At 39.1% G+C, this 72,089-nt stretch overlaps 2 protein-coding genes across 2 annotated transcripts; one reads left to right on the top strand and one right to left on the bottom strand.

Moving 5' to 3' along the window:
- The first annotated feature begins 13,446 nt into the window (after nt 1–13,446).
- Nucleotides 13,447–42,181, top strand: ANKRD7 (ankyrin repeat domain 7). Its single transcript, XM_081038528.1, has 7 exons — nt 13,447–13,691; nt 16,348–16,462; nt 16,618–16,791; nt 17,686–17,792; nt 18,368–18,505; nt 22,808–22,911; nt 42,102–42,181. The coding sequence occupies exons 1-7, from the start codon at nt 13,462–13,464 to the stop codon at nt 42,167–42,169; spliced, it is 936 nt and encodes a 311-aa protein (XP_080894654.1). The 5' UTR covers nt 13,447–13,461; the 3' UTR covers nt 42,170–42,181.
- Nucleotides 42,182–45,160: 2,979 nt separating this feature from the next.
- Nucleotides 45,161–49,274, bottom strand: LOC308492838 (serine/threonine-protein kinase MARK2-like; the record flags this gene model as incomplete). Its single annotated transcript, XM_081038303.1, has 1 exon — nt 45,161–49,274. Exon 1 carries the CDS (start codon nt 46,586–46,588, stop codon nt 45,161–45,163), a length of 1,428 nt encoding a protein of 475 aa, XP_080894429.1. The 5' UTR covers nt 46,589–49,274.
- Between the last annotated feature and the right edge of the window lie 22,815 nt (nt 49,275–72,089).

A 72,089-nucleotide genomic window follows, 5' to 3' on the forward strand; every position in this document is an offset into this window, starting at 1 on the left:
TGCTAATAAAGTTGTATATTATTTGAAAACATTGATTCCATATAATCTTAAAAGCTAGCTTAGCTCTCAATTTTAAGAATTGTGGAATTCCTAGCATTAAAGTATTTTGCTGTTTATAAATGTGAGTAGATCTTAAGTTTGTATTGAGGTAGTGCTTGTCAGCAACTTTCTATGACACTGATTACATACGCCTGATTTCAAAAGAAGTAAACATGGTTTCTCAGCATTTCAGGCCTATTTGGTTGATTAGCTGGGTGAATCAATTAAATAGATTAGTTCCCTCATCTACAAATAGGCAGTTTTCTAAAACTCCTTTGTACCATTGGTTGATATGTTTTCAGAATCCATACAAATTATATGTAGTATGTAGATACCAAGGCTAGTCCACAAAAATTCTCATCAACTCGTGTAGGCCAAAGTGTGTATCTTTGTTATTAGAAGAAAATGGGGGGAAAAATATTTACAGACTCATAATTAAAACAAAATTTAAATAGTTTTTTCTTTTTAATAAATGTTTAGGTGTTGGCAAGCTTTTTTGATAATAGATGCAGATAGTATATATTTTTCGCTCTAAGGACCATGTGGTCTCTGCCACAGCTACTCAACTCTTGTAGCATGAAAACAGCTATAGATTATACATAAATGAATGGTCATTCATGGCTGTGTTCCAGTGAAACATTTACAATAACACGTGGCAGGCTGGACTTGGCCTTCAGGCCATAGCTTGCTGACCCTTGGCTTAATACAAGCTCAAGAATAGACGATGGCTAATCCAGAATGGATTCTTTCAGAACTTAAAGGTCGATTTCATTTGTATTTTTTAATTTTTAAAATAATTAGACATGGTAGATTTTGGTTCACAAATAAAACATTTTCCGGAAGAAAATTCACTCACAGAAACAAGAATTGTTCAGGAGAGAACTGTTGAGATAGTTTTCTTCAAAGGTCATGTAGCACCATCACCCAGAATAATCTGGTCGACGTTCTGATGTTCAGGGCTATCCCGGGGAGTATTAGCGGAAGTTTAGCTAGCATTGGCTATTCATAAACATTTGGCTTTTGTAGTATAAGGTTTTGTAATCAGTTTAGTAATAAAGTGAAAATAATGCAAAGTGGGTAAAGCAAACAGGCAAGTTTAATTAGGGACTATTATTTTAATAAATAATGGTATTTTAAATTGGTAAACTAATTCCAAAAATCAAATAATGAATAAAGACCACCCAATTCCTAAGTGAAATGTATTCTAACAGTACAAATGAAGTCCAGAGCCAGATGTTTTCCCAACATACTCGACGTATCAACACAAATTACATATAAATCAGTAAACAAAGCAGTCCTCCTCCCTCACAGGAACGCCTTTCTTATACCATGTGTCCTTTGGAAATCTAAAATGCCTTGTAAAGATGCATTTTCCGGGAACGCTAGTGCACTGTTGGTGGGACTGCAGATTAGTGCAGCCACTATGGAAAACAGTATGGAGGTATCTCAGGAATCTGAAAATGGAACTACCCTATGATCCAGTAATTCCACTCCTAGGCATCTACCCGGAGAAATCCAAAACTCCAATTCAAAAATCTGTATGCACTCCTATGTTTATTGCAGCACTTTACACAATAGCCAAGATATGGAAACAACCAAAATGCCCATCGGTAGATGACTGGATTAAGAAGCTGTGGTACATTTATACAATGGAGTATTACGCAGCCATAAAGAAGAAAGAAATCTTATCATTTGCAGCAACATGGATGGATCTAGAGAACATTATGTTAAGTGAAATAAGTCAGAAAGAGAAAGACAAGTACCATATGATCTCACTTATATATGGAATCTAAAGAAAAGACTATGTGAATGAACTAATCAGAGTCAGTTTTGGGGACGCAGAGAAAAAACCGAGAGTGGTTAGATGGGTGTGTGGGAGGGGGTTGGGGATAAGGGGAAAGGTGAAGGGATTTGGAAGCAGCTGGTAACCACAAGATGGCCTCAGGGTTTTTCTTTTGAAAATTAATTTGGGGAAGGTATTCTATAATGTTGTAAAGATTTTGTTGGGTATCCGATGGACATGCGTCCTATTTGGGAGACCACCTCAGGGATACTGTGGATACCTGATCATGGCATTGTACATCAGAAGCTAAACATTAATGAATGCCAACTATAATTTTATATATATAATGTGATGGTTCAGTGTGAGGTCGGAGGGATAGTGGATGGGGGGAGGGGGGTTCACAGTATGAGGGATATAAATGATGAACGTCTAAGTATTACCTTGTTTTGTACACCTGAAACTAATAAATAAATTAATTAATAAAAAAAAAAAAAAAAAAAAAAAAAAAAAAAAAAAAGATGCATTTTCCTGATTGATGTCAGGAAAATCATTCCCAATATAATTGGTTGTCTTTATTAATGGTCGGAGAAATGAATGAAAATATACCAAATGGTATATGTGGTTCTTGATCCCTGGGTGCACATGGTATGTTTTTATGCTTATAACCCAGTTGGATTTTTTTTTGCAACAGCACTGTAAGGGAACCACAAGTATGAGTGGTAACATGATTAATATGTAGTCTCAAGTTTTTTTATATTCTTTAATGAGGCTTTTATTCTGGAATCTGTTTTTTATTTATAAAGAGGCTCAAATCAGTTTTAATTTAATTACTTCTGTGCTTTGTGACTCAGGTGTTTATCTAAGCCTAGCTTAATAATGAGTCAAAGAAATTTTCTTGTCAAGATATTTTTCATTGAAGTTTTATATACAGGGTAATTCACTGTAAAAAGGACTTAATTTGTTTCTTTTTAACTGAAAAGACACTAATAGTTGAAAACATTGCTTTTAGGTTAAATAAAAGCAATTTTTCAAGTACTACTTGCCCTGCATGCTGACAGTTTTGGCTTAAATATTACAAATCTTGATGCCAGAAGAATCAGAGATATTAGAGAGGAACTTTTGTTAATTACTCAAACATCCTGTTTAACACCTTTCTAAAATTTGAAATTTTAATCTCGTGTGAGATATAAGTATGATAAAAACTTTTATATTTAATGTAGTATATTATGACGATATAGTGTATTTTTGGGCTTCACCTTCAAAATTAGTAGATGTTTACTGAGTGCATATCACGTGCCCAGCGTGATGCTAAGAGTTTACAACAGTGACCACTTAGGTATGGGAAAATTGAGGCTCAACAGGGTTAGGGGCCTTACAAGAGGTCACACTTGGGAGTAAGCACTCTAATTCAACCAGAGCTTTCTACTGCTTATATAATTCTGCCGATCAGCAGAAAGTATAGCCTCAAAATCTGCTCTCAAGTAACTATCAAAAGTCTGACTGAAAGAAATTTTTAGATGATCTAAAGTAGTTCCCAAAGCTTCATTGTGCGCCATTTTTATTATAATTACCTGAGATGCTGTAAATATCCTTGGGTCCCACTGTCTCTATTGTGGTTCAGTAGTTCTGGAATGGGGCAAAAAGGAATACTCAATAAATAGCTAAGTAAGAAAAGTGTAGAATTACTAAAAGGTATCATTTGTTATCTGTCTGGATAAGTCCCTAATCATGTTTCAGAATCCTTACCTTTAAGACAGGGATAATAATATCTATCTTATGGGGTTGTGACAAATGAATTAGACTGTATTTTAAATTTGGTATGATTTGATTTGGGGGGCATGATAGTAAACAGCTATTATTCTAGGTACTCAAAAGCCAGTGTGAAAATTTTATAAACGTGGGTCTTGTCACCTTAGTTTTTCAGAGTCCCACTGGCTGTCATATCTACAAGAGACTGGAATACATAAATTATGAGGATTTCAAGGTAAGTGGAAGGTATGCACAACAAGTTGGCAATTTTAACAAATATACAGCAAGAATAAATTTGTTTTATGGCAAATCGTGCTCTTGACTCATGGAGTTGGAAAATGAAAACTCAGAAGTCTTTTGCGTTGAAACTGGAATTTGCATAGTTATATATACCTCATTTTATTAATTTACTTTTACTAATTTAAAATTTTATTTTACTAATTTGGGACTCTTTAAAAAAACCTTGGGCCGTAGTCTCAGTTTCTGAGTTGTGGGCAAATTTGATAAAAGTTACTTTCTGTTTACATGTAAGAGTGAAAAAAAAAATGTTGACAAGGCAGAGAGAGCTATCTCCATCCAGGTTGATAGTGATCCATTAAACAGCATCGTATTCTCATTCAACTAGCTACAAATTCATTTAATTGTGAGCTATTTAGTTCTTCATCTGTGTCTGGTTTCCTGGGATTATTCCTGTGAAATTGAGTCCAATGCCTTGATGTGGCCTCCCTCTTCTCTGTAGTGGGGAAGCTGTGTGACCGGGGCTCAGGTGGTCCTGAATTGATGCTGCCTTCTTGTGAGCACACCTTCCTTTCCTGTGTGTTCGCAAACTTGAAAAAGAATAGATTTTGGAATTTTGTCAGGGACATTTGTCAAGCCATTCATGCATGGTAGGGACTGTGCTCAAAGCAGTGGATGTATCAGGAAACGATATTAACAAGCTTCTCATCCTTGTGAAACTTGTATCTACCGATAGTACCTCAACCAAATCAACTTGACTCAAAGATTTACTGTCCAAGGTAATGAGTTGTCTTGTCAAATTCTTTCAGTACTCTTGCATGTAATTTACAGGGCTTGGGTTGATTTAAAGCGACTAAAAAGTGTCTTTTTCAGTGGGTATACTTTGGATTGAATTTTCCCAGCCTTTTTTCTGTTAAGATTGCAAAGTCTGTGTAGGATGCATAACACAAAGGATAAAGGCAAAATAGGACTTCTCCAGCAGCTCTGTCTCTCTCTCATCAGCTAACAGTATGCCGTCCGTGCCTGCGTCATCACTGGCTGAGTGGAGGAGTTGAGAACTATTCTCCAAGACATCTTTTCTTGGGGTTAGCATTAAAAAAAAATTAAAACATTCAATTTTTATATTGATTTTTTTGTTATACCCTTTTACTTCCATCTTGTTTGTATATATTTCTTTTTTAAACATCCTTTTAATTTATAGCTGTATTGCTTGCCAGAAGTGGCTCAGGTCAAATAATGCTAAAACTAGTACCCAAATCCCATCCTAATATTTCTACTCCAGTGTTCTTCCAACTATATAATATGGTTTCTTCTCTATTCTCATTAGGGTAATTTTCAATTATACTGTAAATGTTTTTTTAAGTTTTATTTTCCCCATATATTAGCTTTACAAACACCATATAAAGGAAGTGGTACCAAATTGTTATTACACTTGAAACACATTAAGCGGAAAATTATTCAGGAGTGGGTGTTGGGAGGGATCTCTGGGAGATACGATGCATTATGTCATGTATAAAAAACGAGAGAGAGAGAGAGAGAGAGAGAGAGAGAGAGAGAGAGAGAGAGAGAGTAGGTGGGGGGCAGATAGGAAAATAAGGCATTTCTGTTTGATGTCTGAAAATATGCACAAAATAGCTAATGTTTCATCTAATTTACCTCATCATGAAAAGCCATAGATTATAATAAATTGCTCCTTACAAAGAGGAACACTCATAAGCATATAAGTTGCCAGAGTGCTGCAATATGGCTTATATAATATTTTAAAATAAATGATCTGAAAGAGGTCATAATGATAGCTACATTTTTTTTAAATTAATTTTATTTATCTTTAAAATTAAAACGTTATTTTAAAAGTGTTTAGATCTCTCAAGCTGACTTGTTTTTACATAGTTTCTAAGGTTTCAAAATTCTGCAGTTTTCACAGAATGTATTTTTTTAATTAAAATTTATTGGGGTGACAAGGGTTAGTAAAATTACATGGGTTTCAAGTGTACAATTCTGTAATACATCATCTGTCTATCACATTGTGTTCACCACCCAGAGTCAGTTCTCCTTCTGTCATTGTATATTTGACCCCGTGTACCCTCTTCTACCACCTTCCCCCCAACCTTACCCTCTGGTAACCACTAAACTATTGTCTCTGTCTACACAAAATGTTTTAAATCCTAATATTGATTATTGTGTGGTTTATTGTTTGTGGCTTATAATTTCATGATTTGCTCAGCTACTACCTCATTTGTAACTAAAGTTGTATATGTATATTATTAATCATTAGGTAACATATTTGTGATTACATATAAAAACTTTAGGGTCTCTATGAATTGTGGCCAATCATATTAATAGGAGAGAGCTAACAGAAGTCAAGTCTGATTTGAAAACTATTCCTTCTCTACATACATTCCAAACAAGATGACCTTTATGAGAGTAATGCTTAGTTGCTATGTTGATCCCTAAGTGTCTTAGGAAATGGAAACTAACTTTTATACTTGGACACTGATACTTGGATGGATTTGAATGAACCCTACCTGAGAGACTTATGTCCTTTAGATTCAGGAATCCTGTTGAACCTTGAAAAGTATGGCAGCCTTTGCTAAAATTGAGTTGGAGACACAAGTCACATTGGAGATTTTTATTATGTCTAATTCATGACCTGAGTGGCCAACCTTAGTTGTGGGACTCTAAGGAAAACTGTCCTCCACTGCTCTGGGGAAAGATGACATAGAACTTTCATAGCTGGACACGGGTAACTCCAGAGGACATAGCTCTCAGGAGACCATCTGAGAGCAGAGAAAGGAGATGATTCTCTTCTTGCAACACTATTTGAATCTGATGGCTTCAGCTGGTTCTCATAAGTAGTTCTTAGATTTGTACCCTAAGTGTTCCACTGCCTCACCTAGTCCCAGTCCTACTTTGTGGGCAAGAACAACAGAGTTCTCACTGGGACTCTAGTGTGAAGGTCTGGGTGATGATTTGCGCTCCACACAAAGTTCTGGCTGAATTGGAAGAATGCCTTGGAAACAAAGGTGAGCATTTCAGTGTAAACTAAAAGAGCTGGAGTCCACGTGTGGTCCATGACGAAAGAGCTAGGCTAGCACTTCCGAGTAAGTTAGCCTCTCCCTACTAATTCAAATGGTCCCAGTGATCAAGTACTAATTCTCCTATGTATTTGGATATGATTCTAGGCTTTCTATTCTATTTCATTCATTTGTCTATTCTGTCAGTCAAACAATATTTAATTAGTGGAAATTCATAAATTCATTTTCTAAAACTTTTCTTAACATCATCATAACAGTATACCAGAATGACCTCACAAATAATTCTAATTTTTGAAATCTTGATTATTTTGACTTGGTTTATAGGAAATTATTAACATAATAAGGGAAAGGTCACACATTTTAGATAAATGAGTCTCCTTGTTCAAGAACATGGAGCACTTCTCCATTCCAAAGGTTTTTTCAAAGATTCCCTAGTAAAGCATCTATCTATCTATTTATCTATCTATCTACCATCTAAAGTGTGTTGATTAAGACGAGATCTGCACACCTATTAGAATGGCCAAAATCCAGAACACTGATAACACCAATGCTGGTGAGGACGTGAAGCAATGGGAACCCGCATTCATTGTTGGTGGGAATGCAAAATGGTGCAGCCACTTTGGAAGACAGTTTGAAGATTTCTTACAAAACTAAACATACTCTTACCATACAATCCAGGAATCACACTCCTTGGTATTTACCCAAAGGAGGTGAAACTTATGTCCACACAAAAACCTGCACCTGGATATTTATAGCAGCTTTATTCATAATTGCTTAAACTTGGAAGCAACCAAGATGTCCTTCAGTGAATAAACTATGGTACACTCCAAAGAAATCCCCAATCGAGCCATGAAAAGACAGGGAGGAACACCAGTGTGGGTGTGTAAATAGACCAGTGAACTATCCATTACACACCAAGTATCGTTAAACTCACTAGACGAAACTTTTCATGAAATATACTGTTTCCCTGAAAATAAGACCTAGCCAGACAATCAGCTCTAATGCGTCTTTTGGAGCAAAACTTAATAGAAAACCTGGTATTATATTTATTATATTATATTATGTTATATTATATTATATTGTATTGTATGGTATGGTATTGTATTGTATTGTATTGTATTTATTATATTGTAAAGACCCAGGCTTATAGTAAAATAAGACCAGCTCTTCTATTAATTTTTGCTCCAAAAGACGCATTAGAGCTGATTGTCTGGCTAGGTCTTATTTTCGGGGAAACACAGTATGTACAGCAGGCATTTCCAATGACTAAACTAACGTTTAGTAATATTGTAAATGAAACTTTGAGAGATCATCTAGCACAATTACCATTATTCAGAAATGTTTTACGCTAAAGAGAAAGAGGGAAACCTTCAATTGGCACTTAGTACGATGCTTTCGTTTTAGTTTTCTCAGCCTACACAGACCAGACATAGCCAGGAATTGTCTGTAGCTAGATGAGTCCTGAGAGATGGGAGTAAACGTCCCAGTAGAGCTCAATTCACTTTTGACAGATGGATGAATGAAAGAATTAATAGACAAATGCACTTGGAAAACTCCCTATTTTAGAAGGAAACTTGTAAGAAAAGTTATAATTTTGATGTTGGAATGTCACCTTGTAATTTTGCTATTATTAATTTTCAGTGTTCACAATTAGGACCTAATTCTAGTCTTTGTAAAATTGATAGGACATAGAAGAAATATATTCCTTAATTAAAAAAGGAATGATCAACTTTCAATTAATTCAAAGAAACTATTTTAACAAGAGAGAGATGATCTTTGGTTTGTGAGATTTCTATTCCCGCACTTCCCAGGACAGTTTCCTTACACTAAACTTTTATGAAAGTTTTGCAAAAAAAAATTAATGTTAATTGTAGAAACATGAAAACTGATGAGGAAAGAGGAAAGGAAAATATTAACCACAAATAAATGTGAAAAATAACCATTATAAATTTAAACATAGAGGCTTCCCTGTCATACTCATTTAGCTATTTTTTCCCCTTTTTAAATCTTGCTTGGGGCATCTAAGAGTTGATGGTAGTGACTATTCTTTCTAAATTTTTATTTTCTTTATTTCTGAGAATAGGAATATTACAGAGTTTTGAAAACGACTTGATTTGTAGTTCTTGCCAATTTTCATCATGTAAATACTCCTATTTTTGATTTCAAGCCTCCAACTGTTCCAGAATATTTAGTCTCTAGGTTATGATATGAGTGAACTCCAGCCCACCACTGCTTGGATGGTGTTTTAAGCGAAAGCACAAAGACTATTTCAAAGGCCAGAGTAGTAATCTAGGCAAGAGATAAATAGACTGAGTTAAGGTAGTAGAAGGATGAGACACAGGTTCCAAATAGAATACATAGGAGGGAGCTCAGGAGAAAGTAACCCTTTCACATGTCTTTATATCCCTCACATGGACGTAGGACTGCTGTGTTGTGATGGCTTGTTCTGTTAGGTAGAGGGGATGTTGTCCTAAACAGTGTGGATATTTCCGTTGTCAGTCATCCAAATAAAAGATACATCTTGAAATAGGAAATGAAGGACTGAGTTGCAGGTCTTTACTAAGAGGTACAGGCATTCACTGGCCTCTTGGGCCTGGACTCAAGCTTTTAGACATGCACTGGGGCAGTATTCTCTAAATTAAGTAGAAGGGATTGGCAAAACAAAATAAAATGAAATGCCTCTGTGTGTATTTTGTTGACATACTAAATATATGTGTGCATGTGGCAGTATTCTAATATATCATGTCTTTTACAGAACCTACAGACATATACAATCATTTTCAAAGGAAGATATAATAATAGGTGCAAAGAAGTTCTGATACTTTCTTTCCTCACCCAGTGGATTATTTCTTGTATCCCTTTGTCAATGAAAAACATCCAGCTTAAGAGAAAGCTTATAAGACTTTATTTGAACCAAACTGATGACAATTGAGGGGAAGCAAAATCTCAAAGGATTGAGAAAATGCTCCTTAAAATGGCCGCTTTGCAGCTTATTTTATACATGTAATCAAAGGAGGAAGGGTACATGAAATCCATTGGTGACAGATTATGGGGATGGGAGAAAGCAAAGCGGGAAATCTCTGGGATTGGATAAAAGTAAATTGGAGAGATGGTTACTTCTTTCACATAGGTGGGCACAGGATAGTTAACAGTTCTCATAGAGATGTTAATCAAAGGACAAGACTAGTAATGAGGGATTCTGTTCTTTCTTGCTCTGGTCAGGAAAAAGGGATTACTGACATTCCAACGATGTCATTTTAGGTGCAAAAAGACAATAGACAGGCCCACTTAAAGGCACAGATTAACTTTATGAAGGAAGCTTTTGGCTCAAGATATGACTTCCCACCATGGCCTACTTTATTATGAAATTTTTTATGCTCACGCCATTTTATGTGGTTATTTTCAGTCTCCTGAGATTGTCAGGTTTAATATGTGGCCCCTTTTTCATCCACACCTTAGTGTTATGTACTGTTCTTTGGAGATTTCTGCTCTCAGGAGTATCCTGAGGATAGAAAAGGGATCCACGCTGCCACATGGTGACCCTCTCATGGCCAGAAAGCTGCCTACTGAAGGCTCATATGGAGATGGACTAGGCTATGGTTTGGGAGAACAGTCACATTTGGTGGGCCAGTGTCACATGAACTTCTGTATTTTCCTTCCCATCTGCCACCCCTGAGTTTCTCATTAAACATTACAGCCTGCTTTTTACCTCTGCTCTATGGTGTTAAAGAAAAGTCATGTGTTCAAAGTGCATTCAAGAATTTAAAAGGTAGATAGAAACAGAGGTTCTTATTCATATGTTTATCCACTTACATTTACAGATCATTTAATGTACCAAGTCCTGTTCTGTGAGTTGCAAATTAGCCAGGAAACAAGCCTTCAAAACTGTCCACCTTCTGGGAGCTTACATTACAGTGGCAGGAAGAGCACTCCAGGAAAGGGAAGGGGGGCAGCAAAGCTAGAGGCTATGAGACAGGAACGAGCTCGGTGTGTTGAGGAAACAGAGAAACCACCGTGGCTGGAGCAACATGATCGCAAGTAAGCAGAAGACTTGAGGTCAGAGATTAAAAAGTGGGGGTGTGGAGGGGTGGGGTCACAGATTGCGTCGGGCTGAGTGTCTATTATAAGAATTTCAGCTTTTAACTGTGAGGGATTTAGGAAATCATTGGTGACTTTTCAGCAGACAACTGACATCATCTGAAGGCGTTTTAACTGGATCATTCAGTTTGATGGGTTTAGAACACACTAGGGTGAAAGTTTTATACAAGAGTAGAAGCATGAAAAGCAATCAAGATTCTACTATAAGACATTAAAATAATGCCAAGGAGAGAGATGATATTGGGCTGGACTATACTGTTAGCTGTGGTCAAATTCTGTATGTATTTTGGAAGTAGTGCACTCAGGTTTTACTACCTGATTAGATGTGGACTTTGAGCCATAAGTCAAGGATGATACAAAGACTTTGGACTTGAGCAACATGAAGAATGGACTGACCTGTTCTTTAAACTAGAAAGACGACAACAGTGGAAGGTCAGGAGGTCAGTTTAGACACGTTAAGTGTGAGATGCCTCTAGAATCTCTAGGTGATTGGATAGACCAGTCTGGAGTTCAGGAGAGGGAACCAGACTGAAACTCCCAGTTTGGGAGTTTGATAGCACATAGATGGTATTTAAAGCCATGGCACTGAACGAGATCACTAAGAAGGGAATATGGATAGGGGAAGAAATCAAATGGATTCTGTATATTTAGTAGTTAGTGTCGACAGTTTTTACTGGCAGTTTAAATGTTGGTGTAAAAGATAAGATTCAAGGATGACTTCAAAGATTTTGGAGAAAAACATGAGGCTATTATTGATGGACTGATCCTAGAGCTCTCCTATATTGGAGATGAAGAGGAATCAGCAAACCAGCCTGAGAAGAAAAGTTTAGAAAGGGAGGAATCAAAGCAGGGAAGAGTGATATCTTAGACTCCAAGTGAAAAAGTGTTTCAAGGAGCAAGCAAGGGTCCTGAAACCTGTGTCAAGTGCTACTGGATTAATGTGAGAATTGAGAAATGACAACTGGATTTGACATGATGGAGGTCGTGATCAATTGTACTTAAAGTAATGTTGATCGAGATAGATGGGAACAAAGGGTAATGATGGGAATTGCCTTAAGTGAGAACAGAGGAAGAAAAATTGTAGAGATTAGATTATAGACAACTACAAGGAGTTTTGCTGTAGAGGAAAGAAACGAGGCAATGGTTGCAGGGGCAGTGTGGTCAATTTTGTTTGTCTTTAGGATGGACAAATACTAGTATGTATTTATGTTAATAAGAATTAGTCAACAGAGGGGGGACTTCAAAGACACATGAGAAAGCAGGACAGAGGGGGTTGCTGAAGCAACGTCGGTGGGTAGGCTGCAGAGGACGGGGTCTAGTACACACAAGAAGTTCTGGCCTTTGCTAGAATCATGGACATATCATTGATATGAACAGGAAAGAAGCTGAAATATTTTTTTGCAAGGTATAGAGAGGTGGGGCCTGGGAGCCTGTAAAATTTCTCTCTGGATTAATTCTCTTTTCTCATTGGATGAGGAAACCAGGTCACGAGCCAATAAGGAGTTTGAAAAAAGACAAATGGTCAAAGCAAGTGTGAGTGTGAATGGATCAGAAAAATGTCTAAGGATTGCTGGGAACCACACCCATCCAACTTCACGTGGATTTTCATGAACTGAAAGTGACACAAGACAGCATGGCTTTGTTTTTTTCTTTAGTCACATTAAATGGCTCACAGCAGACCAGTTTAGGGGGTAGTTTTAGGTTTAATTAGGACTGTGGTTTAGACAGTGAGAAAAGGAATGGGGACAACGGTATTGAATTCTATGCATGGGAATGATGAAATGATTAATTGGGGAATTTAATCTAGTTAAGTTGGTAAGTCAGGTCAGAGTGGGGTCAAGGTCAGTGAAAGGTGGCAGAATTAATGGACTGACTATAGGTGCGATGACCTGGAGGATTTTGGGGGTTTTGTGATGAGAGAAAGTGAGCTGGAATATGAGAGACGGTGTTTAAAAGGATGTTCGGAATTTTGCTTATGGCAGGAATCTCAGTAATTTTTAGAGACGGGTTGTATCAAGTGAATGATGTTGGCAGAGGCCTGGGGGTAGGCTGGAGGGCAAGATCACTGGAGGAGATCCATTCCTACCTCCAGGAAGGTAAGTCTTAGTTTGCAAGAGTTCAAGCCAGTAGGTCTATCCTTAAAGGAGAAGAAGCTATTCGTAAGAAAGTTGTTGGGTTTCTACCCAAAGGCTCTCCACCTAATGGAGGACTGAGCGTGGCAGTCAGTTTAAGATCTTAAGTGAGAATCTGGGTCTGGGACTGGGTCCCAACTGCTGCAGCTCCAGGGCCTGCGCGTTGCCAGGCAACTAAGGCTTCTGTGTCACCCCAGGCAAGTGGCCCCGCCCTTTTCCAGTCCTCGGCTCACTTCCGACCTCTGGCTGCTTTGTCTCGGGCGGGGGGACTGGAGTGAGACCTGGGCCAGAGGGGTCGCGAGCCAGGGGGCCGGTGGAGGGGCCTGTGGGGCGGTTAGGAGTCCCAGGGACATCCTGGTCCGACGGAAGGACTGGCCCCTGCACCGCCATGAAGAAGCTTTGCACTTTCTGGAAAAGAAAGGATGAGCCCCACAGCCCTTCTTCACACCAGCGCACAGACCCGGCCGGTACCTGGACCTTCGCAGACCCGGGCTGCCACCGTCGAGATAAGGATTTAAAAAAACTTCATAAAGCTGCCGCAGTTGGGGATTTGGAGAAGGTGAAGGAGTACCTTCAGCTCAAGAAATACGACGTAAACATTCCGGACAGAAAATACAGGTGACCAGAGTGGAAAGGCATAGAGCGTGGAGGGGAAGCTGGGGCCGCTGGGTTTTCTAACAGAAACAGGACCTGTCTGGCTGCCCGACTGGTGGCCCGACTGCTCTGCTCTGTGCCTGGAGAGCTTTTCTCACAGATACTCACACGGTTCGCTCTCACGCGCTTCAGGTGTCTGTCACCTTCTCAGTGAGGGCTTCCCTGGCTGCTCCACCTACAATCATAGCCCCTCTCCTTGCTGACATTGCCCATCCTTCTTCCCTGCCTGAGTTTTCTCTTTAGCACTTCATACTGTCTGGCATACTCGTATTTTGAGTTTTGTGTTTACCACCTTCCACTAGTGTGTATGACCCATAAGAGCAGGTATTTTTGTCTGTTTTGTTTGCTGCTATACCCTCGTCATCGAGAACCCTGCCTAGTGCTTAATAAATGTTTTCTGATGAATGAATACGTACATCCATGCATAGATAAATAAGATACATCCATCCATCCATATAACTATTCAGCAATAAAGGGATATCTTTTATTAGTAAAAAGAAGGAATTACTGTTACGTGCAATAATGTGGATGAATCTCAAAAGTGTCATGCGAAGTGAAGTCAGATACTAAAGATTATATGTTAAATGACTCCACTTATGTACAATTTTAGAAGAGGCAAAAGTATAGTGGTTACCTGGGGTTTCAGATGAGGAGGGGTATTGATTGTATAGAAGCGTGAGGGAACTTTTTAGGGTGATGAAAATATTCTTTGTCATACTTATGGTGGTGCTTATATGACTGTATATTGGTCAAAACGCAGAAAATCGTACACTTAAAATTTTGTATATAAATTCTACCTCAATTGAGATGAGTAACAAATCTCAAGCTGTATGTTCTATTTGTGTGTGTGTGTGTGTATGTGTGTGTGTGTGTGTGTGTGTGTGTGTGTGTAGAAAGGTTGAAAATGAGAGAAAGAACATCTGAAAGGATACATACTAAAATTAAAACCACTATTTCTGAGGAGATGAGATTTGGGCAGGAGGAAGTAGGTAGAATGAGAATGGTCAGGGGAGGCTTCTGTTTTGTGCTGCTTAAATTTTTTAACAGATGAACTAAAATGTTTTATAGAATGTTTCATTAACTCATTTTAGGAGCATTACGATAAATGTTTCTGATACCTCAAGTAACTATATATACATCTAAAGAATGCCTTATGGAAATATTCTAAATATGTTTTCTAGTAGAAATAATGATATGAAAAGTGGATATTTCTGCTTAGTGGAGAATGGGGGAAACACCATGACAGTTAATGAGCAGGTTGTCCGGGCCTCAAGATCTGAATTTGAGACCTGCTCGGCATTTATCTAACCTTGACCCTAACTCTCCTCATCTGTCAAATCAGAGCTGTGACTAGATCAGTGCTCTTTAAACCAAGATCTGCAAAAGCTCATTGCAGGCTCCTCATTAAACCAAAGTAGCTCCCTGTTAATGTGCTTTGCTTATTTGGCTCCTGCTTATGCTTTTATTTCAAGAGTACTGTGCCTACTAAGTTTGAAAATAAACAGGAGATGTTTATTTATTCCAGCTATAAAATTGAATTACCTTTATGGTTTTCCACAAAAAAGTCCCTCAGATCACATATAGCGTGGTAGGTGAAGGCTCAATTCCAAATTAATACTTTTAGCCACACTACTCAGACCTACATTAGATCTACATTAAATCTAAAACTTAAAATGAAATGAAGGCAGATGTTGAATCTGTATGTTCTGCAGACGTTTTGTCTCCTTAAACCAGGGTGGCTTATTGAACAGGATGCCAAATATTCCAAGTAACAATCTTGTAAAGGCTGTCCTGAAGGTGTGAGACGTACTGTAACGTTTGTAATGTTTCAGGCTTTCTCAGGCCATATTAATCTTGTTTTCAGATTTTGCGTAAAAGCTCACAGGTCTATATTGCTCAAAACTTCCCTAGAAAGCTGAAGTTTTCAGAGCTATTTTATTTTATTGAATTTGTGGCTGATTTCCTATGTTCTCTGGGACTCTGAGATGTTTATAAAAGGTTTCATGTCACAGTGCAGTCTAGACTTCAATCAGAAGAGTGAAATTATCTAGCAGGCATGCAGCAGCCACTTTGGGAAGACCTACTGGGAACTACCCAAATGCCATTTATGTTGTGATCATAATTCACATTTTGACCCATCTCCTTTATCCACTTTGGGAAGACCTACTGGGAACTACCCAAATGCCATTTATGTTGTCTCAGCAGGCTTTTTCTTCTTCTCCTTTCTAAAATCAATTAAAAAAGAGAACTGGAGATGGAAAGAGAGGTGGATCCAAAGATTGAGTAAAAGCCACCTAAGTTCCCTGGGACTGAATTCTTGAGATATGTACGAGTATAATAGTGGATAAAGGAGATGGATCAAAATGTTTGCTATGATTTGCTAAGCTATGGCCAGGAGTTATTTTAGATGGGCTTAAAACTGTTTGGCCCTGTGTGTTTGCATTGAGGCTGGAGAAACTTCCTATTACATAAATAATAATTCAGTAAAAAGCAATTATAATTAATGTAAATTTGTTTAGATATAATTAAGTATATGAAGCAAGTACTTTAATAATATTTGATCTGGCATGTTCTTGAGTAGAGTAACTTCTCAAACTTATGTTTTCTTGAATTGATATAGAACACCTTTGCACCTGGCCTGTACTTATGGATTTTCAAATGTTGTATCTCTCTTAATTGAGGAACAATGCAAAATAAATGTGTGGGATAGTGAAAACAGGTCTCCATTGATTAAGGTGTGTTAATTTTTCCTTTTCAATTGGAATGTGTTTGAGTTCTTTTCTTAGTTAACTTTTATTGAATTTATTTAAAAATAATATTAAATACTAGTTTAATATATCATATCTTGCATAGTAAATTGGTTTATCATCTGTTTTTCTTGTATTGACAGGCGGTACAGTTTGAAAAGGAGGACTGTGCTACTATTCTTCTAGACCAAGGTGGAGACCCAAATCTGGTAGATTTGGATGGCAACACTGCCCTTCATTATGCTGTCTGTGGTCAAAGTGTCTCGTTAGTCAGAAAATTGCTTGAACATAATGCAAATCTTGAAGCTCAAAATAAGGTAGTCTTCTATGAAAAATGATACGTTATGTTTTAGAAAGCTCATATTTTAGAAGGCAATTGGAAGAAGGTGTTCATTGCAGATAATTCACATCTGTTGAAACCCATGTTATATAAAGTTTGAATTTTCCAAAATGAAATTGGGAAGGAGAATGACATTATCAAATATTGATATGGTTTTCCTTGTTTAAAAGTCTTTCTTTGTTTTGTTTCAGACCATAATCCTGACTTCCAAAGCAACATCACATTTAACAGTGATAACTGTTTAAAAGCCTGTATGAGAAATATTTGATCTTAATATAAATGAATATTGATTGAAAAGCATAAAGCCTACATTTTTTTTCTATTTATACACATATAAATAGAAATGGTAGGAATTCTTAATAATGGTAGGAATAGGGTTGAATTAGAAAATCACTTTCAATACTAAAAGTAATCCAAACCGTCTATTGAGACCTTATGGATAACTGATAAGTACTTTTTAAAACTTTGTAACATTTTAGTTCACTGTAGATATTTTGTCTACATAACAGCCCCAAATAAGTGGCAGCCTTGGAGGTTTAAATGAAACTCTATGGAAGTCCAACTGTAACAGCGTTATGAAATGTGAATGTATGGTTTGCAGTACTTACATTAAATGCTAGGTGCTCATCACTTAGGTAATCCAGGCTGCTCTGTCCCAAGGTTGACACCTAAAGTTGAAACTTTTCTTTTTGACTGGCCCAAGTCCAATTTATTCTCTTGGTCTTTGAAATCATATTTTGTTATGTATCAAAACCTTTTAAAAATTAAAGTGTATATCAGAGGTCTATTATGAGCACAGTTTTAAATTAAATCTAAAAGGCATGTTAACGTTGGTACAATATTTATAATCATTTTGAAATAATGTTTTCAGGATGGGTATACTCCGCTTTTACTTGCCATTACTGAAAATAATGCAGAAATGGTAGAATTTCTTCTGAAGAGAGGGGCAGATGTGAATGCTTCAGATAAGAATCAAAGGTATAACTAATGCTAAATAAGAGCATATAATTACAGCTGCTTAGTGGGATTTTATATATAACTGTTGCTATTTTTGTTACTGGAAAAAGTTCTGGCCACATGATATTGGGCAAATTACCTAGATTCCCCGAGATCTATTTGTCTATAAAATCAAACAGTTGGACCACATTGATGGGTTATTATTATTATTATTTATAATAATAATCTTACACAGAAACTCAATCTCTAAATCCTAGATGCTGTAGTTAAATGGGGGTAGGGGACCCAGTGGCCTAGACACATTCATCCATAGAATTTTGAAACATCTTGAAAACACTAGGGTTTCAGGAAGCAGGGATTGAAAATCATTGAGCTAGCTGCTTCCTAGAGACTCTTTATCTTCAGAGTGCATGATGTGATCCTGGATTGGCACTCCTTTTTGAGCAGATCTACCCCACTTTTTACATTCTTGCCCTGACTCTTTTCCTGGTAGAGGTTCTACATTTGAACAGTACACTTAGAAGACTAAGTTAAAAAAAGGAAAAGTACAAGACATGTTTAAGATCCATAACAGACATTTATGTCTCTTGCTCCAGAACAGGCCTTATGATTGCTCTAGGTAATGAACCATCAAGTTTAGTCAGTCTTCTTCTTCAGCGAGAAGTGGACCTGTCTTGCCAAGATATTTATGGATTCACAGCTGAGGAATACGCTTCTTTTAATGGTTTTACCATGTAAGTGATACTGCACGTCTTTTACCAGTTGTATGGAATTGGATCCGTACAATTGTAAGGAGAGAAACAAGCCCCAAAATACAAAGCTGGAATAGACTGTGCAAAAGGGGTGACCACACTAGGACTCTGGTCCCAAGTATCCTTGGACCATTTGCTTTCACTTACTTGCAGGGTCCAATCAATATAAGAACTACAGGTAGGCCGAGTCTACAGATTGACTCCTAGTGGCATGGGAATTTGAATTATGCCAGGACAGGAATTCCAGCAACTAGTGACACAGCCATTAATAAAATATTTGGGCAAAAGAGGATTGATACACACAAGCTCCTTTCATTGTGTTTGCACATCAGCAATGTGATAAATATATTCTCATTAACCCAAAAGATAAAACTTTTCATGTATGAACAGTTTTTTATTTTATTTTAATAGTCAATGAGAAAATAAGATGCAATGAACAGAAAAAAAACAATTTTTTTTTCTGTGTTGCCCCTCTTCTGCAATGGAAACGAAGCTTTCTGTAATTGTGACTTGGGTTGCTTGAGTAGCTGTTACCTATCTACCATATTTAGCAGATGCTTATTAGTATTATTTGTTAGCTCTCTTCCTTGTTACATAGGTTCTACGGCTTATTTAGGATGGAAGCATAGAAAATGTTTTTCATATAGTTTTTTTTTAAATTAATGTTTATTGTGGTGATAATTGTTAGGAAAATTACATAGGTTTCATATGTACAATTCTGAAAAATTAGTGACACTTTCAAATGAGGGAATTGTATGTAGATATCTATTTTACAGTTAGCTTTAATCCATACATTGCCTTATCCCTTTCACTGAAATTCTGAAACCATATGTCTATTAATGCATGACTAGAATGGGTTCTTTTCAGGCATAGAGAAAGGTATATTTGTTACTGGGTATATTTCAGTCCAAGGTAATTGTCTTCACTCTTAATTGTCAATTTACTCTTAAGCCCAAGTGTTATGAGTTGAAATGTGTACCCCCACCCTCAAATTCATGTGTTAAAGCCCTAACCCTGAGTACCTCATAATTTGGATGACTGTATTTGGAGAAACAGCTTTTAAAGAGGCATTAAGTTAAAATGATTGTGCACTAGGGTGGGCCTTATCCAATCTGACTGGTGTCCTTAGAACAAGGGGAAATTAGGACATTCAGAGAGACACCAGAGGTGTTCATGCACAGAGGGCATCGTGTGAGAAGCAGCAGCAAGAGGATAGTCATCCACCAGCCAAGGAGGGAAGCCTGGAGCAGATCCTTCCATTATGGTCCCTAGAAGAAACCAACCCTGCTGGCACCTTGATCTTGGACTTCCAGCCTCCAGAATTGTGAGAAAATACATTTCTGTTATTTAAGTCACTCAGTCTGGTATTTTGTTATGACAACTCGAGCAAATTAATACACCAAGTATAACCTAAAGCCACCCTTTCTACCTTGCTAGTGGCTCATTTGTGATGGCAGGAAGAAAAGAAGTGCCAGAGAATGGGAGTACATGAAATAAAAATAGTGTCTGTTCCACCTTCTTATGCCATATACAACAATAAACTCAAAATGCATTAAAGACTTAAATGTAAGACCTGAAACTTTAAAGCTCATGGAAAAAAATATAGGAAACAAATTCTCACACATTACCCTTAGTAATATTTTTTACTGATATATCTCCTCAGGCAAGGGAAACAAAAGAAAAAAACTAATGGGATTACATCAACCTAAAAAGTTTTTTTTCACAGCAAAGGAAATCATCAACAAAACAAAAAGACATTCTGCTGAATGGGAGAAGATATTTGCCAATGATACATCTGATAAGGGGTTAATAGCCAAAACTTATATAAAAAAAATCCTCATACAACTCAACATCAGAAAAACCCAAAAAATCCAATTAAAAAATGGGCAGAGGACCTGAATAGATATTTCTCCAAAGAGGACATTCAGATGGCCAATAGACATTTGAAAAGATACTCAATGTCACTAATCACCAGAGAAATGCAAATAAAAGCCACAATGAGATACCACCTCACACCTGTCAGAATGGCTATCATCAATAAATCAATGAATGGAAGTAAAAGCTAAAATAAACAAATGGGACTATATGAAACTTAAAAGTTTCTGCACAGCAAAAGAAACCATTGACAAAATAAAGAGGCAACCGACTGAATGGGAGAAGATTTTTGCAAACAGTTCCTCCAATAAGGGGCTAATATCCAAAATATACAAGGAAGTCATGAAACTCAACTACAGAAAAACAAACAACCCAATTGGAAAATGGGCAGAGGACCTGAAGAGACATTTCTCCAAAGAGGACATACAAATGTCAAATAGATATATGAAAAAATGCCCAACATCGCTAATCATCAGAGAAATGCAAATAAAACCACAATGAGATATCACCTCACCCCAGTCAGAATGGCTATCATCAACAAGACAAATAGTAACAAGTGTTGGAGAAGCTGTGGAGAAAAAGGAACCCTTATACACTGTTGGTGGGAATGCAGACTGGTGCAGCCGCTATGGAAGGCAGTGTGGAGGTTCCTCAAAAAATTACAAATAGAATTACCGTATGACCCAGCAATCCCTCTCCTGGGTATCTACCCAAAGAATTTGAAAGCATTTCTCTATAGAGACACGTGTACTCCAATGTTCATTGCAGCTTTGTTTACGGTGGCCAAGACATGGAAACAACCAAAATATTCTTCGATAGATGAATGGATAAAGAAGTTGTGGTATATATACACAATGGAATACTATTCGGTGTTAAGGAAAGATGATATAGGAACATTTGTGACAACATGGATGGATCTTGAGAGTATAATGCTAAGCGAAATAAGTCAGACAGAAAAAGCAGAGAACCCTATGATTTCACTGATATGTGGTATATAAACCAAAAACAACAAAAGAACAAGAAACAAATGAGAAACAAAAACTCATAGACACAGACAGTACTTTAGTGGTTACCAGAGGGTAAAGGGCGTGGGGGGAGGGAGATGAGGGTAAGGGGGATCAAATATGTGGTGATGAAGGAGAACTGACTCTGGGTGGTGAACACACAATGGGATTTATAGATACTGTAATACAGAATTGTACACCTGAAATTATGTAATTTCATTAACAATTGTCACCCCAATAAATAAATTATAAATAAGTAAAAAATAAAAAATAAATCAATGAACAACAGGTGTTGGTGAGGATGTGGATAAAAGGAAACCCTCATGTGCTGTTGATGGCATTGCAAATTGATGCAGCCATTGTGGAAAATAGTATGGAGGTTCCTCAAAAAATTAAAAACAGACCCAGCAGTTCCACTCCTGGGTATTTAACTAAAGAAATCTAAAACACTAATTGGAAAAAATGTATGCACGCCTATGTTTACTGCAGTGCTAAGATATGGAAACAACTGAAATGCCAATCAATAGACGATTGGATAAAGAAATTGTGGTACATATATACAATGGAGTATTACTCTGCCGTAAAAAAGAATAAAATCTTATCATTTGCAAAAACATGGGATAGTATGCTAACTGAAATAAGTCAGACTGAGAAAGACAAATACCACATGATCTTACTTATATGTGGAATCTAAAGAAGAAGAAACAAGCAAACAAAATAAATAGAAACAGACTCATAGATACAGAGAACAAACTGATGGTTGCTAGATGAGAGGGGGATTGGGGTATGGGTGAGATGGTGAAGGGATTAGAAAGTACAAATTGGTAGACACAAAACAGTCATGGGGATGTGAAATACAGAATGGGAAATATAATCAATAATGTTTTAAAGACTATGTAGGATGTCAGATCTGTACTGAACTTATTGGGGGGCTCACTTCATAGATTATATAAATGCCTAACCACTGCACTGTACACCTGAAATTGATATAAAATAATATTGAATGTCAACTATAATTAAATATAGACATGTATATAGTCACAGGATATAAAGTATGGAATAGGAAATATAGTCAATGTTATTGTAATAGCTATGTACAATGTCAGATGGGTAGTAGACTTGGTGGGATTATCACTGAGGGGTGTAAATGTCTAATCATTATGTTGTTTTGTAAACCAGAAACTAATAATAATAAAAGACACACACACACACACACACACACACACACACACACACGGTGTCTGTTGATGGAGTTGGCGTAAGAGGAAGCTTGAGGTCAGCAGCCATTATGTGACATACCTGGGAAGGCGTTAACTAATGTCTGAGGTTTTAATTTGAGAATTATGTATTGAATTGACTATTTATGAATGCTGATATTCATATATATTTTTTCCTTTTTGGATAGATATCATCAATTAATTGCTAATTATAGAAAGGATAAGAACGTTAAAAAGATATCTGAAGATACAACCTTGGGCACTACACTTAATACAGAAGAACTGAAGGAAGGTAAGAAAATAAAAACTGAATAAGTAGTTTTTCTTGTTGGCTTTTATTTGTTTGTGTTTTAGGAAAGTACCCAGATTTCTCAAGTAATATATTTGAGATTGAAATTTTCTGCTATTTTGAAATGCTAAATATTTTTAAGAACTATTCTTAAGAATTTTTGTGATTAAAATATTCTGGCTCTGTGTTTACTGAAAATGTAATGTAAAGATATACTGAATGATTAAGGATAATTTTTATCCCTAGTCTCTTGACTTGTTATAAAAACAAAATAATTTTTGCATTACATAGAGATTTTAACAGATATAAAACTATCGGTAAATTTCTTTACTTTAAAAACACTTCCGATAAGTACATTTGATAATAGTTAATATAATATATACTTAATCATTACATAAAACTTAAATTCAATAACAATATTTGTGAAGAACTGAAAATACCATGCATCTATTAAAATAACTTTTGGTGCTTATTTTCAAAAATACATATAGTTATTTAGGTCCGTGAAAATCAGCTTTTTTGTGTGAATACATTTTACATTGGCATTTTTTATTGTTGGATGAAATAGAAATGTGTGCAATTGTTCTCTGTATTCACTAGGAACCATATTATTTAAACACTCTCCATCCTCTCGCGTCTGTAGTTATGATACCTACAACAATGCTTCGCCCTATTGAATTGAGTAAATTTAAGAGAGAATTTCCTTGAATTCCTTTTTCATAACTTACTCTCTCTCACACACTCTTTCAAGAAAGTTTGTTTTTCCGGACTCTTGATTGATATCCTTATATACTGCTCTCATACTGTCTCCCTTTTTTTAAATGTCCACATAGGTGTAAGAAGTAAAGAATTTCTGTGGTTTACACTTTAAAACCACCTCCAGTCCTTTTACTCATGGTAATACATGTTTCCAGCTTCTAACAAAATGTTAGTTTTCGTGTGTTTTAAAGCATAATGGAAATATTGGGTTAAGAAAATTACCAAAAAATATTGCAAAAGATGTCAAACCTGAGAAGTTGTATTTCTGTCAGATCCAAATGGGATAATTATTCATTTTTAAAAGTTACTATAAAATGCAAAAGTTATCAGTGCTAAATTATAACTGTGTTGTAGCTGAGGCATAGACTTTAAGAAATGTACTTAGGAGTAAAAATATTTGAACATCAATGAAGGAAGACATTACAAATATTACTTGCTTTCTAGATGTGTAACCACATTTCTGCAAATCCTTTGCTGCTTGCTGCCTTGAATTAGAAGTCTATCTTGAAAGAGCAGTTAAGTGAACTATCATAACATTTTTGCTGACTAGTCATTTAAAGAAAAGTTTCTTAAACTGAGAGCAGTTTTCACTGTAGAAGATATGAAGAAATTTCAAAAGACAAATGTCTAGCTTATGAACTATCTGTTGAAAAGATGCAATTGTGTTCAGTATACAGGCAGAAAAAAAAACACCTTTTTTGTCAAAATACTAAATGGAATATAAGTAAGGGCAAACTTTGCAACATATTGTGTTAGGTGTGTATTAGAACATTTAAATAAAGTAAAAATATTCACAATTCAGCTACAAAGTAGAAAAATTATAAATAATCTTGTGTGATTAGAAATTCTTTTATTTACAAGTATTTTCATTGATGAAGCCTTTTTGATTGTTAAAAAATACTACAGTAATGCACATTCAGAAAATTTTGGGTATTATAGAAAGAAAAAAGTACATTAACCATAGTGTCATCACTCAAAACATTTGTTAAATTTTTGGCACGTTTTTGTAGTCTTTTAAAATTTGCACAGCTTTCTTTTTTCCTCATCAAAGAGAGTTTACCATTTAGCATTTTTTCTTTTTAAAAACATAACACACGGTAAGCAGTTTTCACTGCTCCTTGCCATACCTTAAACACGTTCATGACGATCTGACTAAAGAACTTTCCCCCAGAAGACACTTCCTTTAGCTGTCTCCTTGCAGTTTCCTGGCCTCATAGGAGACCGTGGTGAAGCCTCTTCAGGCTTCCCTACCGTTCAGTCGCTTGCCGCGCTTTATAATTTACCCCTGTCTGCATTGCTTTTGGATTGCAAGCTCCATGAGAGCTTGAATTGGTGTTCATAGCGAAATCCCCATCACTTATAAAGTGCCTGGTGTATAACAGGCACTCAATTTGTTGAACGCATAATAATAACTGACACTTGTCAAGTAGTGCTCCAAGCGTTTGACATACCTTAACTGGTAATCTGCACAGAGGCTTTTTGAGGGAAGTACTACTTGCACCTCATTTTATGATGAAGATGGGAGGTACAGCAAGGTTTAACGATGTGCTCCAGGTTACTGCATTAGGAAACTGACAGCTGGGGTATACACCCATGCATTCTGGATTTGAACCTACCCAGTCTGATCTAAGATTTGCCCCATTAACCAATATATCACACACCATTTCTCCCATGAATAGATGCATATATATCATCCTTGTAAACTCTGTTTTTAATGGCACAGTATTATTTGCAACTTATTTAAACCACTCGTTCATTAAATATATTTGCTGAACCCCTTTCTAATACTATGTGATATGAAAGAAATATAGCGGAGAAAAACAAACAAACCTGACACTTCTTGGCATCGAGTCACCACACATTTTACTTCCACTACAGTTTAGATCAGTGGTTCTCAACTGGGAGCAATTTGGCAACATCTGGAGAGATTTTTGGTTGTCAATCTGGAGGATACTGCTAAATAGCCCACAAGGCACAGGACAGCCCCTACAGCAAGTACTTATCTGGCTCCCAGTGTCAATAGTGCCCGGATTAGAAACACTGATCTAGATTCTATAATATGTCCTGGGGATGAAAAAGATATCTGATACGTCGTGCCCCTGGTGAGCTCACAAATGTTCAGTATTTCTCAACTATGTAAGTCAACAAGGCTCAGATTACCGTGTTTCCCCGAAAATAAGACCTAGCCAGACAATCAGCTCTAATGCAACTTTTGGAGCAAAAATCAACATAAGACCGGTGTTATTTTACTATAAGTAAAATAAGTAAAATAGTAAATAGTAAGTACTTATAAGTTACTAGTAAGTACTAGTAAGTACTTATAGTAAGTACTTATAAGTACTATAAGTAAAATAAGTAAAATAGTAAATAGTAAGTACTTATAAGTTACTAGTAAGTACTAGTAAGTACTTATAGTAAGTACTTATAAGTACTATAAGTAAAATAAGTAAAATAGTAAATAGTAAAATAAGTAAAATAGTAAATAGTAAAATAAGACTGGGTCTATATAATTTAATATAATTTTATTTACAAGTATTTTTATTGAAGTCTTTTTGATTGTTTATAATATATTATTATAACATAACATAATATAATATAATAATATAATACCGAGTCTTATATTAATTTTTGTTCCAAAAGACACATTAGAGCTGATTGTCCGGCTAGGTCTGATTTTCGGGGAAACAGGGTATATGTATACTACTTTTACCATTAGCACAGAAAGACGAAGTGATAAATTACCTAGGGTGGGTTAGGGGGAGATCAGGAGCAATTTCAAATGAAAGAGAAGTTTTTGGCTGGGTTTGAAGGACAAACTAGATTTCACTGGGTCTTCCAATGAAAACTTACTCATCATAATAAAAGCTAATTCGTAAGAAAGGCATGAGCAATACACCCAAGAATCAGAGGAGGGAGAGATCATCTGTGGAAGCTTCACCAAGGCTAACCCTGGTGGAGAAGAAGAAATTTGATTCACGTCCTGAAGGCTGGGTGGAATTTTGATATCTAATGGATATCAATGGATATCTAACATGGGATATCTAATAGAAAACTAGACGCGACAGAGAAAGAACTTTGTAGTTTGTAACTGAATTTGTGCAGACTCCCCATTTGGGGAACACACGTACTCTGAAACAGCATGTTTTAGCACAACATATTTGACTTGAGTATAATTAATTGCCTGCTCATTGATGTGAATTCTCCCAAGTATTTAAAATCTTAGTATATTGTCAAAGTATGAATTACCTTTTAGTGTGCCGGTAATATCTAAACTAGAGCCCATTTACCCTTCCTTTAGGCAGTTTAACAACAGAAAACAACTATTTAATACATATCTGACTTTAGGGAATATTTAACCTTCCTCTAGGCAGCCATATAAATAGACTGTTTTTCTCACCCAGTGGACAGCTTGGCGGAAAATACCCTTTATGATTGAAGTCTTCAATCTTCAATCCACCCCCCTTCTTATCACAACCAAACGAGGGTCTTGGCAGAAAGCTATGCAGATTTAGGCCATTCTCTTGGAGGGAGCCAGTGGGACTGAGCAAACCATGTGCCCTGACACAGGGCTGTGACAGAGGAAGAGAGGACACATTGTCCTAATTTCTAAAAGGATTTCTGTGGGCTGGTGGTGGCCCTGTCTCAACTCCGCCACAAACCTTTCTGAATTTGTTCCCTTGGTTGTCTCTCTGAAACTGCATCCTCGGCTGATCCCAGCCGATTTCCTGGATGCTGGTGCTGCAGTTATTGTTGTCTTCCAGAAACGCATGCGCATACCTTTGCCTGGGTTACTGATCCAGCTTATTGGAACCTCATTTCCATGTAAAACACGTGTTTTCCAATTTTGATGGGATTTGCCATCTTTTTGTATTTTTCTACTCTTCTATTGTTAAGGAGTCACTTTAACAGTGCCCGTTGATTCCACTCAGAATCCTCTGCTCCTTAGTTCTTCTCCTTTTCTTAATGATACATTTCTGAATTACCATCATGGAACACAAACTAGAGGAACTTGGGCAAGAATCTTAAAGTGTCTGAACTTGTTTCCTCATTTGAAAAACTTGGGAAAGTAAATGAGAATGAAATTATTCAGCACAGCACCTAATAAAGAGATGTTGCTTATCAAAATATTAGTTTACTTTCCTTTTACTTTACGTTGAAGAAATTGAACTGTAATCCGGTTTTTTCTGTTGCCGTTTTCCTTACTCCCTTGGGCTTACAGTTTCAGTTCTGTGCAGATCTTAACACAAAACGCACCATAAACTTGGTTTTCACCAAGTTTCACATGACACCAGGTATGTCATTATTTTCCTAGCTTTACTGAAATGTTACGGTATTACAATAGATTGGAATATTGTTCAGCAAATATTCATTCTCCTGACGCTCTTCTCTTTTCTGCTGACTTGGCTTGCCCATATGACTTCCATGTGTAGAAGTGACTGGAGCCTTTTTCTAGCAGAAGCCCGTCACCATCTTGCTCTCTTACATCTTCTCCAGAACAGTAGCTTAGATAGCAGCTACTTCTTCAGCCGGGGTCCTAGCTTGACATAGTATAGACCTGAACTCAAGGTTACTTGATACCAGGGACCCACCTAGGCCCAGCAGAGCCATAGCCAAGACTCCTGAGTAAGAACTAATTGTTTATTGTTTAAGCCACCAAGACTTTGAGATGGTTTACTGTCCCAGGAAAATCTGACTAATACAAAAATTACCGGAGAGGAGAGCGTCACAGCAGATAGCTCCTGGCCATTTCATTCATACTGTCCTCAGGACACAGAATCTGTGTCCTATTCCTGGATCCTGCACCCTTCTGCTTCCCTAACTGTCCCATCACAGCTCATTGGTACTCCCTCATTGGTCTCTTTTATTATGCAGAATCGTTTTTCTTTTGCCAGTGAAACTTGCAAGTGTCTTGTCATCTCCAGAGTATGTACCTCACTGGCAATTCTTACTCCAGTACATTCTCAAGAAATCAGGCCTTTCTCTGCAAACCATTATTTGACCAGCTGCAAGGGAAATGTTTTCATTAGTGATACCTGAGGTGTGCTTGTATCCTGCAGTCTTTTCTGAGATGTAAATGCATCTGAGTCGAGTTCAGGTAATCACTTTCTTGCTTGAAAAGAAATAACCCGATATTCTTTTCTAAGGAATTATATCAGTTTCTTATTGCTGCTCTAACAAATTACCACAAATAAGTGGCTGAAAGCAACACAGATTATTTTATCTTAGCGGTCTGAAGGTCAGAAGTCCAAACAAAATGGGTCTCATAGGTCTAAAATCAAGATGTCAGCAGGACGCATTTCCTGCTGGAGGCTCTCGGAAGACTCTTTCCTTTCCTTTTCCAGCGTCTAGATGCTGTCCACATTCCTTGGCTAGAAAATGAATTACTCTGACCTCTGCTTCTATCGTCACATCTCTTCCTCTGACTCTCCTGCCTCCCCTTTGCGCAGATAAGGACCTTTGTACTTACACTGGGTCTACTCAGAAAATCCAAGATAATGTCCGGCATCAACACGTTTAACCAAATTATATCAGTTTCCCCTTTGTACTCATATACTATATCTTGTGAATGGGTACTTATTTTCTGTTTGGTTTGTTCATTTATTTTGTTTCTTAGATTCCACATATAAGTGAAAACATATGGTATTTGTCTTTCTCTGTTTGTGAACAGGTACTTTGTGATGACAGTCATTTTAACAGGTATGAGGTGATGTCTCATGATGGTGTTGATTTGCGTTTCCTTGATTTTTCACGATCTCCAGCATGTGTTCACGGACCTGGTGACCATTTGTGTGTCTTCCTAAAACTGTTCAGTCCTCTGCCCATTTTTTAATTGGGTTGTTATCTGTTTTGCTCTTGAGTTGTATGAGTTCTTTATATATTTTGGATATTAATCTCTTATCAGATATATGATTTGCAAATGTTTTATCCCATTTCATAGGTTGCCTTTTCATTTTGATGATTGTTTCTCTCGCTGTACAGAAGCTTTTTAGTTTGATGTAGTCCCACTTGTTTATTCACTTGCATGAATATCTGATATATCAATGCTACTGATCTATTGTCATTTTATTGCATATGTCATTTTTACTGCATATGGCAGAGATAATTTTAATTAGGTTTAACAGATTATTAAGCAGTGATTCCTTGTAGTAATCAACTCTATCCCTAATAGTAAACTGATCCTTCACTGAACTGTCATGTTATTTGAATATACCCATGTCATGTGATCATTAATAAATATTTCCCCTATGGACATAGATAGTTATTACTCATCAGTGTATAATTATAGTGTTTTTAACTCTAGACCATTTTACTCACAGAGCTACTTATAGTACATTTTCATTTTATTTATTCTTATAATGTTGAATAATTATTATAAACCTTTATTAGTCCCTACAGCTAAGAAACATTTCTTCTACATAACTTTTTTCCTATTTATTTTTGCTTTGCTTCTGGTTAATAAATAATTATAAGGTAATAGGAACTTGGAAGAATTTTGTCTTGGATAGAAATTTAAGGTGATTTTGTTTATTTCAAGGTGATTTTATTTTATTAATTATATTTTATTTATTTGGTACATGTGTCATTTGTAAAAAGAAGCAAAAAACCAAAAAAACAAAATTGCCTTTTCTTTATAATTCTATGAAAGCTTGTCTCTTGTCAGTCTCGCCATGTAATTGTTTGCCATCTAGTGGACCATCTAAGTACTGCTCAGCTTTGTATAATAGGGTTCTATGCAGGATACGCAGAGATAAAGAGATAGAAACTGATCCGAGATATTCGGGAGCTATGTGTGTTTTCCAATAGTATCTACCGGTTCAGATTATATAGGCTAAAAACACTTTATCTTTCTTATGTCTTGTCTTTTTAGACTGATGTTATAGATATGTACCCTTATCCTAGATAAAACATAGTGTCTTGTTACAGACATAATACTTAGGAACTGAGGATTAAAAACTAATTTATATAAATGTAAGCAAGTGATTGTTTTAAAGAGACAGTAGAGATAGGAGGTGAACCAGTAGATAGGACAGTAGTGAGAACTAGGGTCCTAAGGAGAGAGAGAGCAGAGAAGGGGAGAGTGGAGAAGGAGTGAAAAGATGGGTGGGAATCAGTCCACAGAGGAGAAAATACCTGAACAGATGGAAAGGAGAAATTGCAAAGAAAAAACAGGGGGAGCTGAGGCAAAGAGGTAACTAGACAAAGTTGAATTGGGAAAGGGCATTAAAAATACGTCCAAGAGAAAAGAAAGATGAGATTAAAAATGAATTGAGAGAGAATAGAAATGGTGCTTTATTTTGCAATGTGTGTCAGGTATCTAGAAACACCAACTCTCTGATTTTTGTCTACAGGATTCCAAGAAATTCCCAATAGATCTTACTTCCTGATTACTGTGATCAGTATATAGAACTAGATTACCATGTATGTGTATTGACTGATTTTCTCCTTTTACTTTTTTTTTATATTTAGAGTTTCCATAATGCAGGAAATAGTGAGTGGAGTCATGCTTCTTTTCCTAGGAACTATTATTTCACTTGGGATTTTGTTGGAGTATTCAACCAGCAGGACATACAAGTGGAACCTAGGACACCTGATTGCCTTGAACAATTAAGGCAACTGAGAGTGCTAGAGAATAATGCCAATCAGAAGTCTGCTATTCACAAAGAGAAGTCAGGGGTTCAGTCAGCAAATACTTAGTGAGTTCCCATTATATGCCCAGTAAGATTTTTTTTAATACTAGAGAGGTTACAGATTGAAAATCTCTTACCCTTCTTATTTAACAAATTATGTTTTAGCTTACATGAGTGTCCATGCCTTGTGTGATAGGCAGAAGTATAAAATGACCGCCAGTGCCCCTTAGCTTGAGTGTGGATGGAACCTGTGAATATGATGAGATAGCATTCCTGTGATTATGTTATCTTAAATGAGAAAAGGGAGAGGATCCTGTTTGGGCCTTATCTGATCACATGAGACGTTTAAATCTAGATCTAGAAGTCTGATAAGAAGTGAGAGAGGTAAGTATGAGAGAGATGTGGATAGGGAAATGCTCCTGCTGGCTTTGAAGATGAAAGGGACCCCGTGGAAAGGACATGAGAATGACCTCTAGGAGCTGAGGGCATCCCTTCACCAAGAGCCAGTAAGAAAAAGGAGGCCTGAGTCTTGCAGATACAAACCACTGAATTCTTCCAGCATCTATATGAGCTTGTAAGAAAGCGCTGAGGACCAGATGAGCAGCTTGCAGATATCTTAATTTGAGACCCAGAGTGGAGAGGATATACAAGTATACTATTATGAGGTTCTTATGCTATATGTGAAGTGCTATAATATTATTGGAAGATAGGCTGTGTTAAGGGGTATGTGTGTGAGTGTGTGTTGTGTGTACTAAATCCAAGAGCAACCACACAATTAAGTATAAAAGAGATACAACCATAAGTCAATAGTGGAGATGAAATGGAACCATTAAAAATATATGCATGTATTCCAAAAAAAGGTAGGAAAGAAAGGGAATACCAAAAAAGTGGGGATAAATAGAAAAAAAATAACATGACAGATTTAAATTCAAACATATCAATAATTTGTTAATGTAAATGATCTAAACATCCCAATTAAAAGGCAGAGAATATCAGCATCAGATAAAAAAGCAAGATCCCATTCTATACTGTCTATAAAGATAAAGAAGGACACTGTATAATGACATAGGGTTCACTAATTAAGAGGACATCCAATCCTAAAAATGTATATATATATATAGTAACAGAGCTTCAAAATACATTAAGTAAAACTGATACAACCAAAAGGACAGAGAGAGAAAGAGAGACAAATCTACAATTATAGTTTCAAACTTCAACACTCTTCTTTTGGTAATTTATAGAAGTAGATGAAAACATCAGCAAGGATTTAGAAACACCATCACCAAATGTGACATAATTTAGATTTATGAAACATTTCACCTGCAATAGAATACACTTTTTCCCCCCAAGTGCACACAGAACATTCACAAAGATAAACTATATCATGGACCATAATGCAAATCTCAACAGATTTACAAAGATTAAATGACAATGAAACCTAAAATCTATAAAAACATATCTGAATATCCATCAATATTTGGAAATTAAACAACATATTTTAAACTGACCATATACTAAAGAAATCAAAGGACAATTAGAAAATATATTGAATTTAAAAAACTGAAATGATAACTTACCAAAATTTGTGGGCTGCTTCTAAAGCAGCTTTAGCAAGACAGCTAAAACAGTGCTTAGAGGGAAAGTCATGCTCTCAATGCTTATATTAAAAGAATAATTATCTCGATATCTTGGCTATTGTGTATAGTGCTGCAATAAACATAGGGGTGCATAAAGTTTTCTGAATTAGAGTTTTGGATTTCTCCAGATAGATACCTAGGAGTGGAACTGCGGGATCATAAAGTAGTTCCATTTTCAGATTCCTGAGATACCTCCATACTGATTTCCGTAGTGGCTGCACCAATCTGCAATCCCACCAACAGCGCACAAGCGTTCCCTTTTCTCCACATCCGCGCCAGCATTTGTTGTTTGTTGATTTATTGATGATAGCCATTTTGACTGGGGTGAGGTGGTATCTCACTGTGGTTTTTATTTGCATTTCTCTGATGCTTAGTGAGGTTGAGCATTTCTTCATATGTCTGTTTGCCATCTGTAGGTCCTTTTTAGAAAAATGTCTCTTCAAGTCCTCTGCCCATTTTTTAATTGGGTTGTTTGTTTTTTTTGGAGTTGAGTTGAGTGAGTTTGTTATACATTTGGGATATTAACCCCTCATTGGATATTTCATTGGCAAATATCTTCTATTCAGTAGGATCCCTTTTAGTTTTATTGATGGTTTCCTTTGCTGTGAAAAAACTTTTTAGTTTGATGGAAACAACCAAAATGCCCATCGGTAGACAACTGGATTAAGAAACTGTGGTACATTTATACAATGGAGTATTACACAGCCATAAAGAATGAAATCTTACCATTTGCAACAACATGGATGGACCTAGAGAACATTATGTTAAGTGAAATAAGTCAGACAGAGAAAGACAAATACCATACGATCTCACTTATATGTGGAATCTAAAGAAGAGAATAAATGAATGAACTAATCAGAAACAGTCTCAGAGACATAGAGGTAAAACTGAAGGTTGCTAGGTGGGAGGGTGGATAAGGGGGAAGGTGAGGTGATTAGAAAGCACAGTCAGTAACCACAAGATTGCCACGAGGATACGAAAGTCAATTTGGGGAATGTAATCAATAATGTTGTAAAGATTTTGTAGAGTATCCGATGGACACTTGTCTCGTTAGGGAGACCACCTCAGGGATGATGTAGATGCCTGATCACTGCACTGTACACCTGAAGCTGAACAATAATGAATGCCAACTATAATTATAATTATATAATTATATATATTTATTTATAATTACAAGAAGTGGAGTACGGCATTAGGAATAGAGACAGTAGAAATGTAATGGCTATGTGTGATGTCAGAGGGGTAGTGGATGGGGGAAGGGGGTTGTCACTGTGTGAGGGATATAAATGATAAACGTTTAACAATTACACAGTTTTGTGCACCAGAAACTAATAAAAAAGGTTAAAAATAAAATAAAAGAATAATTATCTCAAATGAATAATTTAAGATTCTGCCTTAACAAACTTGGGGGGGAGGGGAGAGGACACAAAGCATGAAGAAAGAAGAGCGGAAATCATAAAATAGCAACAAAAATCAGTGAAACTAAAAATATTAAACTTATAGCCAGAATGATCAAGAAAAGACAAATATCAGAAATAAATAAGGAGTGATCATTATAGATTATACAGATGTTAAATGGATTATAGAGAATAATATCAATAACTTTATTCCAATAAATTTGATTGCATAGATAAAATTTACAAATACCTTAAAATGTGTAAACTATTAAAAGTCATTCAAGAAGAAATGCATAACATAGACATTTATTAAAGATATATAGCGAAATAAATTACTTTCCACAGAGAAAACTCTAGATTCAGATCGCTTTACTTATTCAACATATTGCTTGCAGTTCTAGACAGTGCAATAAAGTCAAGGAAAACAAAAAAGTCACAAAGATTAGAAAGGAAAAAAAAATGTACCTATTTGCAGGTGACATGATTGTACAAATATAAAATCTGAAGAAGTCTACAAACAAAAATACTAAAACTAAGTGAGTTTGTCAACTTTTCAAGAAACAAGATAAATATACAAAAATCAATCGTATTTTTATATATTAGCAATGAACATGTGACACCAAAATTAAAAATACAATTTCATAAGTGAAATACTTAACAAAACATGCACAGAATTTATATACTGAAAATTACAAAATCCTCATTGAGAGAAGTCAAAGAAAATCTCAAAAAAATGGAGACATGTTTGTAGATTAGAAGACTCAACATAGTAATGATGACAGTTCTCTTGAAGCAGATGCAGATTTAATGCAACCTTATCAATATCCCAGCAAGATTTGTTATACACATATCCAAGATTCTAAAATTTATATGGAAAGGCAAAGGAATGAGAATTGCTAAAACAATTTTGCAAAAGAATAAAGTGGGAGGAGTAATTCTATGGGATTTAAAGACAAATTATTAGCCACAGTAATATAGACGGTGTGGTATTGGTGGAGGGATAGATATATAGATCAGTGGATTAGACAAAAGAATGCAGAAATAGACCCACACAAATATGCCTGATTTTGACAAAGGTGTAAAAGCAATTCAAGCAATTCAAGATAAGCTATTCAGAAAATGAAGCTGGAGCAATTGTACACCCACAGGCAAAAACAAACAAACAGAGAACTTTGACCTAAGTTTCACACTTTATATGAAAATGAACTGAAAGTGGATCACTGCTTAAATATAAGATATAAAACTATACAACTTTCAGATTAAAAAGAAACAGAGAAAAATCTTTGGGTTCTAGAGCTAGGCAGAGTTTTTAGACCTGATACCAAAAGCATGGGCTACCAAAGGAAAAAATTGATAAATTAGACCTCATAAAAATTTAAAACTTTTGCTCAGTGAAAGACCTTGCTTTATCCTCTGTTAAAAGGATAAAAATACAAGCTACAATCTGGAAGTAACTATTTGCAAATTACACATCTGACAAAACACTCATAGTATCTAGAACATATGAGGACTCTTGTATAAGGACTCTCGAAACTCAACAGTAAAAACAAACAAACAAACAAACAAACAAACAAACAAACGCAATCCAGTTAGAAAAAGGACAAAACACATGAAAAGACATTTCACCAAAGAAGGTAAACAGATGGAAAATATAAGCACATGAAAATAGTTTCAACATCATTAGGAAAATGCAAATTAAAACTACAATGAGATACTGCTCTATATTTATTAGAATGGCTAAAATAAAAACAGAGTCAGTGTCAAATTCTGGTTAAGGCACAGAAACAGAATCATTTATACATTGCTGATGGGAATATAAAATGGTACAGCCACTCTGGAAAATAATTTGGCAGTTTCTTTAAATATTGAATATGTAACTACTATACAAACCAGCAATTGTACTCTTGGGCATTTATCCCAGAGAAATGAAAATACGTTCACACAAAAACCTATACACTAATGTTCACTGTAGCTTTATTTATAATAGTTCCAAACTGAATACAACTGAGATGTCTTCAAGGGGTAAATGGTTAAACAAATTCTGCTATGTCCATATATGGAATACTATTCAACAGTAAAACAGAATGAACTATTGATACATACCTGGGTGAATTTCCAGAGAATCATGCTGAGTGAAAAAGCGAGTCCCCAAACTTTACACACAATATGATTCCATTTATATCATATTCGTTAAATGTAAAACTATAGAAATGAAGAACAGATTAGTGGTTGCAAAGGCTTGAGGAGGTGCTGGGAGGGGGGAAGGAAAAGGGTGTGGCTATCAGAAGGCCACACAAGTATTCTTGTGATGATGAAAATGTTCTATATTTTGACCTTATCAAGGCCTAGATCCTGGCTATTAAAGTATAGCTTAGCATGGGACAAACCAGGATAAAGGGTCAATAAGTTTTCTCTTATTTCTTACAACAGCATATGAAATGACAATGATCTAAAAATATAAAATTTAATTAAAAATTATATATGTATAAAACCAATCATTAGGGAAAATGTACTCCTCTGAAAGTATGGGTACTTAAAGATAGTTTACTGTTTCTCACCTAACATCAATTTCAGAGAGCTTCATTTAATGATTTTATGTCCTGGAAATCTCTATTCTATACAGTTGAAGAGCCAGTCTCTGTTTTATGTATAAATGTTCATATTTCTCCAGACATGCAAATTGCTGGTAAAAATAAAATTCTAACAGAGATGATGTATTTATTTTTCTAAACAATAGGTGGCATCTGAGTTTCACAAATAAAATTGATTCTTGCTCTTGTATCAGGAAATGTAATTACATTTTAAAATTTTATTTAAATTTAATTTACATACACAGTACTCATAGTTTATAATATGTTTATAATTATTGGTAAACTGAACAAATACACATTTTTTCTAAAATTAAAATGGGAATTTTGCTTTTTTTTGAAAAATATGAAAATAATTTCATAATGCACATTTAAGTCCCTTTGAGTACAATTTATACATTGTATGAGAAAACTCTTTTCTATCAAATCATATTGGAAGTTTTAACTAAAATCCAGCAAATTCTCATATCAAGTTGTAGTGTGGGGTGGCCTGCGGGGCCTCTGGTCCCGCTCCCCGCATAAGAACGCAGGATATGTCTAGGCCAAAAAGGAGCAGCCAGGGAGCCACAGATAGGGGAATCATACCTCTATATTCTCTCTGGCAGCCCGGGGAGACACACGCAGTAGTAGCCACACGATCTGCAGTCCACCATTCACTTCTCTGCCTGCCAACCAACCAACCAATCAATATCAGTAGCCAATTGGCTAACCAGTTACAGCTGATGGCCAACCAATCACAGTTGATCGTCATTCACCACCCGAGCCTAATAACAACAAAATCTAAAGCTTTCTGTGTCATTGCTCTAGGTATACCCTCACATACGTATTCAGAGTTGTTGACTTTATTCTTGCCTAAGAACCACTAGGCTATATAGTACTGAATATATTTATATTTTATGATGTCATTCTTTCATGGTGACTGTGAGCATATTCACATTCAGCGGAGGCCATGAAGAAAGCTACCTTCCAGCTGTGCCATGATTACCTGGGTCCTGGCTTTCAGTCTACTCCCCAGCCTAGTAAGATAAAAACCTAAACCCCAACTCAGTGAGTTGTAGAAACAGTCCCAGGTTTTCCATTGAGAGATTCGATTTGAATCCATGCTGTGGGACAGAGCCAGGAGTGCAGTTTCTAGGCTCTCGGCCTCATATGGAAAGGTGCTGGCTCAGGTAGTAAATGGCCATCAACTGTGATGGGATGGCCATCAGCTGTGGCTAGTTGGCCGTCAGCTGTAACCAGTGAGCCATTGGCCATTAATATAACTGCTGTGGCTACACTAGCAGAAAAATGGGGGCTAGCAAAAGCGGATTGCAGAGAGACGGATGCCGCCGGGGAGAACATAGTGATATGACTCCCCTACTTATGGCTCCGTGGGTGTTCATTTTTGCCTCACCATGTCCTGCGTTCTTATCTGGGGGGCAGGAGCAGAGACCCCATAGACCTCCCCGCACGACACATGGCGCAGCAAGCAGGGTATGGTGACGACCAAGCTCTCCGAAGAGCGGTGGAGCAGTTTATGTGTATGAACACTCAGTCTCAGGAAGACCAGGAGGAGCAGCTGCCGGAGAGCTGGAACTCCGTGGAGGGGTGGGAAGACGTGGACGGTTCCCCAACAGCAAAGACCAAGAAAGCGAAGGTCCTTGCGGCCCTGTGGGCTGGGAAGTGCTTGCTGAGGCTGCCCGGATGCAGGACTTGTAGTCCCAGGAGGAAACGCTTGCTGAGTCCTCCTTGGAGATGAGGGTGAGGTCAAGGTCGTCCCTCACCCCCAGGACAGCCCTGGCAAATGACTATGGACTATGGGGAATTGCCTTCCATCCCTAATTTAACAGACCGCTTGACTGTTTGGGAACATACCACCATGTAGTGGAACTGGTGGATGTTTGCTTTTGTGTCTTGACTGGCCGCCATTGAGAATATGTAAGCACCTTGACTGTGAGCCACTGTTGTTCCAGCACGGTACCCCAAGAGGCCCAGGAGACTGTCAGTGACCTGAGAGCCCTGGCTGAGTCCAGGAGGTCTGGCTGAGCCCAGAAAGACTAGTGGTACCTGTGAAACCCTGGCAGAGTCCAGGAAGTCTGGCTGAGCCCAGAGAGAGTGGCAGTGCCCTGAGAGCCCTGGCTGAGAAAACGAAGTCTGGCTGAGCCCAGGGAGAGTCACAGTGCCCTGACGGCCCTGGCGGAGTCCAGGAAGTCGGGCTGTGCCCAAAGAGAGTGGCGGTGCCCTGAGAGGCCCTGGCTGTGCCTGGGGAGACTGGTGGTACCCTAAGAAGCCCGGGAAGTCTGGCTGTGCTCAGAAGAACTACTGGTGGTGCCCTGAGAAACCCTGCTTGTGTCCAGAGAGCCTGGCTGTGTCCAGGATATTGCATACACCTCCAGGCTCCTCACATAGGGCCCCTTTCGGAAGACCCTTGTCACATATATTGTGAACCAACACCCTGTAGGGGTGGAGTGTGGGGACAGAGCTCTAGAGAGCAGTTTCCAGGCTCTTGGCCTCACATGGAAAGGTGCTGGCTCAGGTAGTAAATGGCCATCAACGGTGATTGGATGACCATCAGCTGTGGCTAGTTGGCCACTAATGTAACTGCTGTGGCTACGCTAGCAAATCATTGGGGGCTAGCAAGAAGATGGTGGCTGAGCTGGCAAGCACAGATTGCAGCTAGCAAGTGGGGTTGGTTGGTTGGCAGAGAAGTGAACAGCAGGTTGCAGATAGTGTGGCTCCTGCTTCCTATGTCTCCAACCCAGCCACCAACGAAATCAGTGGTATGACTCCCCCATCTATGGCTCCCTGGGTGTTCCTTTTTGGCCTCACCACGTCCTGCATTCTTATGTGGGGAGCAGGACCAGAAACCCCGCCTGACACCCTGCACGACACATGGCATAGCGAGCAGGATCTCCCGCAGGCCGCCCCGCACGACTGGAATGAGAGGAAATGAGTTGGAATGAGAAGAAATGGGGCAGTCACTCGCAGGCTTACGAGGACATGAAGATCGCTGTTCAAAGTCAACGCATGGACGATTATAAAAGCTGGTACCACTGTGTCATTGGTCTGTGGTTCTCCTCTGTGTTTGCTCCTTGACTTAAGACACTAACATATAAAAAGCCATTATGAGTCTACGTTTGGGGACACACGATGCATCAAGACGTAATCTGGTGACATCAATAACTGCGTGGGGTCAGAGCTGTGAAGGAGCAGTTTTTATAGGTTCTAGAAGTTAAACTGGTGTAAATTCACATACGAGTGTTCTAACTTGATGTTAGGTCATTCAGGTGACAAAGATATATTTCTCGGGGATGTTTCGTCTTCATGCGGTGTTCTTGGCTCCCAGCACTCTTGGAATTTCCTGAGCGATTTGAGCAAGGGGAACATTTTCTGTTTTTAATATCTGGTCTCTTGTCCTCAGTTCCTGAAATCACTTCAGAACGATAAAGGTGACATGAGTTTCTTGTTAGTCATAATAAGTCCCTTTTTACCACCATGGGGTTTGCGTTAATGGGGTGACTTTTGGAAAGCACCTGAGGATGAAGCCTTGTGGTCAGGGAACCTGGTTATGAATAGAGGGCTGTACATTTCAGTCCCACCCCCGGATTTGCAGGGAGGGGAGCGCGGCCGCAGGTGGAATCAAGCTCCAGTGGCCAATGAGCTGATCAATCGTACCTATCTAATGAAGCCTCCAAGAAAACCACAAGAGGAACGCTCAAGGAGCTATCACATTGGGGAAACAGCACGCTTGCATGTGCCACCATGTTAGGCCCCGAATACAGGGACAGAAGCTCCTTTATTCGGGACTTGGCCCATGTATGTCTTCTTCATCTGGCTGTTGATGTGGATCCTTTAATATCCTCTGTCATACACTGGTAATGTAGTAATCTGACTTCCTGAGTCCTGCGAGCTGCTCTGGCCACTTAATCAAACCCAAGGAGCGGGGGCAGGGGAAGCTATGATTTCTAGCCAGTCAGTCAGTAGCACAGGTGACACCGCGGACTTGGGATTGGCCTGTGAGCAGGGCGTGCAGTCTTGTGGGACTGAGCCCTTCACTTGTGGGTCTCAGGCTGTCTCCTGCTGGAGAATCTGATCCAAGACACAGACTTCACTCCAGAAAAAAGCACATCCTCCTCTGCAAACCCAGTCATGGAACCCCTGTGCACAGGTCACAAAGGAACCAGCCACAGACGGTTGCGTTTGGGACAGCTTGGCTCGACTGTCACATCTTTGTGTGCTTTTACCAGCTGTCTTCACGAGGTGGGGTTGTATTGGCTCAGAGAAAGAGCTGGCCGGTATATGCTTAAAGGTCAAGGAGATGTACTGCCCAGGAGATGGTGCCAAACCTAAAAGGTGACAGTGTTTTCTTGCCACTCCTGATGAGAGAAGATGAGGTCTGTGTGGACAGCAAGGGCTGCGAGTTGGGAAAAATTGGAAGATGTTGGCCAAAGGGTACAGAGTGGCAGTTAGGAAGACTGAATATGTCTAGACGTCTAATGGAGCATGGTGACCCTAGTTCACAGTTCTGTGGCGTATACTGGAAATCAGCTGAGACTAGATTTCAGGTGTTTGCACCACACACACTCACACACACACACACAAACACACACATACACATGCACATGCACACACACACAGTCACTATCAGGAGATGGATATGTGAATTAGCTTGGCTGTAGAAATCCTGTTACTATGTAAGCGAAAGCATCATGTTGTACACCTAAAATGTGTATTATTTTTACTACAAAAACCCCAAGTAGGTGTACTTGGGCTCTGTCACTTCTACTATGCTATGAATGACCCTCCTGCCAGGGTCACGCCTAACCTTTAAATCACTGGCAACATTTTCTGTCTTGCTCTTCTAAAGCGGCCACCGTGCTGCGGGGAAGCCCACACAGCCACATGAAGGCGGACCGAGGCCCCTGGGCGTCACCCCAGCTGACCACCCAGTGTCAGCCATTGTGAGCAAGGCCTCAGCGGATGTCACGTGGGGCAGAGGAGCGGGCCCTTGGGCTGCGCCCACACTGTGAAATCTTGAGTAAACAGATGAACACTATGGTTTTAGAGCACTAAATTTCAGGGCGGTTTCTTACACAGCAGGTGACCCAGACACTGCCTAACTAGCTCTCTCCCCACTCATGCTCCAGTTTCTCAAAGGCCCCTCACCTCCCGTTAGAGACTGACAGTTTGTCTCTTCCAATGCAGATACCGAAGACCTAACCCCCAGTGTGGCTGTACTTGGAATGCGGCATGTGAGTGGTGGCTCCAAGTGAAATGAGGTCGTCAGGGTGGGGCCCTGATCCTGTCAGGGTACTTCCCTTACAAGAAGAGGAAGAGACCCCTGTGCTCGCTGAGACCCAGCCTCCGTAACTGTGAGAAAACAAACTTTTTGTTGTTTAAGCTGCCCCCTCTGTGTCACTTTGCTCTGTAGCCAGAGTGACTATACACCTGTTCAGGCCTCAGAGTCTTTGCACACACTGTTCCTCCTGCCTGCAACGTTTCCCATGGTTAACACCTCCCGACTAGCGTTGACTCACAGCAGCTGTCCCTAACTAGGGGGGCATCTCTGACCGCCCTCCACAGACTCAGCCAGGCCTCCCCATTTGATCCCTCTCAAAGCAGCCTGCCCTTCCCACACACCATGGGCCAGCCTGGGGCTTAGATATCTTTGAATCACGCTTTGCTTCATGCTGCCCCCACCCACCTAGCAGCTCAGCACAGGGCCTGGCACACAAAAGTGCTCCGTTGAAAAAGACGCTGGCTTAGCCCAGAAAGGTCAGGGCTCCCTTTGACTCAGAAGTTCCGCTCCTCGGTAAAATGCCAGTGGACAGGCGACGTGTGACACAGCCCAGGGCCCTGTGCTCCCGGTGCCCTAGCTAGAACAGGCCTGGCGTGTCTGACAGGACAACGGACGGACGTGTCTCACGCACACAGCACTACACAGCCATGGGAATGCAGGAGCCCCGGCCGCTCCCAGGAGCAGGGTGAGTCCCCCAGGCAGCCAGTCCCCAAACAGGGCCTGCATCGTAATCCATCCGGATGCAGGAACACAGGCAAACTCAATGCCTCAGCTGAGAGGTGCCCACCTGGGAGTTAATCTATGAGGGCTGGCAGGACACGCATGTCACGAGAGTCGGTGTATACGGTCAGCCTGGGGAGAGGGCTCGCTGTCAGGAGGGACACCGGTGGCTCTGGGCTACTGGAAACGTCCCAGGTACTGACTAAGCTGGGGAACACAGAGGTCCATACTATAGCGATCTTTCAACTGTAGACGTCCACGTGGGTTCAGGGAGTGCCTGGTCCCCCTCCCAGCCTGGCAGTGGAAGAGACTGGGAATTAGGTAGTGCTGGGAGGCCACGTGCCCAGCTTGAAGTCAGGTGAGAGGTTGTTCTGAGAGAGAAGCAGGAAAGGTTATTGGGGGCCTCCTGGGAGTGTCTGCTACACACCTTTGAGTGTCCCCTCCTACCACCTGTTACACCTTATCCTGAGTTCAAGCTTTATGAGAGAGTGTGCAGGGAAAATTGCATTAAGGAATTCTTAATTCAGGAACCAGCAGGAAACCATGGGCCGGTGTGTGATTTTCAGTAGATTTGCTGGCATGTCACTGATGGACGCCCTTACTGAAGCAGAAGAGAGGCTCTCTCTCTTTCTCTCTCTCTGTCTCTCTCTCTCTGTCTCTCTCTGTCTGTCTGTCTGTCTCTCTCTCTCTCTCTCTCTCTCTCTCTCTCTCTCTCTCTCTCTCTCTCACTCTTTCTCCCTCCCTCCCTCCCACGACCAGCCCACTGTGAACAAACAGCCAGAGGCCTCTTGTCTCCTGGCAGCTGATCCTGCCCCTCCCTGCTCGGGGTCCCCTGCTCTTCTGACCAAAACCCAGAGCCCTTGCTGTGGCACTGAGCTGGGGGTAAGGAGGGAGCTCAGAGGCAGCCCCTTGGCCGGCCAGCCAGGGCCAGACACTCAGAAGGAGAAAGGCTCCTGAGCAGAGCCCTGTCATCGGAGCTGACTGCCCTCCAGGCCCTGAGCTGGGGGATGTTTAAGTTTGGAGACGCACAGCAAAATGCACCAGTGGGGGCGGTCCTAAAAGAAAAGGCTGCTGGCCAAGCCCCCCTTGCCCAGCTTCACCCTGCACCTCTGTCCTGTATGCACGTAGCACCCCACTTCCTCCTGCCCTCATGGCTCCTCTCCGTTTCACGGGTCAAAGCTGCCTTTTGGGGACTCCGGAAGGCCCGACTCCTGCCTTAGAGTTGGGAGACTCAGCTGCACAGCTCAGTGACCTCAGTGACCCTTACGCTGCTTTGGGACCCACACCCCTGCCACTTCTCTGACGCCCCTCACAGGCTGGTTCATGAGACTTTGCTTACCGTTGTGGACCCCTTCCTCCCAAGTACCACAGGCCACAGGACCAACAGACCCCCTCGGTCCTCCTGAAAACGTTAGGTCAGGTTGAGTGTAGTGTAGGAAGGTGACACACAATTTCTGCCTTTCCGCCCTGCGTGCGGTACAGCTCACAGCCTGTTCCCTCTGGAACCACCCTCGTTGCTATTGGGAGTTGCCGTGATAATTGTCTTCAGTCACTCTTCTTTAGTTGCTCTGACTAAGTGCAAGCCCTCCATCACTACCCGCTTCCCAGCCTGGAGGACGCACAGCCCCAATTCTGTGCAGGGAGGCGCCAAACAGTGTGTCTGAGACCTCTTCCAGCAGCACCAGTTTATTACAAGATCTGGAAGAACCGGTACTTTAATAAGAACCACCCACACCCCGCACACATGGAAGAAAAGAGCAGGGGTGGGGAGAAGGGCCCCGGGAACAACAGTCCAGTCTCTGAAGTTTCACCCAGGTGGGGGCGAGGGGTAGACAGACCTGCCATGAGGGCGGCTTCTCCTCTTGTCCCCCAGGGGGCTCCAGGCCGACCTCCAAGGTCCCCAGGTATTTTGGGGACAATGCTTCCCTAAGGCCACAGACAGACAGGTGGGGTACCGTCTTCATTTGAATCCAGTGCAGATGACACTGGGGCACTTGGCACTCCTCCACTGTCCACCGGACCCTGTCCTTCACACACGGCGTGTACTTTTCCCACTGCTCCCAGCCGCAGCTCTGTGTGTCCAGCCTCTGGCCGATGTCCCATACCATGTGGCCGGTGTGCCTGGCACTCAGCATTTTTGAGTGCAGCATATCAATGCAGGGAGAGTGGCTTGACCTTTCGACAGTATTTGACTGTGGCCCGGTGTGGGGACAGAGCCCCGGCGTTGGCCGTCCACCATTAATGATTAAATTGGTTTAACTTGGTTCCACTTGGTGGACGGCCAACAGCAGAGGTGGCTAAACACACGGGTGAAGGCCCTCCTAGCCACCCGCCAACAGCCTTTGCTCTGGACCGAGGACGTGCTGCTGGGGGTCACACTATCACAATGCCCCGCATGGAGTAAGTCTCTAATCACTGAGCTGGTCCTCGACTCTTTCATGAATAAGCCAAACCTGGGCATCGACGGAAGGCTGGGTAGGCTAGAACTGGGCCTCGATTCCTGGCTGGCTTGGGCAAGGCGGGTGCCGGATTCCGGGCTGTGTGTGGCAGTGCTGTCCCCCGACTGCAGACTGGCCGGAGAATTAACAGGAGGCTGCTGGGCCTCCTGGTCGGACGGCTCAACCTGGTGGGTTTGGGGAGGCCTGGGGCTGCTCACGTCCGAGCCAGGGAAGGGCCTAACTTTAATGGTGCGCACCTGGGGCTGGGGTTTCTTTGTGCAGAGGATCAGGTAGGTGCCCATGAGTTTGTCATAAGTCCTGCTTCTCACTGACTCCTCTACGTTCTCCAGCCGAAACCCCATCTCCATCATCCTCTGCATGACGCAGGGGTCCATGTTCTCACAGGGCGGCTGGCTGAATGGCCTCAGCTCCTCCTCTTGCTTCCAGTTGAGCCACGGCTCTTCCATCACGTTGCACAGCGTGGGTCTCTCGCTGGGCTTGAGGGTCATTAACCGCCGCAAGATCACCAGGCACTCGTACGATATGAAAGAGGGCACATGGAAGTGCCCTCTGAGAACCCGCCCGAGCAGGCAGAAGCATCGTCCGGGGAATGGCAGCGTCCCTGTGGTCATTTCGTAGAGCAGGACCCCCAGGCTCCACACATCGCTTCCGGGGCCCTCACAGTTTTTCCCCAGGAAGCGCTCTGGGGCTACGTAGGAGAAGTTGCCCCAGAGCATTCTCGGCTTAAGGCCACTGCATTTCTTGTTGCGGCCGAAGCCTGTGATTTTCACATTCAGTTCTGCATCTAGCAGAACATTCTTAGGTTTCAGGTCCCCGTGTACGACGTTCCGCTGATGGCAGTATTGCATGGCAGAGACCATCTGCCGGAACATGTGGCGGGCCTTCTTCTCACTCAGGCGGTGGTGGGCCTTCAGGTAGTGATGCAAGTCCTCTCCACGCGCGTACTCCATCACGACGAGGAGTCTCTGCTGCGTCTCGATGACTTCAAACAGTTTTATGATGTTAGGATGGTTCAATAACTTCAGACAATTGACTTCCCTGTGTCCGCATGAGCCCCGAGAGCCAATGGCTTTCACAGCCACCTCTGACCCGGTGCAAATGTGCCGGGCCAACGTCACCTTGCCAAAGCGTCCCTGGCCAATGGTGTCCAGGAGCTCATAGTGGTCAATACTGGGCTCCTTACGGGTAGAGGTGGCTGTAAGGCCATTCGCCATGGCGACCCCCTGGCTACACTGACGGATAATACTAAGGGTCAATGCTGACTATGCTGACAACCAGTACTAACGGCGCTAAGTACGTGAACAACGCTCACTATGCTTAGCACGAGGCCAATAAATGATACTAAGTCTACTATGCTGATACTAACCAACACTAACAAACCATGCAAACTATACTACACTGACACTAACGCTAACAGTGCTAACTAGGATTACTGACGATGCTAAGAAGTGAAAATAAACAACGCTAACTGTACTAACTGCAGTAACAACGCTAACTATACACACGAGCTCACTGGTCCAAGTCCAACAGGTCACCACGAATCAGCTCCCTGGGCTATCAACGGACAAAACCTCAGCCCAGCCGGGACCTTATATAGGATCCTCTGCAACTCCATCACAGCGGTGCCTTGTGAGGTCAGAGCAAGACACAAGCAATCACAGCTGGGCAGGAGCCACAGGGTTTCTGCCACAGAAGCCACAGAAGCCACTGGTGACGACTCTACTCAGAAAAGAAAAAAAAAGGAGCCACAGAGCTTTGTGTTTGCGTGGAACAGCATAGCAAAGGCTGGTATTTACCTTAATAGAAATTAAAATTTGTAAGATGCTTCAGTGAACTTTCCATTTATAATTTGAAAATCTGTCATAACTTTTGTGTTTTCAAGACCTTAGGGCGCCTACACTTAAAATATTCAATTCCTTTTCCTGAAACTCTGATTGGTCTCAAAATGCCACAACTTAACTGAGATCACGATATTATAGGAACATGTTGTGTGACATAGGACCAGATAAGGTACATTGTTAACATCTCTAAAGCCGTGAGGAGGTATCTTTCGTCCAATTTTTGCCAATAAGTTCATGAGCAGATTTCTCCTCAGACACGATGGAGACCAGAGTGCAGTGGGTGATGTATACAAAGCCTTGAAAGAAAAGAAGTGTCAACTAAGAATCCTATGTCTGGCAGAGCTGTCCTTTGGAAATGAGGGAGACACTTGGACATTCACAGATAAAGCAGAGCTGAGAGAGTTCTTTACCGCTAGACCTGCCCTTCATGAAGGGCGTTCCTTAGGTTGGTGTGGGGACAGAACTCCAGAGAGCAGTTTCCAGGCTCTCGGCCTCACATGGAATGGTGCTGGCTCAGGTAGTGAATGGCCATCAACTGTGACTGGATGGCCATCAGCTGTGGCTAGTTGGCCATCAGCTGTAACCAGTGAACCATTGGCCACTAATGTAACTGCTGTGGCTACGCTAGCAAATCATTGGGGGCTAGCAAGAAGATGGTGGCTGAGCTGGCAAGCACAGATTGCAGCTAGGAAGTGGGGTTGGTTGGTTGGCAGAGAAGTGAACAGCAGGTTGCAGATAGCGTGGCTCCTGCTTCCTATGTCTCCAACCCAGCTGCCAGCAAGAATATAGTGGTATGACTCCCCCATCTATGGCTCCCTGGGTGTTCCTTTTTGGCCTCACCACATCCTGTGTTCTTATGTGGGGAGCGGGACCAAAGACCCCGCCTGACACCCTGCATGACACATGGCGTAGCGAGCAGGGTCTCCCGTAGGGTGCCCCGCACGACACATGGTGCAGCGAGCAGGGTACGGTGCAGGCCAAGCTCTCCGAAGGGCAGTGGAGCAGTTTGTGCGAGTGAACACTCAGTCTCAGGAAGACCAGGAGGAGCAGCTGCTTGAGAGTTGGAACCCTGTGGATGAGTGGGAAGACATGGATGGTTCTCCAACCAGCAAAGGCCAGAGAAAGCGAAGGTCGTTGCTGCCCTGTGGGCTCGGAAGTGCTTGCTGACGCAGCCGGGATGCAGGACTTGTAGTGCCAGGAGGAAATGCTGGCTGAGTCCTCTGTGGGAGATAAGGGTGAGGTCAAGGTCGTCCATCACCCCCAGGACAGCCCTGACGAATGAATATGGACTATGGGGAATTGCCTTCCATCCCTAATTTAATGGACTGCTTGACTGTTTGGGAACATGCCACCATGTAGTGGAACATGTAGTGGAACTTGCTTTTGTGTCTTGAGCAGGCGCCATGGAGAATATGTGAGAAAGACTTGCTGAGCCCAGGAAGTCTGGCTGTGCCCAGAGAGAGTGGCAGTGCCCTGAGAGGCCCTGGCTGTGCCTGGGGAGACTGGTGGTACCCTAAGAAGCCCAGGATGTCTGGCTGTGCCCAGAAGTACTGGTGGTGCCCTGAGAAACCCTGGTTGTGCCCAGAGAGCCTGGCTGTGTCCAGGATATTGCATTCACCTACAGGTTCCTCGCACAGGGACCCTTGCGGAAGACGCTTGTCGCGCAGATTGTGAGGCGAGACCCTGTAGGGGTGGAGTCTGGGGACAGAGTCCCACAGAGCAGTTTCCAGGCTCTTGGCCTTGCGTGGGGAGGTGATGGCTCCAGCGGTGAATGACCATCGATTGTGACTGGTTGGCTGTCAGATGTAACTGGTTGGCCAATTGGCTACTGATGTAACTTCCAGTCTGCGCTGATTGGTTGGTTGGGAGGCGGAAAGGTGAATGGTGGACTGTGGATCTTGGGGATCCTACACCGAGACCTTCCGGTCTGTCAGGGACTTGGAGTTTGCCACCAAGGCCTCAGAAAAGCAGGTGCAGCCTCCTGCGGTCGGCACCCGCTACCTCCCCGGCCCCATCTAACGCCCATTTCTGTTGCATACCCTTCAATAAATGTTTTTGCTCATTCAAAATGGCCTCCAGCGGTTTCTGGTTTGATGTCACTAGATTGGCATGCAGATAAGCGCGCACTGGCACGACGCCAACCCTGCCTCCTGGAGAACGGGTGGCTTCCCAGGGAGTAAGCGCGCTGCTCGCTCACTGGGTCCCGCGGCAGCAGAACCGCGGAAGAACCGGGGAGAAGATGGTTGAGTATTAAATAGTATATGGATTTCTTGTGGTGTGGTTCTGTTTTACTTGATTTACTTTTGCAAGCACTATATTTCTAATTAACTGGCCAAATCAAATGAAAGCTGCTGAATTTCGAGTGAACATGACCTTTGTGTTCTGTGCTGAAATGTTCATTCACAAACTGTCAAAAATTCTATCAATAGTCAATTCCCCTGCCAGTGTGAATCTAAGCCGTCCCCACCACACATACACTCTTGGGGAGAGGATTTAATGAGGAGGGCATGACATGGCCCGTCACTTTTTATTTATGAAAACACTGTTCCCATGTTCTTGTCATTGGAATGAAATGCTGTACCACATTGAAAATGCATTGACAGTTCTCTTATCTATGAACATGAGTTTATCTGTGAAATGGTTTCCATGAGCAAATTTAAATAAGGGAGAAATATGATTAGATGTTTTTGTATCGAACAAATACTGCCCTCATATAACATTTCTTTTTGCTGGGTAACCCTGCTGAACTCAGCACAACCTATTGGTGCTGTAAACTGTCTAAGAAATCACCAGCCCTGCCATACACTGCAAATAACACAGTGACATGCCAAACACGTCAGCAGCGGAAATGACTGCTCACACAAAATGATCTAGTGCTAAGATTAGTCCACCTTATTGGCATTAGTGAACGTTCTATATTGTAGTAAGTATCGAGGAGATCTTGTTACTCCTGTTCCTTATTCATTTTAGTAATATAGAAGCTAACCCTGTCACCACTAAGCTGTAGCAACTGTAACGTTTTTGGTGGTGGTTAGTAGTGATTATCTCCTTGCTTAGTCCTCGTCTGATCAGTGCTGTTTATGGAGAATTGAATCTGCTATCTAGCTTGAGAAGACTAAATTACAACATGAACGAAGTGATAGAAAACACACAAGTAATATGTGTAACATGTAGAATATCCATTGTAACAATCAGAGTCCCAGAAAGCAATAGAATCAAACTCAGATGATAGGAGACTTTAATGGTGTGGGGAGAAAGCCCCAAAAAGGAGTTTCCAGGCTCTCGGCCTCACATAGAAAGGTGCTGACTCAGGTAGTAAATGGCCATCAACTGTGATCGGATGGCCATCAGCTGTGGCTAGTTGGCTGTCAGCTGTAACCAGTGAGCCATTGGCCATTAATATAACTGCCGTGGCTACACTAGCAGAAAATGGGGTTAGCAAGAAGATGGTGGCTGGGCTGACAAGCGCGGATTGCAGTTAGCATGGCGGAGTCAGGTTGTGGATTGCAGAGAAGTGGACAGCAGGTTGCAGACAGTGTGGCTCCTGCTTCCTGTGTCTCCAACCCAGCTGCCAGTGAGAATATAGTGGTATGACTCCCCTATCTATGGCTCCGTGGGTGTTCTTTTTTGGCCTCACCATATCCTGAGTTCTTATGTGGGGAGCAGGAGCTGAGATCCCGCAGGCCGCCCCGCACGACACATGGATATAGGATTTAAGGAATTATGGCGCGATTTAGGAAATCAACAAAAACACTGAGGAATTTAGAGACTAGCAACACAGAGACACCTTCACTAGGCCAGTGAAAGCTGGAGTCCATAGACAGAGACAGAAACTAGCGTAGTGGAGGGATGCCGTGAACACATCTCAAAGAACATAGAAAATCTCTTGCTCCTCACACCCTCTCATTTACTGATGTTTCCAATCGGCTGAATACAAATGGGAGCCAGCTGGCAAGATGCAATGCACAGGACTCAGCACCGTGGAGTATAAAACAAGGCACAAAGAAGGGCTAAGAAGGAATCTGGGACAAGGTAGGTGGTAAAGGGGAATAACCAGCAAACTGACAAAAATAAACTACTAAAATAACCCTCTGTGATAGCTACTTCTTACATGAAGTTTTCTACCTTGGGTGACTTAATTGCAAGGCAGATCGATGCAACAACACTGTAAGAGGTTCTTTAAATGAGAACTTAATGTGCTGTGGCTCAGTGGCTCTGGTGGTGCCTCAATCCCAAATATCCATTTGCATCGCTAATGTACATAGAGGTCACAAAACCAAGGGCAAGAAAAGGCATCAATGGGATTCAGACAATTTGATGGTTAAGGGGGGCTCCAATAAAAGCTAGTTTTCAGAGAAAAAGAAAATGGGGCCTGTTGATATAACAATAGAGCCTCAGTATAGGAAGTATAGGTTCTGATTTGGGGCGATTTGACTATTTCTCCCCTTATTACCTGGGACATCTGTGCTGACACTGTTATAGTGCTGGTGGTGCTGGAACTGGAGGAAATAGTCTGCCAGGCAGGGGCAGTGCTTTTCCATGGTGCTGTCCTATCCTGAGTTCTGAACTTGCCATTGTCTAGTGGGTACGTAATTGAATAGATTTGAATACTGATGTGACTATATCTGCATTTCCCACCAGGTGGAGCTCATATACTAAAGTTACAGCTGAGATACTGAAGTTACAAATAAACAATGTGTAAAAAGACAATCTACTAAAACATTGAGTGTGTGTTCTCCCTCCAGCTTTTCTTTCTCTCTAGTTTAAATAGGTTGCTAGTGTTGGTGATATCTTGCCTTAGGAATTGAGGAAGACTTAAAGCAGAAGGTCCTGAATTCAAAGACTCCTCTTTGACAAAAGTGAAGAAGGATAGTTTCTTTAATAAATCATGTAGGGAAAATGGGATATCCACATGCAAAAGAACAAAACTGGACCCCCAAAGGCTAAGGCTTTTGAAGAGGAAATGCTAGAGGGAGAAGGCTGTCAAGCACAGAGATGTGGGAAAAGTTCCCAGAGATCGGGAAGGGGATAGATATTTGTGGATTCAGGAATTGTTCATTTTTTTTTCTTGTTGGCATCACCGAGTGACAGTAGGCCCTTAAAACTGGGGTTCCTTCCCATTGTCCCTGATGGTTCCCATGTCCTGAATGTGGCATGGATGCAGGGGAAATCAGAGGAGTGGCCAACTGGGAGAATGATTGTCAGTACCGACTGATTGCTAACGACCAAGGGCCTACCTGGACTTCTGTCCAACCTTGCAGTGAAAAAGGAGCCCCAAGTGTAATTGGGTTGAATTGTCTATCGGCATGATCAATGGGTTCAGAATCGTAATTAAATTAGTTTACATAAATTTGATACAGTTCTTGAATAATTGAGTGTGGACAGAAATTCTCTGACCTTACCAATGATCCCTATTATAAGGGCTTTTTCTACTAAATTTCCACAAGTCATCGAGTAGAACCAGGTTAAAAGTTTTAGCCAGTGTGGCCAGAGGTCAGTCATCTTTGGTCTTGTCCAAGATGGATTTCTCTTTTTTTTCTACCTCAGGTCACAGGAATTATCATGTGATTGTTTAGGACCTTTGTTCTCAGTTTCTACATGTGCACCTGCTCAGATTTCTCTAAGCAAAGCCTTTATCCAGTGATACCTATGAAATCCTGCCTATTAAATACGCTTTTGAAAAATGCTGGGTATCTGCCCTACCTCTTTACTTTGTGTTCAGTCTCAGTCTACATCCTAAAATCCTCAAGACATGTCTCCTCCTATGTCTGCAGAACCACGTAAAAAGTCATTAAAGCCACTTTCTCATTGGCTCAATGGACTCATCTTCTCACATTGTACTCCAAACCCCTCCTCCCATGGCTATCTCATCCTTCTCCAGGACTCTTGACTGTGCTTGCTTTAATCCTGTTTCAATTTTCTCATTATTCACTTATTTGCATTTGAAAACCCAATTCTAGATTGTTTGTACGTACGAGGTGTGAGATAACATGGGGCCAGATTTCAAACTATATTACAAAACTACAGTAATCAAAATAGTATGGTATTGGCATAAACACAGACACGTAGCTCAATGGGACAGAATAGAGGGCCTAGAAATAAACCCAGGCATACATGGTCAACTAAATTTTGATAAGGGCAAACAGGAATACACAATGGGGAAAAGATAGTCTCTTCAATAAATGGTGCTGGGAAAACTGGATATTCACATGCAAAAGAACAAAATTGGACCCCCTCCTTACACCATACACAAAAAACAACTCCAAATAGACTAAAGATTTGAACATAAGAACTGAAACTAAAAATCCTAGAAAAAACATAGGGGATAAGCTCCTTGACATTGGTCATGGCATTATATTTTGGATTTAGTACCAAAAGCACAAGTAACAAAAGCAATAATAAACAAGTGGGACTACTTCAAACTAAAAAGCTTTTTCAGAGCAAAGGAAATTAGCAAAATGAAAAAAAATCTATTGCATGGGAAAAAATATTTGCAAACCACACATCTGATAAGGGGTTAATATCAAACAAATATAAGGAACTTATACAACTCAATAGCAAAAACCAAATAACCCAATTAAAAAATGGGCACAGGAATTAGACATATTTCTAAAGGAAACATACAAATGGTCAATATGTATACGAAAGTCTCAATATCATTACTCGTCAGGGAAATTAATCACCAAAAGTAAAATGTGATATCACCTCACACATTTTAGAATGTCTATTATAAAAACTAATAGATAAATGCTGGCTGACAAGGATATGGAGAAGAGGGAACCCTTGTATACTGCTGGTGGGAATGTAAATTTGGAAGTGGTACAATTAGATCTGTCGATTGTTATGTATGTTACCTTCTTCTTCAATGGTTTTATTGTCTCTACTTACTAAATTACATGGGGTTTGGAATTTATTTTCTCCCTCTAGAACAAAATTTCTAACTGTAACACTATTGACACTTTGGGACAGGTAATTTTTCACTTTAGGAGACTGTCTTGGGCATCGTAGGATGTCTAGCAATACTCTTGACCTCTACGAATCATATGCCAGTAAGCATTCCTCTACCCCCATCATGACAACAAAAACATGTTTCTAGATATTACCAAATGTCCCATGGGGAAAAATCACCTCCAGTTGAGAACCACTGTTCTGAAGAAGTTGGTATGATAACTCATAGCTAAATTTCTTTTTCGATATGTTGTTAATATGCACAACACATACTGAAAATTTCATATTCCCTTTTTTCTTTCATTTGTATGATGAGTTATTTAGCATTGGAAAAATGCATTAATAATATTTTATATTACAGCAGTTTCTTTTAGCTCTACAGATATAAACCTTGCGGGGAGGATCTTTTAAGAGGGCAACCTTTAGATTAAACAGAAATGCATACAAATGTAACTTATTGTATATTTTGATGTGAATATGTTCACATATAAATTTATCATTCTATTATATTTAAGAACAGAAATACAAATGAATAGTGGAGTTTAGTTTAAAGAATAAAATGGAAGAAATTGTATTTAGTATTTTAGTACCCCCCACCCAAAAAAAGGAGCTAAGAAATCGTAGTAAAAACTCAAAATATCAGCATTTTGAAGTAGCTTGTTTTAGATACTGAAAAATCAGATTTCCTCAAAAGGTAATGTTTTGAAAGTTGTACCCTAACGAATTTTCCTGTTTTAAGATAATAAACTTTATAGTCAACACATTTAATTTGCTAATAAATACTATTCAGTCTTAAGAAATTCCTAAAAGTCATACTATAAGAAAGTGCTTGGTTATTTCCCAAAAGGCTTTTTGCAAAAGATAAGCAAGCTCAGTTTTAAATCTCTTTTATGACTGTGTTAAGCACATCTATTACTCTACTTTTTTTGGCTATAAAATCTCTTCTAATAGAAAACAGCAAAAATTGAACCTGTGTTCTACATGTCAAATCTTCCCAGTATTTCCCAGCTGTGTTGGTGTTTCAACGCAGGCTCTTTCTCGTTGGAGTCAGTTTATTGAACTATTTGATGGCGACGACGATGATGATGCGTGAAAAGAGAATATCTCATGTAAGCTCATTCAAGGAGTTTTGTGCAACCGCTTATGTGTCAGTCTTTTAAGTTTTTACAGTGAATGAACAAAATCATTGAAAAAAATAAACCCTCCATTTTGAACTTTTTTTTTCTTTTTGACCCATCAATCTAAAAGTTGTTGACTGGTTTTGGAGGTTTAAAACTGGGTTATACACTAGAGCTTAAATTTCTTCCATTATATCAATTTCTTCTTCAAAGTGCTTATGATAACTTAAATAATCTTGAGAACTAAACCTATAAATTAAGTATAAAATAAAAAACTATGCTTCTAATTTTATTTTGGAGGCTACTACCATTTTGCTATGAATTTGCAAAGTTATGTACAGCATGTTATATTATTAATGAATGGAAAAGATATACAGCATTGATGAATAAATTGTGCACATATATAAAGAAAAATAAATATAGAGGACTTTTATAAAAAAATATTAAAAATTAAGTTAGGAATCACATGAAAATCCTAGAGTTGAAAGAGACCAATAGAGGTCCCCAAGGGTTCAAATACTTTAACACCCTGCAAAAACCTTTTCTAAAAGCCATGGTGATGACTGGAATAATATTCGATGAGGAAATTTAAGAAATGATGAGGGATTTGAAGTTATCTAAGGGCTAATATCCTCTTCTGGCTGGCTAAGCATCTTTACCACCCTTTTGTCTGAGTGTTACTATCTTCACTTTATAGAATAGAAAACCATAGCTGAAGAAGACAAAGTAAATTGCAGTTTTACAGATGGAGTTTACAGATGGAAATTAGTTAAGTTGGCATTTAAACCTCAGTTCTTCTGAATTGAAGGCCAAAGCTCTGCCTGCTTTATCACATTTCTGTGATTTCCCTTTTTTAACCCCCCAACCTTTTTAAAAGAAATTTTCAAACATTCAGAAAATTTGAAAGAATTTGCATATGCCCTCTAGCCAGATTCTTATGTTTTATACTTGCATTATCACATCCATCTATCCATCCATCAATTCATTTTTAATTGATGCATTTCTAAGTCACAGATATCAGTGCACTTCCCCTAAATATTTCAGCATGAATATTGTTAACTAGAGTGCAATATTTACTTATATTTTAAGGTAATATTTATATATAATGAAATGCTCAAATCTCAAGTACTCCAAGGGATAAACACCCACAAATGCACATACCTGGTATCTATGCAACTCAAACCCCTATCAAGGTACGGAACATTACTCAGGAAGATTCCCTCATGTCTCTTCCTCCAACAAAATTATTTTGACTTTTTTATACTCTAAGTTAGTTTTGCTTATTCTAGAGCTTTCTATAAATAGAGTCATATGGTATACACTGTCGTGGGTAAAGCTTTTTCTCAGCATATTGTTTTGACAATCATCAAATTTATGCATGTATTATTACATTTTTCCTTTTCTGGTTGAATAGTGTTCCATTATTTTGTTCATCCATTTTCTTATTAATCAACACCTGTGCAGTTTCTAGTTTTTTATGTATCAAGAGTAAGCTGCTGGGGCAGCTGGATGGCTCAGTTGGTTAGAGTGCAGGCTCTTAACAGCAAGGTTTCCCGTTCAATTCCCACATGAGATGGTGGGCTGCACCCCCTGCCACTAATATTGAAACTGCCGACTGGACTTGGAGCTGAGCTGCGCCCTCCACAACCAGATTGAAGGACAATGACTTGGAGCTGATGGGCCCTGGAGAAACACACTGTTCCCTAATATCCCCTCCCCCGTCCCAAATGACCAGTGGTACATAAATATTTAAAAAGAAAAACAGAGTAAATTGCTGACTTCCAGTTTCTGGTTTGGCATATGAGTGGCTTGGAAGTCACCACTCTGTCCCAACAAGTAAGTAGCTGAACAGACAGAAAAATCAACAACTCCTCTTGGGTCCCTAAAAGAGGGGAGAACACAGGGCAAACCTCTGCCTCCAAAATTGGAGAGACAGGTGAATTCAGGGAGTCACTACTTATCAGAGCTGGTATTCACAAGCAGAAAAGTGCTTCTGGAACCAGAGCCACTGGAACTGATGAATTTCTGGAGGCTCCGTGTAGACAACAAGTCTACAGTCAAAAACTCCAGGGGGACCCCGACAACTTTGTAAAATTTACTTCCAGAGGTCCACCAGGTTCCCACAGTAAATAGTGGAGAAAAATCCCGTCATCCTTGGGGCAGAGGGGAAAGGAACCATCTTGAAATAGCCAGAGCACTCCAGTCTCCTTAAGACCTGCCCTCCTTAAGGGGAAACTAATTAACCTGAGCTTATCAAGCTTAACCTGAGGGAAGGAAAATGACGAATCTACATACACTCACTACATCTCACCTAAGGGGGGAGAAAACTACTAAAACACCTGTGAAGTTCCTAGTGCAGAGGCACAGGCTTACTATAAGACCGAGACCTAATCACAGAACTAGAGACTGCTTCCCCTGCCCCACACCTTACTGCCACACCACTCAAGGCCCATTTGCAGCTGCTCTTTTTACCTGGTACATCCTGTCCAGCTATCAAGAAAAAATTACAAGGCATACTAAATATCAAAAAATACAGTTGAAGAGACAAAGCAAGTATCAGAACAACATGGCAGGGATGTCAGAATTGTCAGACTGGAAATTTAAAATAACAATGATTAATACGCTAAAGGCTCTAATGGATGGACAGCATGCAAGAATAAAGGGGCAATGTAAGCTGAGAGATGGAAATACTAACAAAAAGGAAAAATTAGCCCTCTACTTTTTTGTCATAAAGATAATTCCTTCTAGTTGACAGAAGTAATAGATACCAAATAAATAACATTGGCAGTAAACCAATTAAAAATTATGCTACTCCAGAAATAATATAGAGAAGATAAACAGATATATAAAGTTATTATCAGCATCCATTTTCTGACTTTGAAATCACATTCACTATTTTCCTAAAGTTTGTAATATCAACAACCAGGACTTATTTTCAACATCATATTCTAAAACTTTGTTCCCTGTGGCTACAATCATCATTCTGTACAGGAAAAGAATAGTTATGTCAAGACCCCAAAATTGGAAAAAAGAAATCATGTTTTTTATGGTACATTTCTTTTATTTAGATTTTCTTTTTTTATTAATAGTGTCAGGTTTATAAAACAACATAATGATTAGACATTTAGATCCCTCAGCGATAACCCCACCGAACTACTACCCATCTGACATTATACATAGCTTCTACAATACCATTGACTATATTTCCTAAGCTGTGCTTTACATCTTGTGACTATATATATGTATATATACACACACACACACACACACACACACACACACACACACATATATACATATATTTTAATTATAATTAACATTCAATATTTTATATTAGTTTCAGGTATACAGTGCAGTGGTTAGGCATTTATATAATTTACGAAGAGATCCCCCCTATAATTCTAGTATCCATCTGACACCACACATAGTTTTTACATTATTGACTATATTCCCCATATTCTATTTCATGTTCCTGCGACTTGTTTGTGACTGCCAATCTTTACTTTCTAATCCTTTTACCTTTCGCACCCATCCCCCAAACCCCGTTTCATCTAGCAACCACCAGTTTGTTCTCTATGTCTATGAGTCTATTTCTGTTTTGTTTGTTTATTTTTTCTGTTCTTTAGATTCCACATATAAGTGAGATCATATGGTATTTGTCTTCTCAGTCTGATTTATTTCACTTAGCATACTATCCCCTAGGTCTGTCCGTGTTATTGCACATGGTTAGATTTCATTCTTTTTTTAAGCAGAGAAATAATCTACTGCATAAGTGTACCACAATTTTTTTTTTATCCAGTTATCTATTAATGGGCATTTTTGTTATTTCTGTAGCTTGGCTATTGTGAATAGCACTGCAGTAAGCATATATTTTTTTGAATTAGTGTTTTGGATTTCTTTGGATAAATACCCAAGAGTGGACTTGTTGGGTCATAAGGTAAGTTCTATTTTTAATTTTTTGAGGAAACTTCATACTGTTTTACATAGTGGCTGTACCAATTTTCATTTCCATGAACAGAGCACAAAGATTCCTTTTCTCCACAATCTTGCCAACATTTGTTGTTGATTTATTGATGATAGCCATGTGACAGGAGTGAGGTGGAATCTCATTGTGGTTTTTATTTGCATTTCTGTAATGATTAATGATGTTGAGCATCTTTTCCTATGTCTATTGGCCAGTTGTATGTCCTGTTTGGAAAAATGTCTATTCATATCCTCTGCCCATTTTTTAATTGGATTGTTTGTTTTTTGGTGTTGAGTTGTATAAAGTTTTTTTTTTTTTTTTTAAATATATATATTGTGGGGACAAAGCCCCTAAAAAACAGTTTCCAGGCTCTCGGCCTCACATAGAAAGGTGCTGGCAAATTTACGGGTAGTAAACGGCCATCAACTGTGATCAGATGGCCAGCAGCTGTGGCTAGTTAGCCGTCAGCTGTAACCCGTAAGCCATTGGCCACTAATATAACGGCTGTGGCTACGCTAGCAGAAAGGAATGGGGGCTAGCAAGAAGATGGTGGCTGGCAAGAGCGGACTGCTGTTAGGCAGATTATGTAGATCCTGCTTCCTGTGTCTCCAGCCCAGCCGCCAGCGAGAATATATTGATTTGACTCCCGTATCTACGGCTCCGTGGGTGTTCCTTTTTGGCCTTACCGTGTTCTGCGTTCTTATGTGAGGAGCGGGACCAGAGACCCCGCCGGTCGCCCCGAACGACAAATGGCGCAGCGAGCAGGGTTCCCCCGCACAACATATATATATATACACACAAATTTTCAATATTAACTCCTTATCAGATGTATCATTGGCAAATACTTTATCCCATTCTGTAGGGTGTCTTCTTATTTTATTGATGGTTTCCTTTGCTGTGAAAAAATTTTTAGGTTGATGTTGTCCCATTTGTTTATTTTTTTCTTTTGTTTCCCTTGCCTGAGTATATACATAAATAAAAATATTAAGGATAATGTCTGAGAGTTTACTTCCTATATTTTCTTCTGGAACTTTTATGGTTTCAGGTCTTACATTTAAGTCTTTAATTCATTTTGAGATTATTCTTGTATACGGCATAAAATTGTGGTCCAGTTTAATATTTTTTTGTATGTGTCTGTCCAGTTTTCCTAGTACCATGTATTGAATAGACTGTCTTTATTCCAATATAAATTCTTGCTTTCTTTGTCATAGATTAAATGATCTTATAGGCATGGATTTATTTCTGGTTTCTCTGTTCTGTTCCATTGATCTATTTTTATGCCAATACTATGCTGTTTTGATTACTATGGCCTTGCAGTATAGTTTGATATAAGACAGCTTAATACCACCAGCTTCGTTCTTCTTTCTCAGGATTGCCATGACTATTTGGGATCTTTTATGGTTGCATATAAATTTTAGGAATATTTGTTCTAGTTCTATGAAAAATGCCATTGGTATTTTGATAGGTATTGCATTGAATCTATAGGTTACTTTGGGTAGAAGGGACATTTTAACTATATTAATTCTTCCTATCAATGAGCACGGTATAGGTTTCCATTTATTTTTATCTTCTTTAATTTCTCTCTTCAATGTTTAATAGTTGTCTGAGTACAGGTCTTTTACTTCCTTGGTTAAAGTTATTCCTAATTTTTTTGTTTGTTTGTTTTTTATGCAATTGTAAATGGGATTTTCTTAATTTCTTTTTCTGAGAGTTTGTTGTTGGTGTATAAAAATGCAACTGATTACTGATTATTAATTTTGTATCCTGCTACTTTACTAAATTCATTTATCAGTTCTAATAGTTTTTTCTGATAAAGTCTTTGGGGTTCTCTCTATATAGTGTCATTCTCTCTATATAGTGTCATATAGTATCATGCCTTTTATTTCTTTTTCCTGTCTGATTGCTGTGGCTAGGACTTTATTACTATGTTGAATAAAAGTGGCAAAAGTAGGCAGCCTTGTCTTGTTCCTGATCTTAAGGAGAATGCTCTCCCCTAAGACTATGATATTAGCTGTGGGTTTGTCATATATGGCCTATATTATATTGAAATATGTTCCCTCTATTCCCTCTCTGCTGAGAGTTTTTATCATAAATAGATGCTGGATTTTGTCACATGCTTTTTATGCATCCACTGATATGACCATATGATTTTTATTTTTCATTTTGTTTATGTGGTGTATCACATGAATTGATTTGCAGATATTGAACCAGCCTTGCATATTAGGAATGAATCCCACTTGATTGAAGTGTATGATCTTTTTAATGTATTGCTGATTTTGATTTGCTGCTATTTTGTTGAAGATTTTTATGTCTATGCTCATTAGGGATATCAACCTATAGTTTTCTTTTCTTTTCTTTTTTTTTGTAATGTCTTTGTCTGGTTTTAGAATCTGGGTAATGGTGGCCTTGTAAAATAAGCTTGGGGACCTTCCCTCTTTAATATTTTGAAATAGTTTGAGGAGAATAGTGTTAATAATGTTAATTCTTTTTTGAGTGTTTGGTAAAATTCACCTGTGAAGCCATCTGGTCCCGGACTTTCGTGTGTTGGGAGCTTGTTGATTACTGATTTGGTTTCTTTAATAGTAATTGGTCTGTTCAGATTTTTTGTTTCATCTTGATTCAGGCTTAGAAGATTTCTGGTTCTAGGAGTTTATCCATTTCTTCCAGCTTGTTTAATTTGTTGCTGTATAGTTGCTTGTAGAATTTTCTTAAATTTCATTTTTCGGTATTTTTGTGGTGCCCACTATCACTTCGTCTTTTTTCACTTCTGAATTTATTTATTTGGGTCTTCTCTCTTTTTCTTGATTAGTATAGTTAAAGGATTGTCAGTTTTGATTGTCTTTTCAAAAACATCTCTTGGTTTCATTTGTCTTTTCATTGCTTTTTTTAGCCTCTATTTTGTTTATTTCTGCTCTGATCTCTATTATTTCCTTCCTTGTACTCATTTTGGGTTTTGTTTGCTGTTCTTTTTCCAGTTCTCTTAGCTTTACATTTACACTGTTTTTTTTTTTTTCTTTGAGATTTTTCTTGTTTTTTTTTTTTTTTTTCCTAAATTGGAATTATTTTATTTCATTTTTTGCTTTGGGTGGTTTTCTCAATTAGTGATAAAACAATTTTTAAATGGTGATAAAAAGTCAACAACCATAATGAGCATTTGAGTTTGTAGTAACTATTTATAGATCATTTATCTGTAATAATTGTTTTATCTCTCAGCTTTTGAACTTACTAGATAGTTCCTCTTTCATAAAAGAGAAAAGCATGTGAAACAATTTTTTTTTTTGCCTTTGAAAAGACCAATATTTTCATGTAAGGATATCCCATCAGAAAAGGAGATTTTTCTTGTTTTTGAGGTAGGGCCGCACTGCTATGAATTTCCCTCTTAGAACTGCTTCCACCATGTCCCATAGATTTTTCATTTTCATTTGTCTCAATGTATCTTTTGAGTTTTTCTTTGATATCATTGTTGACCCATTCATTATTCAGTAGCACGTTATATAGCCTCCATGTGTTTGTGTATTTTTCAGGGTTTTTGTGTGTGCTTGAGTTCTAGTTTCATACTCTTGTGGTCAGAGAATGTCTCATATGATTTCAATCTTCTTGAATTAATTGAGCCTCATTTTGTGGTCTAACATGTAATCTATTTTTCATGTGCTCTTGAAAAGAATATATATTCTTCTGCTTTGGGGTGAAATGCTCTAAAAATATCATTTAAATCCATCTGTTCTCCACCCCTCTTACAAGTCTCAGTGTGGGCTCTTCTTTATATTCTTATTTATTGCATTTTTGTTCAGCCAGTCTTCAGATGATTCTTGAGTTTGTTTGTTTTATAATTTATTTGTAGTTTTGATGTGATCCTGGGAGGCAGTAGACATAGCATTTACCTGATCTGCCATCTTGGACCTTCTCTTATTAAAAACAAACAAACAAACAAAAATAATCATCTTAAAAGTAGCCACCAGTTTTCTTGGAACCCTGTAGCTTGCCATATCTGGACAAAGTTACTTTCTATTTTTTTATTAAGATGGCATACTAGATAATCCCAATTATGGTCAGCTACCTGCATATTTATTCTGTTTTTACATACTACTACAGCTAAAACTCATTATTTTGGGGTGTGGCTGGATTCTTTTTTTTTTAGACTAAAGTTAAATGGATAGATTATAGCATCACACAAAAAAGAACAGTTTTGGCTTCAAGCAAATGCAGTAACTTTTAATAACTAACCTGTTTCTAGGTTGAAATCTCAGTGGATTTACTTTAATTAACAGATTGATGAAATACATTTGTAAATAGTTGCATCTACTTTGTTCTAAGCAGTAAGTCTTCTACAAGCCCATAAAATTTATTTTTCTTAAAAAGGTTGAACTAGATTTTAGAATTTTAGTGTTAATAATGACTGGAGATCACTTATCATTTGGGAAAATCATCAATTTGTTTAGCAAAATTATTCTTTATAGAGAGTGAAATGATACATTTCAGTCCAGCTCCATTTGAATGATCAAATATCCAAGATTATGCTGCATTATTCAATATTCAAATGCAGCAAATGTCTTATTTTACCAAGTGCTTATGTATCCATATTCATATTTTAATTCTTGACATGGAATAGTCACTGTATCAACAAAAAAGAATTTTACTTACAGTGAAATTATAATTTTAAAGTAGCAAAGAATTATTTTTAACTAAAAATAAAATGTATGATTCCTTCTGTGACTTTTAAGTATCCTTATCTAAAAATTCATTTTTTCATAATTAAAAACAGTTTTTTTACATCAGTAAAAAGGCTTAGAAGTGTTGGAAAATTTTGAGTTTTTCAAACAACCCAATTGAAAAATGGGCAGAGGACCTGAAGAGACATTTCTCCAAAGAGGACATACAAATGGCAAATAGACATATGAAAAAATGCTCAACATCACTAATCATCAGAGAAATGCAAATTAAAACCACAATGAGATATCACCTCACCCCAGTTAGAATGGCTATCATCAACAATACAAATAGTAACAAGTGTTGGAGAGGCTATGGAGAAAAAGGAACACTCATACACTGTTGATGGGAATGCAGACTGGTGCAGCCATTATGGAAGGCAGAGTGCAGGTTCCTCAAAAAATTACAAATAGAATTAGTATATGACCCAGCAATCCCTCTCCTGGGCATCTACCCCCAAAAATCTGAAAACATTTATCCATAAAGACAAGTGTGTTCCAATGTTCATTGCAGCTTTATTTACAGTGGCCAAGACATGGAAACCAAAATGTCCTTCGATAGATGAATGGATAAAGAAGTTGTGGTATAGACACAGAATGGAATACTATTTGGCGGAAAGAAAAGATGAAATAGGACCATTTGTGACAACATGCATGGATCTTGAGATTATAATGCTAAGCGAAATAAGTCAGACAGAAAAAGCAGAGAACCATATGATATTCCTGATATGTGGTATATGAACCAAAAACAACGAAAGAACAAGACAAACAAATGAGAAACAAGAACTCATAGGCACAGACAATAGTTTAGTGGTTACCAGAGGGTGAGGGGGGGAGAGGGGTGTTAGATGAGGGTAAAGGGGATCAAATATATGGTGATGGAAGGAGAACTGACTCTGGGTGGTGAACACACAATATGATTTATAGATGATGTAATACAGAATTGTACACCTGAAATCTATGTAACTTTACTAACAATTGTCGCCCCAATAAACTTTAATTAAAAAATTGTTTTTTTGAGTTTTCAATATTTTATCTTGAAAATATTTTAGTCATGAAATATGTTTAGGGACTATAGAAATTAATTTTGGTTTTAGTACTTCTGCACAATTTTTGTATAATTATTATTCAGTTAACCAAAGTTTACTTAACAGAATTCCAAGTAAGCAATTCTAAACTTACTTAATAAATTCAGTTACAGATTACTCCAAAGAACAGTATCTCTCCATTTAGGCATTTTCATGCCCACCAACTACTGGTGCTCCAATAGAACTTCCTGATTGATGGGAATGTTCTAGTCTGTGTTCTCCAAAATGGAAGCCACCAGCCATGTGTGGCTCTCTCGTGCTTAATATGTGCCTCGTGTAAATGAGGAATTAATTTTTAAATTGCTTAATTTTAATTAATTAAAATTAAAACTTAAGTAGTCACATATTGTTAGTGACTACTTTATTAGACAGCACTGATTCCAGACTTTCATGTTCCTAAATTCTACTTTATGCCATGAGTTCAGCTGAAAGACAGCTATTGTCTAATTCCCGACTTTCCCAAGATATTTTTAATTTCAATAGCAATGAATTTTATGTTTCAGTATCCTTTCATTATGATATTACCATTAGTTAAATGGATAAAGGGTTATAAACTGGATGATCAATACAAAACAATTTACTAATTTACTAATCATTGTTAGGTGTTCATTAATTGTGAGACATCTAATTGTTCCAATAAACATTGGACAAACATCATTGTTTATAAATGAGAACTGACCACCACTCTGCTAGTTAATTTGAGCTGTATCTCTTTCATATAAGAAAAATAAATAAATAAAAGCATGGAAAGATGTGAAATATCTGAGATCTGCATTGAGTTTACGTAATAGGAAATGCAAAACCAAAAAACAAAGCTAAAAAAATAAAGAGCCCGGTAGCCTATGTTCTAAGGAGAACCAGGATTCAGTCAGGGGACAGGGTCCAGAAGGTGCCCTGGGTTATCTGGTGACTGAAGAAATGCACAATAAATAATCACATAGCAAGTATTTACTGAGCTCTTTTGATGTTCCCAGCATCGAATTAAGTAATGTGGTAGACACAAAAGGAATTTAAAATATTTGTTTTCTAATAAATTTGCAATTTAGTGGAAAGAAATGGTGTAAATAAAAATGATTGAACTTTGGAATGTGTACATGGAAATAATAAATCCAGATGAGACAGGCTGAGTAAGAGAAGTAAGTCTGCAAGTGGAAGGCCAATACTTTAGGGAAAAAAAGGATGATTTGTGTGGATACCAACCTGAATAAGTCATACAGTCGAATTGTTTTTAATCTGAATATTATGATTATTGTTATTATATGATTATGATAATGATTATGAATATTTGTTGTCCAATTGGAATGACTTCTGGTAATTAATGTAAGCATAATTGCACATGTCAGTATAAATTATGTGGCTGGTACACAGGGCAGTGCATTCTTTCTCGGGGTTTATTACCACGTGGAGGAAACTATGAGGTGTGGCTGATGGATGATCACGAGTAGAGTCAAAGTTGATTTCCTGTCAGCTTTTAGTATCTTACTCTTTTCTTTTTAAATTGCGTATACCGTGTTTCCCTGAAAATAAGACCGGGTCTTATATTAATTTTTGCTCCAAAAGATGCATTAGGGCTTATATGTTCAGGGGATGTCATCCTGAAAAATCATGCTAGGGCTTATTTTCAGGGAAACACAGTAGCAGTATTGATTGTTTTGACATTGGGTTCATTAGTTTTAACACATGTTGTCGACTCTTAATCAGACCCTCTTCCCTACCCTTCACCCCTGACAACCAATGATTTTTTTCTTTGTTCTAAATTTTCCCCCCAGAATGTCATATTAATGGAATCATGTGGTATATAACCATCTGAGACTTACTTCTTTCACTCAACAGAATGCCTTTGAGGTTCAAGTTGTGTAGAGCAGTAATTCATTCGTTTTTATTGATGAATCGAATTCCTCTGAATGATGCAGCGCAGCTTGTTTATTAGTTCACTCACTGAAGTATATTTGGGTTATTTCCAATTTGGGGCAATTGTAAATAGTGCTGATATGAAACATTCATGTGCATGTTGAAAGTAAAAATGTTTGCTCTGAAAAGAACAGTTAAGAGAAAGGACAAGCCATGGACTTGGAGAAAATATTTGAAAATCACACTGTAGTCAGAATATAGAAAGTTGATTCTTGAATTAAAAAGGGTTTAGGGAAATTGACTGGTAGTGTTAAATTACCCAGATTACATTTTGTTCTGAAACGAAACATAATAGGAGCATTATAATATAGCTACAACAGTAACGTAAAATATATGGAAACTGGAAAGATGCTTAAATACAGGAAGGCTAGAGTTTGGTAGATGTTTATGAAAAATGAAAAAGGACTAAGATATTGAATGCAAAATTTTAACAAGGGAAGAAAGAGGTCATTGCATTTATAGGGCTGCTGCACATATTTAAAATATGAGAGCATCTGAGCATGAGCCTGGCATTTGGAGAGCTTTAGATGTGTGAAGCCAGGTCACAGAAGTGATCAACCAAAATGCCATTATTCACAAAATGTGTGGGAAGAAAGGACATGTGATTTCCTGGTTGTCTTAAGGCTGAACATATTAATGGAGACCAGAGAACGGAATGCAAATTTGAGCAGAATTAAATTATAAATCCCCTGGAGTTTATAAGGGCAGGTGATGGTAAAGGCTTTAGGAAACAAGCATAAAAGGGTCTGTAGAAAGAATAGTCAATGAGGAGGCATTTATGAAAGAGGTAGAAAGGAAGGACAACTAGATGGTAAGAAAAAAATAAAGCCAAGTGGTTGTTAGTGGCTGTGGGTGTTTCTAGACATAGAAGTCCCATTTCTGTGTGCTCTCCTAACTTCAAGAATAGCAGCAGCTGTGAATAGGGAAATAAAGAAGCATTATTTTCAGAAGAAATTTTCTTGGAGAAATTTGATGCTAGTTATCACATTCCTTTTCCAGATGTTTTCTGAAATTAAGCTGCATCCAGTCCCTGCCGTTTTTACTCTGATATACTCCTGCAAATCCCAGTGTGAAGTAGAGACTTCTAAAGAGAATCGCATTTTTCCCTCAGGATCTGTGTTATAATTACTGATATCGATTAACTTGTGTATGACAAACACTGTGTAGTTAAAACAAAGTAATAGGTGATAAACAATGAAATGTAATAAATATTTATTATATGCTATTATGGGGCTAAGTGCTTTGTAAACTCCAGTTATCATTAAAAATAGCAAAAAAAAAAAGAAAAAGTCCCACTATGTGTTAGAGTAGATAGAGGGAAGCAATGATCTGAAATCTTCTGTACCTCAGGTTACAGATCACTTACCTGTTTTGTTTGTTTTATATGAGTAGAAAACTAATTTGTATCTACTTATCTATATCTATGGATACACATCTCATATATATGTATGTATCTATATAAGCAAAACAGGAGAAAACATTCTTGAATAAAGGGCAATTAAGAACAAAAGGACTGGTGGTAAAAGCATCAGCAGTTTAAAAGGGCATCAAGCAGACCTGTATTTGAGTCCAGTATTCACCTCTTGGACAAATTACATAATCTTACAAACACTTACTTTTCTCATCTGTAAAACGAGGGTGAAAATACCTACTTCCTAACTTGTTCTGGGGATTAAGTGAAATAATACTGTAAAGAGCCTAGCAGAGTGTCTCAAACAGAGCAGTTTTCTGAAAAATAGTGGATGATGTTCTCCCTCCCTGGCTTGTGGGGTACCTCTCTTGCTAAGCAATTGTAGCACTCCTCGACTGCAGAGACTAAGTGTTCTTAGTTTATATTTCCATCTGTTGAACCATCTTATAAAGAATCTTTCAGTTGGGGTTGTTGGCAAATGTGCTTCGTCAAACTATCCATCTTCCACAAATTATGGAACACTCTTCTTCAGAGGAGTCCCCATTAAACACCCGCTTCCCCCCACCCCATGGAAAATCAGTCATCTCAAGACACAGAAGCTTTGGAACTCAGAAGAGGGTGTTAGAGTCGTGTGAAACTGCTACAGTAATTCATGCCTCCGAGACTTTCATATCCTGATTGAGTTCATCTAGAAAACCTCCGCTTCCTTCCATCTGTCCTTATGTTGTCTCGTCCTAAGATGCCAGATCAGGGACTCTTTCTCCATGAAGCATATTGTTACCATATAAGGCTTGTCTTGGAATTTCTACCATATTTCTACCATACAGTCAGCATGACACAACCCAGCAGGTATGCACACGTACATTACTCATTTGTGTAGTTGGATCCAACTGAAATTTGCATAGATTTTGAAATTACTTGGGTGGCTCCTATCAAGGGAAAATCATGCAGGTCTCCAAACAGATAAAGTAATGGTGGTTCATTTAATTATATAGTCAGGTAGCTGGAGAAGATTAACTTTGTTCATTAGACAAAGTCCTTGAGAAAATTCCTTGAGCAGTTTCAGATAACAAGGAGGAAGACGGCTGGAACATCCCAGGCTATCTGTCTAAACTCGCAGTGTCTTCCAACCTCTCTGGCCTCTTAATTAGGTTTCTTAATTTCTCTAACAGGTTACCATTCTGAAATATATCCAGGAGAGAATTGCAGTTCACTCTCTCTACTGCTGCCACCCCGGGCCAACTCCCACCATCAATCACCTGGAGTATAATATCCTCTCAATCAGAGGCCCTGCTTTCACTGCAGCCTTGCCTTCAGTTTATTCTCAGGAGAACATCTGGAGAAATCTTTTCAAGTAAGGCATTGTCTTCTCACTCCTCTGTTCTCGGATCTCCTCTGACTTCCTACCTCACTCCAAGTAAAAGCCAAAGTTTTTATAATGACCTCTAAAGCCTAGAAATTTTAAAATAAAAGGACTATTTTATTTCTGTCTTTTCCCGTGTCATCCCTTCTCTGAGGCACTGGCTAACCGAATAAGAGAATGACCTAGGTATATAAAGGAATTCAAGAAGAAAACAAATTCAAAAATATTCCGCCATGCGGTTTACCCCTGGAGTAAACCCCCTGGAGACGTATGGTATTATGTCTGCCATCGTGTCATACTGAACAATCAGGGTGATTTAAAAGGAGCTTAATCAGTAATACTGGAAGCAGAAATCTTACACCTGTTTCCTGAAAGGATTACAGAAAATCCTTTAGTAGGATTATAATCAATGAATGAAGGAAACTTGTAGGAGATATTAAAAACTTGGGATCTGTTGTTTTCCTCATTGCTTCAGAATTCACAAAACTTTAGCACTAGAGGTATGCTCTGCCTTGGCAAGGAGAGAAAAGATACGTAAGACAGGGAGGTAGCTGGGTTGGAGAAGGTCTTTAATCCTATAGTACAGCGCCCTATAAAAGGGTCAGACAGAAATCACTGTACCCAAGCATAAGCTACACTCTGTATTCAGGCTTGGCCTGTTCGTGTCACAGTGGATCTACTCCAAGGCGGTAGGGTGGTAAGAGGCATCTTGGGGGGGGGGGGGGTTAGTGGCTATAATTAGCTACATGATGGTGGCTTGAACTTGGAAGGTATCTGAGTTATGATAGGACTCCACCTAGCAGAGATGGCACGTGAGCTAATAGAGAAAACAGGAGTCAGATAAGACGCCAGTGTACCAGCCAGATCAGTTGGGGTTTAGGTAGGCCTCCAGGTTTTGTTTTGTTTAGGTTGTTTTGCTTTGCTTTACAGGGGAAAGAAACTAGAGGAAAACCAAATTCATGACGTCAAAACTATCATGGGAAAGGAGAAAACAAAAATCCTGGTGGTGTTAAAAAGAATGTTAGGATACTATCCTATGTCAGGTAATTTACATAAGGCAGCTCCTTTTAAGCTTTCGATTAAAGATATTCAGAGATTTCCCCTAGGCATAGCAGGCTTGGGGCAGGGAAATAAGTTTTAAGCCTAACTGAGGACATCTGCTGGACCTAGTCAAGCAGGAATATTGCAGGCCTTGGATAGACCTGAACCTCAGGTTGGGGGTCTTATGTCCCCACAGCTGGGTGGAGCCAGGAAGGCAGATTGACAGTTTCCTAAATTCAGTGTTTCTCAGCCGATTCGCAGGTTCACGGTTTGTGCAGTGTCTACCTGGGCCTGGTTCTTCATCACCCAGTGGACTTGCTGGGGTAAAGGGAACTAATGCAAACATGAAGTCATGCTGTTTCCTGTGCAATAAGCAATAAACGCTCCAAATCCATGCGGACCAGTTAACTCCTTGCCAGGCGAATCTGTGGACGTGTGGTGGGCCCCTGCGCTGCTACTCGGGGACCTCTGGACTGCTTGCCAGGCAGGAGGAAAAAGTACAAAATATCCCTAGGTGTGTCCTTTTCTGCCTCATCCAACTATATTAGTATGATAAGAGTTACTTCCCAAATCTCGGGATTTTAAAAAATGTAAATGTTCCAGGAAGTGCTCCTTAAGAGAATACAGAGGAGTTAATCGTTGTCTCTAGTTATATTTGGACAAATTGGTTATCTAAGTTGGTTTGGCAGACTTCTGTGTGCATGTTTTCCTGTTCTTGGTTATCCTTTCCCTTTTCCCAACCCTGCTACATTAGCAGACAAAACTGGTTTCTGTTATTTAAAAATATCCTTAAATGAGATATTTATTTTCCAGAACTGAACTTCATATATTGAGAAAAGGAAACACCTTGTCTGACGCTTGATACATTTTCTAATTGCATGTGCTTCTGGTTTGCTATGTTATGCCACATTTTATTAGGTGACACGTGGACTGACATTGCTATACAGGACACATTTCAGAAGGCGACCACCCAGGAAATGGCAAAACAAAATCAGTGTCTTCAAAGATCATGATCTGTTGTAGAAATAACTCATTTTACACTTAGGGGTCTAATGGGTCAAATTGATCATTGAAGCATTGGGAAAGGATGGAGCACACCTTACCGACTTTCCTAACAGAGCTTCAAACGGACAGAAAATAGTTCCAAACTAATGCCCTTGATGAAGATTTAATAGGGATGATGAATAATGTGTAAGTTACTACCTGAACAGAAATAATAGAATTCATATTCAAACTCAAAGAAAAGTTCACTAAAAGTAAATCACAGCAAGTATTTCAGTTCTCTGGAGTATCAGAGAACCATGAGTACATGCCTCCTTGGGCA

The sequence above is a fragment of the Rhinolophus hipposideros genome (assembly GCF_964194185.1).
Source record: "Rhinolophus hipposideros genome assembly, chromosome: 25".
NCBI lineage: Eukaryota > Metazoa > Chordata > Mammalia > Chiroptera > Rhinolophidae > Rhinolophus > Rhinolophus hipposideros.

What these genes read in the sequence shown, in the direction of transcription:
- ANKRD7 (XM_081038528.1), top strand. Translation starts at nt 13,462, where the DNA reads ATGAAGAAGCTTTGCACTTTCTGGAAAAGAAAGGATGAGCCCCACAGC. An exon ending in ATCTTGAAGCTCAAAATAAG is followed by an intron (nt 16,792 to 17,685) that starts GTAGTCTTCTAT and finishes TAATGTTTTCAG; the next exon opens with GATGGGTATACTCCGCTTTT. An exon ending in TACAGAAGAACTGAAGGAAG is followed by an intron (nt 22,912 to 42,101) that starts GTAAGAAAATAA and finishes CTTCCAATGCAG; the next exon opens with ATACCGAAGACCTAACCCCC.